The sequence below is a fragment of the Leptodactylus fuscus genome, chromosome 1, assembly GCF_031893055.1.
Source record: "Leptodactylus fuscus isolate aLepFus1 chromosome 1, aLepFus1.hap2, whole genome shotgun sequence".
Lineage (NCBI taxonomy): Eukaryota > Metazoa > Chordata > Amphibia > Anura > Leptodactylidae > Leptodactylus > Leptodactylus fuscus.
In genome coordinates this window covers 135,842,733-135,893,560 of record NC_134265.1, presented here as the reverse complement: position 1 = coordinate 135,893,560, position 50,828 = coordinate 135,842,733, and the positions used below count along the sequence as shown (strand labels likewise).

The 50,828-nt window shown below is 43.2% G+C and overlaps 1 protein-coding gene across 1 annotated transcript; it reads left to right on the top strand.

The window, feature by feature from the left end:
• Positions 1-22,193: 22,193 nt before the first annotated feature.
• Positions 22,194-39,063, top strand: TGM1 (transglutaminase 1). Its single transcript, XM_075276800.1, has 15 exons — positions 22,194-22,220; positions 26,199-26,505; positions 26,629-26,817; positions 27,708-27,926; positions 28,088-28,206; positions 32,590-32,697; positions 32,819-32,993; positions 33,581-33,719; positions 33,988-34,091; positions 34,216-34,304; positions 35,301-35,454; positions 35,656-35,940; positions 36,862-37,022; positions 37,140-37,276; positions 37,919-39,063. The coding sequence occupies exons 2-15, from the start codon at positions 26,208-26,210 to the stop codon at positions 38,058-38,060; spliced, it is 2,319 nt and encodes a 772-aa protein (XP_075132901.1). The 5' UTR covers positions 22,194-22,220; positions 26,199-26,207; the 3' UTR covers positions 38,061-39,063.
• The last annotated feature ends 11,765 nt before the right edge of the window (positions 39,064-50,828 follow it).

The window sequence follows — 50,828 nt, the reverse complement described above, 5'->3', positions numbered from 1 at the left end:
TGCCAACACCTCTGGAATGACACTGGGACAGCAGGGGAAGCATGTCTGGGGGCATCTAACACACCAAAGACCCTCTATTACCCCAACATCACAGCCTAACAACTACACACTTTACACACTCAATACCACCTCTCTGACAGTAGGAAAACACCTTGAAACATGTGTATTTGGCACTTGCAGTGAGGAGAGCTTGTCACCAGCAGTGAATTTGGCCCTTGTAGTAAGTTGAGGTTGGCACCAACATTTGTTTTGAAAATCAGGGTGGATTGAGCCTCTAACCAGCAGAGTTTGGGCAAATTCATGGTGGAGGGAGCCTCTAAAAACCCCAGTTTGGACCAATTCATGGTGGAGGGAGACTCTAAAAACCCCAGTTTGGACCAATTCATGGTGGAGGGAGCCTCTAAAAACCCCAGTTTGGACCAATTCATGGTGGAGGGAGCCTCTAACCAGCCCAGTTTGGGCAAATTCATGGTGGAGGGAGCCTCTAACCAGCCCAGTTTGGACCAATTAATGGTGGAGGGAGCCTCTAACCAGCCCAGTTTGGACCAATTAATGGTGGAGGGAGCCTCTAACCACCCCAGTTTGGACCAATTCATGGTGGAGGGAGCCTCTAACCAGCCCAGTTTGGACCAATTCATGGTGGAGGGAGCCTCTAAAAAACCCAGTTTGGACCAATTCATGGTGGAGGGAGCCTCTAAACAGCCCAGTTTGGGCAAATTCATGGTGGAGGGAGCCTCTAACCACCCCAGTTTGGACCAATTCATGGTGGAGGGAGCCTCTAAACAGCCAAGTTTGGACCAATTCATGGTGAAGGGAGCCTCTAAAAACCCGTTTGGACCAATTCATGGTGGAGGGAGCCTCTAACCAGCCCAGTTTGGGCAAATTCATGGTGGAGGGAGCCTCTAAACAGCCCAGTTTGGGCAAATTCATGGTGGAGGGAGCCTCTAACCAGCCCAGTTTGGACCAATTCATGGTGGAGGGAGCCTCTAACCAGCCCAGTTTGGGCAAATTCATGGTGGAGGGAGCCTCTAAACAGCCCAGTTTGGGCAAATTCATGGTGGAGGGAGCCTCTAACCAGCCCAGTTTGGACCAATTAATGGTGGAGGGAGACTCTAAACAGCCAAGTTTTGGGAAATTCATGGTGGAGGGAGCCTCTAACCAGCCCAGTTTGGACCAATTAATGGTGGAGGGAGCCTCTAAACAGCCAAGTTTGGACCAATTCATGGTGGAGGGAGCCTCTAACCAGCCCAATTTGGACCAATTAATGGTGGAGGGAGCCTCTAAACAGCCAAGTTTTGGGAAATTCATGGTGGAGGGAGCCTCTAACCAGCCCAGTGTGGGCAAATTCATGGTGGAGGGAGCCTCTAACCAGCCCAGTTTGGGCAAATTCATGGTGGAGGGAGCCTCTAAACAGCCCAGTTTGGGCAAATTCATGGTGGAGGGAGCCTCTAACCAGCCCAGTTTGGACCAATTCATGGTGGAGGGAGCCTCTAACCAGCCCAGTTTGGACCAATTCATGGTGGAGGGAGCCTCTAACCAGCCCAGTTTGGACCAATTCATGGTGGAGGGAGCCTCTAACCAGCCCAGTTTGGACCAATTCATGGTGGAGGGAGCCTCTAAACAGCCCAGTTTGGGCAAATTCATGGTGGAGGGAGCCTCTAAAAAACCCAGTTTGGACCAATTCATGGTGGAGGGAGCCTCTAAACAGCCCAGTTTGGGCAAATTCATGGTGGAGGGAGCCTCTAACCAGCAGAGTTGGTGGAAATCAGGGTGGAGGGAGCCTCTAACCAGCAGAGTTGGGGGAAATCAGGGTGGAGGGAGCCTAGTATTAGCAGAATTGTGCAACGCTTATGGTGGATGAGTATGAGGATGCGGAGGAATTGGAGAGGTTGAGTACAGACATGGAGTTTCATGTTGGGGTGCTTTACACAGGTGGGCACAAAAATGACGGCTCTACCCAGTGGTGGTTCATTTTTATCAAAGTGAGCCGGTCGGCACTCTCAGCTGACAGACGGGTGCGCTTGTCAGTGATGATGCCACCGGCTGCACTGAACACCCTCTCAGATAGGACGCTGGCGGCAGGACAGGACAGCACCTCCAAGGCATATAGGGCAAGTTCAAGCCACAGGTCCAACTTCGACACCCAATACGTGTAGGGCGCAGAGGGGTCGGAGAGGACAGGGCTGTGGTCGGAAAGGTATTCCCGCAACATGCGCCTATACTTCTCACGCCTGGTGACACTAGGACCCTCCGTGGCGGCACTTTGGCGAGGGGGTGCCATCAAGGTGTCCCAGACCTTAGACAGTGTGCCCCTCGTTTGTGTGGACCGGTGAGAACTTGGTTGCCTACTGGAGGAACTGCCCTCCCTGCCGCCAACGTCACATGCTGGAAACATCTCCATCATATTCTGCACCAATTGCCTGTGGCAAGCATTGATGCGATTGGCCCTCCCCTCTACCGGAATAAAAGACGAGATGTTGTTTTTATACCGGGGGTCAAGGATAGCAAAGATCCAGTACTGGTTGTCCTCCATGATTTTGACAATACGCTTGTCGGTTGTAAAGCACCCCAACATGAACTCAGCCATGTCTGCCACAGTGTTAGTTGGCATGACTCCTCTGGCCCCACCGGAAAGTTCAATCTCCATTTCCTCCTCATCCTCCATGTCTACCCATCCGCGCTGCAACAATGGGACGATTCGAAGTTGCCCGGAAGCCTCCTGTATCACCATCACATCATCGGACAACTCTTCTTCCTCCTCCTCCTCCTCCTCCTCCTCCATTAAACGCAGTGAAGCGGACAGATGTGTGGACCTACTCTCCAGCTGTGACGGATCGGATGCTATCCCTAACTCCTCTGTGTGATCTGAGTTATCCCTGATGTCAATCAGGGATTCTCTCAGAACACACAAGAGCGGGATTGTAAGGCTCACCATCGCATCCTCAGAGCTCACCCTCCTTGTGGACTCCTCAAAGACCCGTAGGATGTCACAAAGGTCTCTCATCCATGGCCACTCATGGATGTGAAACTGAGGCAGCTGACTTTGTGGCACCCTAGGGTTTTGTAGCTGGTATTCCATCAAAGGTCTCTGCTGCTCAACCACTCTATTCAACATCTGAAACGTTGAGTTCCAGCGTGTGGGGACGTCGCACAAAAGCCGGTGTTGTGGCACATGCAGGCGTTGCTGGAGAGATTTTAAGCTAGCAGCGGCTACTGTCGACTTGCGAAAGTGGGCGCACATGCGCCGCACTTTCACCAGTAGCTCTGGAACATTGGGGTAGCTCTTTAGGAAACGTTGCACCACTAGGTTGAAGACGTGGGCCAGGCATGGAACATGTTGGAGTCCGGCAAGCTCCAGAGCTGCTACCAGGTTCCGGCCGTTATCACAAACGACCATGCCTGGGCCCAGGTGCAGCGGCTCAAACCATATTGCCGTCTCATCGAGGAGGGCATCCCTCACCTCGGAGGCAGTGTGCTGTCTGTCCCCCAAGCTGATCAGCTTCAGCACAGCCTGCTGACGTCTACCAACGCCAGTGCTGCAACGTTTCCAACTCGTAGCTGGGGTCAATCTAACAGCGGAGGAGGAGGCGGTGGCGGAGGAGGAGGCGGTGGCGGAGGAGGAGGCGGTAGAGGAGGAGGAGGAGGGGGGTGTTCTTCTCGTGTCCCTGCCAGGAATGTTAGGCGGGGAGACGAGGTACACCGGGCCAGTTTGGGAAGCAGTCCCAGCCTCAACTACATTCACCCAGTGTGCCGTCAGTGAAATGTAGCGTCCCTGTCCGCATGCACTTGTCCACGCGTCGGTGGTCAAGTGGACCTTTGTGCAAAGCGCGGAACTAAGGGCCCGCCTGATGTTGAGTGACACGTGCTGGTGCAAGGCGGGGACGGCACACCGGGAGAAGTAGTGACGGCTAGGGACGGCATAGCGAGGTGCCGCAGTTGCCATCAGGTCCAGGAAGGCGGGAGTTTCAACAAGCCGGAACGCCAACATCTCCTGGGCCAGCAGTTTAGCGATGTTGGCGTTCAAGGCTTGCGCGTGTGGGTGGTTAGCAGTGTATTTCTGCCGCCGCTCCAATGTCTGAGAGATGGTGGGTTGTTGTAAAGAAACGCCTGATGGTGCCTTTGATGGTGCAGGAGAAGGAGATAAGACAGGACCAGGGGAGGATGAGGTAGAAGTCAACAAAGTGGCGGAGGCAGATGAAGTGGTGTCCTGGCTCGTCCTCTGGAGTGCATCGCCAGCACAGTCAGCAGTGGCAGTGGCAGAGGCAGAGGCAGAGGCAGTGGCAGTGGCGTGAACGGCAGGCGGCCTTTGTCCTGCCGTTGCTGCCTGCCACTGATTCCAGTGCTTGGATTCCAAATGACGGCGCATTGAAGTGGTGGACAGGTTGCTCTTCTCAGAGCCCCTAATCAATTTCGAGAGGCAAATTGTGCAGACAACACTATATCTGTCCTCGGCGCATTCCTTGAAAAAACTCCACACCTTCGAGAAACGTGCCCTCGAGGTGGGAGTTTTTCGGGGCTGGGTACGAACTGGAACATCTTGGGAGATTCCGGGTGTGGCCTGGCTTCGCCTAAGCTGCTGACCTCTGCCTCTGCCTCTAGCTACCCTTTTTGGTGCTGCACCTGCCTCAACATCCACACTACTTTCCCCGCTTGACATCCCCCCTGTCCAGGTCGGGTCAGTGTCCTCATCATCCACCACTTCCTCTTCCAACTCCTGTCTCATCTCCTCCTCCCGCACAATGCGCCGGTCAACTGGATGCCCTGACGGCAACTGCGTCACATCATCGTCGATGAGGGTGGGTTGCTGGTCATCCACCACCAAATCGAACGGAGATGGAGGAGACTCTAGTGTTTGAGCATCTGGACACAGATGCTCCTCTGTTAGGTTCGTGGAATCGTGACGTGGAGAGGCAGGTTGAGGGACAATGAAAGGAGCGGAGAACAGCTCTGGGGAGCAGGGACAGTTTGGGTTATTGTTCTGTAAAGCTTCGGAATTTTGGGAGGAAGGAAGACAAGACTGTTGGGTAATAGGAGGAGAGGAGGCAGAGTCTGACTGGCTGCTGGACAATGTGCTGTAAGCGTTCTCTGACAGCCATTGCAAGACCTGTTCCTGGTTCTCGGGCCTACTAAGGTTTGTACCCTGCAGTTTAGTTAATGTGGCAAGCAACCCTGGCACTGTGGAGTGGCGCAATGCTTGCTGCCCCACAGGAGTAGGCACGGGACGCCCTGTGGCTTCACTGCTACCTTGCTCCCCAGAACCATTCCCCCGACCTCGCCCACGGCCTCGTCCACGTCCCTTTCCGGGAGCCTTGCGCATTTTGAATTCCTAGTTAGAAATTGGCACTGTATACCAGTAGTAAAAATTGTGGGTGCACGTAACCCCAATATATTCTTTGAATTCCCAGTCAGAAACTGGCACTATATGGCAGTAGCAAGAAATGAGGGTATTTGTATTCCCAATATACTCTTTGAATTCCCAGTCAGACAATGGCACTGTATACCAGTAGTAAAAATTGTGGGTGCACGTAACCCCAATATATTCTTTGAATTACCAGTCAGAAACTGGCACTATATGGCAGTAGCAAGAAATGAGGGTATTTGTATTCCCAATATATTCTTTGAATTCCCAGTCAGACAATGGCACTGTATACCAGTAGTAAAAATTGTGGGTGCACGTAACCCCAATATATTCTTTGAATTCCCAGTCAGAAACTGGCACTATATGGCAGTAGCAAGAAATGAGGGTATTTGTATTCCCAATATACTCTTTGAATTCCCAGTCAGACAATGGCACTGTATACCAGTAGTAAAAATTGTGGGTGCACGTAACCCCAATATATTCTTTGAATTACCAGTCAGAAACTGGCACTATATGGCAGTAGCAAGAAATGAGGGTATTTATAACCCCAATATATTCTTTGAATTCCCAGTCAGACAATGGCACTGTATACCAGTAGTAAAAATTGTGGGTGCACGTAACCCCAATATATTCTTTGAATTCCCAGTCAGAAACTGGCACTATATGGCAGTAGCAAGAAATGAGGGTATTTGTATTCCCAATATACTCTTTGAATTCCCAGTCAGACAATGGCACTGTATACCAGTAGTAAAAATTGTGGGTGCACGTAACCCCAATATATTCTTTGAATTACCAGTCAGAAACTGGCACTATATGGCAGTAGCAAGAAATGAGGGTATTTATAACCCCAATATATTCTTTGAATTCCCAGTCAGACAATGGCACTGTATACCAGTAGTAAAAATTGTGGGTGCACGTAACCCCAATATATTCTTTGAATTCCCAGTCAGAAACTGGCACTATATGGCAGTAGCAAGAAATGAGGGTATTTGTATTCCCAATATACTCTTTGAATTCCCAGTCAGACAATGGCACTGTATACCAGTAGTAAAAATTGTGGGTGCACGTAACCCCAATATATTCTTTGAATTACCAGTCAGAAACTGGCACTATATGGCAGTAGCAAGAAATGAGGGTATTTATAACCCCAATATATTCTTTGAATTCCCAGTCAGACAATGGCACTGTATACCAGTAGTAAAAATTGTGGGTGCACGTAACCCCAATATATTCTTTGAATTCCCAGTCAGAAACTGGCACTATATGGCAGTAGCAAGAAATGAGGGTATTTGTATTCCCAATATACTCTTTGAATTCCCAGTCAGACAATGGCACTGTATACCAGTAGTAAAAATTGTGGGTGCACGTAACCCCAATATATTCTTTGAATTACCAGTCAGAAACTGGCACTATATGGCAGTAGCAAGAAATGAGGGTATTTATAACCCCAATATATTCTTTGAATTCCCAGTCAGACAATGGCACTGTATACCAGTAGTAAAAATTGTGGGTGCACGTAACCCCAATATATTCTTTGAATTCCCAGTCAGAAACTGGCACTATATGGCAGTAGCAAGAAATGAGGGTATTTGTATTCCCAATATACTCTTTGAATTCCCAGTCAGACAATGGCACTGTATACCAGTAGTAAAAATTGTGGGTGCACGTAACCCCAATATATTCTTTGAATTACCAGTCAGAAACTGGCACTATATGGCAGTAGCAAGAAATGAGGGTATTTATAACCCCAATATATTCTTTGAATTCCCAGTCAGACAATGGCACTGTATACCAGTAGTAAAAATTGTGGGTGCACGTAACCCCAATATATTCTTTGAATTCCCAGTCAGAAACTGGCACTATATGGCAGTAGCAAGAAATGAGGGTATTTGTATTCCCAATATACTCTTTGAATTCCCAGTCAGACAATGGCACTGTATACCAGTAGTAAAAATTGTGGGTGCACGTAACCCCAATATATTCTTTGAATTACCAGTCAGAAACTGGCACTATATGGCAGTAGCAAGAAATGAGGGTATTTATAACCCCAATATATTCTTTGAATTCCCAGTCAGACAATGGCACTGTATACCAGTAGTAAAAATTGTGGGTGCACGTAACCCCAATATATTCTTTGAATTCCCAGTCAGAAACTGGCACTATATGGCAGTAGCAAGAAATGAGGGTATTTGTATTCCCAATATACTCTTTGAATTCCCAGTCAGACAATGGCACTGTATACCAGTAGTAAAAATTGTGGGTGCACGTAACCCCAATATATTCTTTGAATTACCAGTCAGAAACTGGCACTATATGGCAGTAGCAAGAAATGAGGGTATTTATAACCCCAATATATTCTTTGAATTCCCAGTCAGACAATGGCACTGTATACCAGTAGTAAAAATTGTGGGTGCACGTAACCCCAATATATTCTTTGAATTCCCAGTCAGAAACTGGCACTATATGGCAGTAGCAAGAAATGAGGGTATTTGTATTCCCAATATACTCTTTGAATTCCCAGTCAGACAATGGCACTGTATACCAGTAGTAAAAATTGTGGGTGCACGTAACCCCAATATATTCTTTGAATTACCAGTCAGAAACTGGCACTATATGGCAGTAGCAAGAAATGAGGGTATTTATAACCCCAATATATTCTTTGAATTCCCAGTCAGACAATGGCACTGTATACCAGTAGTAAAAATTGTGGGTGCACGTAACCCCAATATATTCTTTGAATTCCCAGTCAGAAACTGGCACTATATGGCAGTAGCAAGAAATGAGGGTATTTGTATTCCCAATATACTCTTTGAATTCCCAGTCAGACAATGGCACTGTATACCAGTAGTAAAAATTGTGGGTGCACGTAACCCCAATATATTCTTTGAATTACCAGTCAGAAACTGGCACTATATGGCAGTAGCAAGAAATGAGGGTATTTATAACCCCAATATATTCTTTGAATTCCCAGTCAGACAATGGCACTGTATACCAGTAGTAAAAATTGTGGGTGCACGTAACCCCAATATATTCTTTGAATTCCCAGTCAGAAACTGGCACTATATGGCAGTAGCAAGAAATGAGGGTATTTGTATTCCCAATATACTCTTTGAATTCCCAGTCAGACAATGGCACTGTATACCAGTAGTAAAAATTGTGGGTGCACGTAACCCCAATATATTCTTTGAATTACCAGTCAGAAACTGGCACTATATGGCAGTAGCAAGAAATGAGGGTATTTATAACCCCAATATATTCTTTGAATTCCCAGTCAGACAATGGCACTGTATACCAGTAGTAAAAATTGTGGGTGCACGTAACCCCAATATATTATTTGAATTCCCAGTCAGAAACTGGCACTATATGGCAGTAGCAAGAAATGAGGGTATTTGTATTCCCAATATACTCTTTGAATTCCCAGTCAGACAATGGCACTGTATACCAGTAGTAAAAATTGTGGGTGCACGTAACCCCAATATATTCTTTGAATTACCAGTCAGAAACTGGCACTATATGGCAGTAGCAAGAAATGAGGGTATTTATAACCCCAATATATTCTTTGAATTCCCAGTCAGACAATGGCACTGTATACCAGTAGTAAAAATTGTGGGTGCACGTAACCCCAATATATTCTTTGAATTCCCAGTCAGAAACTGGCACTATATGGCAGTAGCAAGAAATGAGGGTATTTGTATTCCCAATATACTCTTTGAATTCCCAGTCAGACAATGGCACTGTATACCAGTAGTAAAAATTGTGGGTGCACGTAACCCCAATATATTCTTTGAATTACCAGTCAGAAACTGGCACTATATGGCAGTAGCAAGAAATGAGGGTATTTATAACCCCAATATATTCTTTGAATTCCCAGTCAGACAATGGCACTGTATACCAGTAGTAAAAATTGTGGGTGCACGTAACCCCAATATATTCTTTGAATTCCCAGTCAGAAACTGGCACTATATGGCAGTAGCAAGAAATGAGGGTATTTGTATTCCCAATATACTCTTTGAATTCCCAGTCAGACAATGGCACTGTATACCAGTAGTAAAAATTGTGGGTGCACGTAACCCCAATATATTCTTTGAATTCCCAGTCAGAAACTGGCACTATATGGCAGTAGCAAGAAATGAGGGTATTTGTATTCCCAATATATTCTTTGAATTCCCAGTCAGACAATGGCACTGTATACCAGTAGTAAAAATTGTGGGTGCACGTAACCCCAATATATTATTTGAATTCCCAGTCAGAAACTGGCACTATATGGCAGTAGCAAGAAATGAGGGTATTTGTATTCCCAATATACTCTTTGAATTCCCAGTCAGACAATGGCACTGTATACCAGTAGTAAAAATTGTGGGTGCACGTAACCCCAATATATTCTTTGAATTACCAGTCAGAAACTGGCACTATATGGCAGTAGCAAGAAATGAGGGTATTTATAACCCCAATATATTCTTTGAATTCCCAGTCAGACAATGGCACTGTATACCAGTAGTAAAAATTGTGGGTGCACGTAACCCCAATATATTCTTTGAATTCCCAGTCAGAAACTGGCACTATATGGCAGTAGCAAGAAATGAGGGTATTTGTATTCCCAATATACTCTTTGAATTCCCAGTCAGACAATGGCACTGTATACCAGTAGTAAAAATTGTGGGTGCACGTAACCCCAATATATTCTTTGAATTACCAGTCAGAAACTGGCACTATATGGCAGTAGCAAGAAATGAGGGTATTTATAACCCCAATATATTCTTTGAATTCCCAGTCAGACAATGGCACTGTATACCAGTAGTAAAAATTGTGGGTGCACGTAACCCCAATATATTCTTTGAATTACCAGTCAGAAACTGGCACTATATGGCAGTAGCAAGAAATGAGGGTATTTATAACCCCAATATATTCTTTGAATTCCCAGTCAGACAATGGCACTGTATACCAGTAGTAAAAATTGTGGGTGCACGTAACCCCAATATATTCTTTGAATTCCCAGTCAGAAACTGGCACTATATGGCAGTAGCAAGAAATGAGGGTATTTGTATTCCCAATATACTCTTTGAATTCCCAGTCAGACAATGGCACTGTATACCAGTAGTAAAAATTGTGGGTGCACGTAACCCCAATATATTCTTTGAATTACCAGTCAGAAACTGGCACTATATGGCAGTAGCAAGAAATGAGGGTATTTGTAACCCCAATATATTCTTTGAATTCCCAGTCAGACAATGGCACTGTATACCAGTAGTAAAAATTGTGGGTGCACGTAACCCCAATATATTCTTTGAATTCCCAGTCAGAAACTGGCACTATATGGCAGTAGCAAGAAATGAGGGTATTTGTATTCCCAATATACTCTTTGAATTCCCAGTCAGACAATGGCACTGTATACCAGTAGTAAAAATTGTGGGTGCACGTAACCCCAATATATTCTTTGAATTACCAGTCAGAAACTGGCACTATATGGCAGTAGCAAGAAATGAGGGTATTTGTATTCCCAATATATTCTTTGAATTCCCAGTCAGACAATGGCACTGTATACCAGTAGTAAAAATTGTGGGTGCACGTAACCCCAATATATTCTTTGAATTCCCAGTCAGAAACTGGCACTATATGGCAGTAGCAAGAAATGAGGGTATTTGTATTCCCAATATACTCTTTGAATTCCCAGTCAGACAATGGCACTGTATACCAGTAGTAAAAATTGTGGGTGCACGTAACCCCAATATATTCTTTGAATTCCCAGTCAGACACTGGCACTATATGGCAGTAGCAAGAAATGAGGGTATTTGTATTCCCAATATATTCTTTGAATTCCCAGTCAGACAATGGCACTGTATACCAGTAGTAAAAATTGTGGGTGCACGTAACCCCAATATATTCTTTGAATTACCAGTCAGAAACTGGCACTATATGGCAGTAGCAAGAAATGAGGGTATTTGTATTCCCAATATACTCTTTGAATTCCCAGTCAGACAATGGCACTGTATACCAGTAGTAAAAATTGTGGGTGCACGTAACCCCAATATATTCTTTGAATTCCCAGTCAGAAACTGGCACTATATGGCAGTAGCAAGAAATGAGGGTATTTGTATTCCCAATATACTCTTTGAATTCCCAGTCAGACAATGGCACTGTATACCAGTAGTAAAAATTGTGGGTGCACGTAACCCCAATATATTCTTTGAATTACCAGTCAGAAACTGGCACTATATGGCAGTAGCAAGAAATGAGGGTATTTGTATTCCCAATATATTCTTTGAATTCCCAGTCAGACAATGGCACTGTATACCAGTAGTAAAAATTGTGGGTGCACGTAACCCCAATATATTCTTTGAATTCCCAGTCAGAAACTGGCACTATATGGCAGTAGCAAGAAATGAGGGTATTTGTATTCCCAATATACTCTTTGAATTCCCAGTCAGACAATGGCACTGTATACCAGTAGTAAAAATTGTGGGTGCACGTAACCCCAATATATTCTTTGAATTCCCAGTCAGACACTGGCACTATATGGCAGTAGCAAGAAATGAGGGTATTTGTATTCCCAATATATTCTTTGAATTCCCAGTCAGACAATGGCACTGTATACCAGTAGTAAAAATTGTGGGTGCACGTAACCCCAATATATTCTTTGAATTACCAGTCAGAAACTGGCACTATATGGCAGTAGCAAGAAATGAGGGTATTTGTATTCCCAATATATTCTTTGAATTCCCAGTCAGACAATGGCACTGTATACCAGTAGTAAAAATTGTGGGTGTATATAGCCCCAATTCTATTGCTAGGGGACTTGCAGGGTATTTCTGGGGTGAAGGTGGGGGGGCACACCGTTGGAACGGGTATCGGGGTATATATCGGGTATACGGGAATACACTGACAGTGTATTCCATTCAGGATCCTGGGAAAGCTGGGTTGCGGCGATTGAGCCCGTCAGTGCCACGTTACACTGACAAGCTTCTCCCTGGAATTTAGCTCTTACAAGAGCTGTTGGTTGTCTTCGCCTTCCTATCCTAGCCTGTCCCTGCCTACCCAGAATCTAAGCCCTAGCTAGCTGGACGGAAACCTCCGTCCTCGGTGAATTGCAAGCTCAGAATGACGCGAAGCTGGGCGTCGCTGTTCTTTTAAATTAGAGGTCACATGTTTTCGGCAGCCAATGGGTTTTGCCTACTTTTTTCAACGTCACCGGTGTCGTAGTTCCTGTCCCACCTACCCAGCGCTGTTATTGGAGCAAAAAAGGCGCCAGGGAAGGTGGGAGGGGAATCGAGTAATGGCGCACTTTACCACGCGGTGTTCGATTCGATTCGAACATGCCGAACAGCCTAATATCCGATCGAACATGAGTTCGATAGAACACTGTTCGCTCATCTCTATTAATTAAGTCTCCAGGAAGTCAAAATCACACAACTATTGGTAATACCCATAGGTAAATAGAAGTGTATGGATGATAAACACACTGTCTGTTAAGATTCTTCTAATGTATATATGTAACTTTAGGGCTCCCTGTTTATCTGCTCATAATCGAGAGTCTTTTTAGGGATACCTTATATGCGACTACAGGGTTCCCCTTTTATCTAGAAAAAAGAGATCGTAGTCCAGCATCATATGATGTAATACGCTACGACTTAGCCACGACTAAGAGACAACAGTCTCGAAACGCGTCAGCTCTTCCACCATATGAACGTGGACTTGGTTTTCTTCCTTTTTTTTCACAATCATGCTCGTTTTTGTTCATCTGTTTTTTCATACTTATGGATATATGACAAATTAGAAGAATGTATATATGTTTTTGTGTACCGTGTGCCTTTGGAATGTTTTTTAATTTTTTGTCATTTAATTAAAAGCTAGGTTTTAGCGTATTACATCATACGATGCTGGACTACGATCTCTTTTTTTTTTTGTCTATGCCACTATCCGGATCTGGGGGATTGGTCCGTGCACCTTCATGTTTGGATTAATTTAGACAGGCTGTGAACTCGTATTGTAATTTCCCCTTTTATCTGCCCATAATCATGGAAATACTTTAGTATATACAGGGCACTTTAAGCTTAATTTGGGCACTTCTAGTGCTTTTTGTTAGCAGAGGGGTTGATACTCATAGCTTTCCTCAGTTGTACTGCTGTGAGTATCTCACCACAACAAGTAACCCCATTGTGACTACACAACTAACTGTTACGTTCGTGTCTGAGTCCAGACCCAGATTCTGGATTGCAGGTTGCACCGCTAAGGAAAAAGGAAGGGAGACTATCCCTGGCACTACGGTGGCTAGCTAGGCCCTGCCTACGGGTGGTGGTCAGCTGTCCCCAAGCTAGTCTTGGCCCCGACAACTCCTGGCTCTCTAGCATGAAGACCTAGCAGACAGATAAGGCAAGAGCTATAGGAGAGCTAGGGACTGGAGTTTCTAAAGTGGTGACCCCTATAGAAATCCAGGTGCAGCTGCAGACAGACAAACGGGCTGGGAGGTGCTGGACAACAGACACGCAGCACAACACAATACAAAACAAGAAAATGAGAAGAGGGACAGTGGAGAGGTGAGGAAAGGGTAAACACAGGACTGGGGAAAACACTGGAACCCAAAACCTCTCAAACCACAAGAAAGGGCCAGGCAAACAGAGTAGAAGGACAGGGTGGAGATGAAGTGTGAGGAAACAAACCAGATTCACACAACAGGCAACTCTCACACCACTTCCTAATCTGCTGGAACCTTCCCCAAAACAATCCTCCTCCTAAGCCAGGAATCCTAAGTTGTAAACCACGAAAACCGGCAACATGTGGAGCCAGCCCTCTTCCTTAAAAAGGCCCCAGAATCCTCCCATAGGATGATGGCAAATTAAACACCTGAGGTTCGATTCCTGGAACCTCAAGTCTGCTAAGAGGACTGACCCCAATACCAAACCAGATGGTCCAGAGGCAAAGCAACCACCAGCAGAACATAGGAGCCCGGATCAAATCCCCATACACAAACAACTAGGTCATGACACTAACCTCTGTCAGGAGGATACCTATATATACAGTACATTGGTAGAATCTTAACAGACAGTGTGTTTATCAAATATACACTTCTATTTACCTATGGCTATTACCAGTAGTTGTGTGATTTTAATTTCCTGGAGACATAATTACCCTTTTGTCAGGAGAACTCTTTTATGTATTTGTACATTAAGAAATTCCCAGCCCATTGAATTCCTAACAGATAGAGTGTTCATCATCTACACAGTTCTGTTCACCCGTGGAGATTACCAACAGTTTGTTGGCTTTGGTTCTCAGACGTTCTCCTGGAGACACAGTCTGTTTATAGTTTAAAGGCTGTGACGTCTATTATATGCTCTTACATCATCTTATACATCCTTTTTTCCGCCTATTTTTCAATCTCTATAATAAAAGTTATATTTTATTTTCACGTTAGGTTGTTTTTTGTTTCGGTCAGCAGTTAGTGCACCATTTTGCAGTCTGGGTTTCCCATAGTGAGGCAGTCTCTCTCTTTTTAACGTGTGCAATTTTTTCTAATTAAAGACCATCAAGTCTCTGCAGATTCCCACAGTGGGGTATAGATCAGCTGGATGCCCTGTCTGTCCTGTGGTGAAGGGATTGTTTCCTTCTCATGGCTGCTTAAAACTCAGTACTGCGCTGGCTGGATCAGGCTAGGGTTCTGGATTAGTCTTCCTTCAAACTCTGCACTTCTTCTTTTCTTGAAGGACTGGAGAAGAGCCCCCCAGCCTCCTCCTTCCCTGAATTCTGTAGATGGGTCATAACAAGTCTCTGCCCCTAACTCACAGTGGTTCAGCCCATTTAAGGGGATAACTACACATTATGTACATGTACACAGGCCATATAGAGTATAAAACAATCGCAAACATTTTGTAATGCTTCTACTGGGATGCTACATATAACATTTATTCTTCTGTATAGAGAAGTGAGTGTAACAGTAATAAAGTAATTCAGTATTTAGAATGCATGCTAGTAAGCTATATACTGTACGCCATTGTCACAGCAGACGTCATCCTGGTGTGTACACACAGAACTTCAGGGTTGGAAGCTGAAAGAATGCAGAATGTTTCTTTATGTAGTGACACATATAACCTCAGTAAACCCTTCCTAAATATCACATTAACTTGTTAAGAAGACGTCATGTGTCTGATCACACGGATAAGACAACAGGAAATGCAGAATTACCCGTCTCTCTTCATGACTCACACATATAATTTCTGCAAGCTTTCTGTGAAACAGTCTGTATGAAACTTTACAATTTTATAATTATTCGAGATATTCTAAAAATAAAACTTCCTGATCTGTCACCCTCTCCTCTAGTTAGTCACACTATAAGGTGCATCATTGTATACCTTCCTCTTTTTTGTTCACAAATTTTGTAATAAAACTTCTGCTTAGAGATTACAAAATTAATTGTTCTCAGGAACTCCGACCCTCTTGTACACTTTATTTATTTCATTTTTCTTAAAGAGAGAGTGTCATCTGAAAATGTTTAAGCTTCTGTGTTAAACATATTTTTAGACCCTTTTGTAAATGTTTGTTTTTTAATATTTCATTATGTTCAGCATATATAAATCTTGAAATCTTGTTTTCTTTCACTCTGGAAACCAAAGCTTATAATAGATTGAGACTTTCTGTTCTGTAGAGATCACTTTTCAGCAGTCATTTCATTATCCACAAATGCAGGAAGGTAATATCTTAATATGATGTAAATGAAACAAGATTCATCACTGACAATAAATAACATCTTGGGTAAGATAGTTCTCCCATAATAATTTACATAAAATGGATTAAAAATAAAATCTACACGCTGTGGTCCTCTGAAATACTCCCCTCACACGTGATGTTGTTGTTCTATAAACTGCTCCTGGAGCCTGGAATGAACATGACAAACCTACTTACGCTGTTGAGTTGGAGAGTGAATTGGAGAGCTGTTTTACTCTATGTAAGACTAGTACAAGTCATCTATCTCTTGCGAATATCAAGAAACGAATTGCAAGATCCTGTTCCTTTAGTATAGGACTTTGACATTCCTCCATCACACTTACCTAGACGTATTGGACTCCTGTTGACCATGCCATGCTACCTGTAAGTCTTTTCTTCACACTGGTGGAGTTGCCAGCCTGTACCCTACATGGAAACAAAATCTTGAGCCTTCAGTCAAGTTAAACAGTGATACAACTATACATTTAGCCTTGGACAATTTGGATAATGTTTCAAGCCTCCAACAATTTTACAATGTGGGTTGAATCAAGTACACTAGACTGGTAGGCAGATTAATCTACAAATAGATAATTCCCTTTCCTTTCCTCATTGCTTTTATTTTCATATAATATGTTTTTATAACAAAACTTAAGAATTTAGATATGTGCGTTACAAAATTATTCCTGGTGTACATTATGTTAGATTGATTGGATGAATTTGATATTTCCGGTCTGATTCTATTTTCCCACCGAAAAAAGATCTGCATTTGGCATCTGAAACCTGCTCACCTCCCCTGACTTCACAGAATTGACATACATATCTAATAGATCGTATAAACATGTTAATTGGGGCATTAGCTGTTAGAATTGTTGATAGAAATACCTTTTCACCTAAAGTACCAGGGTCAGACTTGTGTACAACAGTCCCAGAAAATTAATCTAGCGGGTCCAAAGGACTGTCTGTAACCGGAATTAGAAGAGTTATACCGGCCCACCAAGGGATCCTTTAATGGACTTTGATGGACTATATTAGAAGCTCTGGAGTTGTTATTATTATATTATTACAGAGTTAACACAACAATTCTTAGTTTTGTAAGCTGTACAGGGCACCACTGTAGGGCACTGCATTTCAGGATATTCTGTATGAACTATAAGGGTAAAGTCTATCATTATATCATATTCTACCATTAGAGATGAGCGAACGTCGTTCGATCGAATTGGTATTCGATCAAATATCAGGCTGTTCGATATATTCGATTCCAATCAAATAACACGTGGCAAACGCAGTAAAAATTTGTATCCCCTCCCACCTTCTCTGGCGCTTTTTTGCACCAGTAACTGTGCAAGGGAGGTGGGGCAGGAACTACGACAACGTAGGCATTGAAATAAAATTTAAAAAACCCATTGGCTGCTGAAAACATGTGACCTCTGATTCATAAGAATAGTGTCGGCCATCTTCATCTCATTTTCGTTTTGGAGTGATAGGGAGAGCTTGGTCTCAGGGCGATATAGTGATTGTAGGTTTGTCTAGGCAGGAAAAAACAGCTCTAGAACATGCCTTGGAAGGCAAGGTTTCCTTTAGCTGGTTTCCTTTGGCTCCATCTCAGCAGGATGATGATGATGATGATGATGATGATGAAGCTTGGTTAAATCTGATGTCGGAAGGGAAAGTGGTTTCTGATCTATATCCAAAGTACTGGAGCATGTTGTTTGGACTATTAACACCTGATCAGAACCCTGTAGAGCAGGGGTGCCCAATACGTCGATCGCGATCTACCGGTCGATCACAAAGGACGTATGGGTCGATCACGGGATGCAGCCAGGGATCCCGGTGTCTGCTTGTTCACAGTGCAGGCTGAGAGTCGACTCTCAGCCTGCGCTGTGAACAAGCACTCCGGACACTTGCAGGCCGGGCAGCAGCAGCTCCGGGGGATGTCGCGCTCCCCGCTCTTAGGGATGGAGGGAGCCGGGGTGCTGCTTGTTCACAGCGCAGGCTGAGAGTCATCTCCGGACACAGCCAGCCTGCCAGTGTCCAGAGATAACTCTCAGCCTGCGCTGTGAACAAGCAGACACCGGGGATCCCTGGGCGGCCACAGAACGCCGCTGTCTTCTGCTCTCACGCTCCGCCCGACCCCGCCCACAGGCCCGCCCAGGGCCCGCCCAAAAGAAGTGGGTAGTAGATCTTTTGCCTTGGTCAGTTTATAAAGTAGCTCACATGCTGAAAAAGTGTGAGCACCCCTGCTGTAGACGTAATGTAGAGTCCCATATTAGAGGACCATTACCAGTAGTAGTGGTTGCAGAGGTGTTGTCATCATTTGCTGAGGTGTCATAGTGGACTTGGTGACCCTCCTGAGTCGAATTTGGATTTCTCCTGAAACGAACGGTTTTTCCCTATAGACTATAATGGGGTTCGATATTCGTTCAAATAGTCGAATATTGAGGGGCTATTCGAAACGAATATCGAATATTTTACTGTTCACTCATCTCTATTTACCATTCCATAGTATTGCAGAGTGTCAAATCCTAATCTGTAAATCTTTTTTTTTCAACTTTGTCAATTACAAGTTTATCTTCATTTTTATGGTGTTTATACAATATACGTGATGCTACTTTCAGATAAGACTATAACATACAGTCCTATGAAAAAGTTTGGGCACCCCTATTAATCTTAATCATTTTTAGTTCTAAATATTTTGGTGTTTGCAACAGCCATTTCAGTTTGATATATCTAATAACTGATGGACACAGTAATATTTCAGGATTGAAATGAGGTTTATTGTACTAACAGAAAATGTGCAATATGCATTAAACCAAAATTTGACTGGTGCAAAAGTATGGGCACCCTTATCATTTTATTGATTTGAATTCCCCTAACTACTTTTTACTGACTTACTGAAGCACAAAATTGGTTTTGTAACCTCACTGAGCTTTGAATTTCATAGCCAGGTGTATCCAATCATGAGAAAAGGTATTTAAGGTGGCCAATTGCAAGTTGTTCTCCTATTTGAATCTCCTCTGAAGAGTGGCATCATGGGCTACTCAAAACAACTCTCAAATGATCTGAAAACAAAGATTGTCCAACATAGTTGTTCAGGGGAAGGATACAAAAAGTTGTCTCAGAGATTTAACTTGTCAGTTTCCACTGTGAGGAACATAGTAAGGAAATGGAAGACCACAGGGACAGTACTTGTTAAGCCCAGAAGTGGCAGTCCAAGAAAAATATCAGAAAGGCAGAGAAGAAGAATGGTGAGAACAGTCAAGGACAATCCACAGACCACCTCCAAAGAGCTGCAGCATCATCTTGCTGCAGATGGTGTCACTGTGCATCGGTCAAAAATACAGCGCACTTTGCACAAGGAGAAGCTGTATGGGAGAGTGATGAGAAAGAAGCTGTTTCTGCAAGCACACCACAAACAGAGTCGCCTGAGGTATGCAGAAGCACATTTGGACAAGCCAGCTTCATTTTGGAAGAAGTTCCTGTGGACTGATGAAACAAAGATTGAGTTGTTTGGTCATACAAAAAGGCATTATGCATGGTGTCCAAAAAAAACAGCATTACAAGAAAAACACATGCTACCCACTGTAAAATTTGGTGGAGGTTCCATCATGCTTTGGGGCTGTGTGGCCAATGCCGGCACCGGGAATCTTGTTAAAGTTGAGGGTCGCATGGATTCCACTCAGTATCAGCAGATTCTTCAGAATAATCTTCAAGAATCAGTGACGAAGTTGAAGTTACCCCGGGGATGGATATTTCAGCAAGACAATGATCCAAAACACCGCTCCAAATCGACTCAGGAATTCATGCAGAGGAACAATTACAATGTTCTGGAATGGCCATCCCAGTCCCCCGACCTGAATATCATTGAACATCTGTGGGATGATCTGAAGCGGGCTGTCCATGGTCGGCCACCATCAAACTTAACTGAACTTGAATTGTTTTGTAAAGAGGAATGGTCCAAAATACCTTCATCCAGGATCCAGGAACTGATTAAAAGCTACAGGAAGCGACTAGAGGCTGTTATCTCTGCAAAAGGAGGATCTACTAAATATTAATATCACTTTTCTGTTGAGGTGCCCATACTTTTGCACCAGTCAAATTTTGGTTTAATGCATATTGCACATTTTCTGTTAGTACAATAAACCTCATTTCAATCCTGAAATATTACTGTGTCCATCAGTTATTAGATATATCAAACTGAAATGGCTGTTATAAACATCAAAATATTTAGAACTAAAAATGATTAAGATTAATAGGTGTGCCCAAACTTTTTCATAGGACTGTACAAAACTATTGGGGTGCCTATCAAAATGGTCCCAGTGGGGAAAGAGGCTAATATGTGTTATGACAATTTATATTACAGTGCTGCAGAAAACCTTGTCTATATAAGCAATGACAAAGTAGTATATAGGGGAAAACAGGTGAATTATTTAATGTGTGAAGCTACAAAGATTCTAAACAGTGGGCTCCCCCGCATACATTCTAATGTAATTTATGCCTGATATTTATAGAATGCACACATAGTTTACCTTATGTAACCTTAGGGTCACTTCACAGTTATTGTATGTTCACACTATATATGCTGGCCAACAGGATTTTCAGACATTCCATGTACATTATGTAGCACAAGTAAGTGTTTTCTAGGATATAATACTTGTACACTTTACATTGTTCTCAGGAGTTCACTGAATACCAGTTAGGCACTACAGCAACTCAGCCTTATATTGGCAGACCATGTAATGTCACAGAATGAGGTTACAGAGTTTGCACAGTGCACAAAAGTCGCCAACGCGACTCAGTAAGTGACTCGGTAAACTGCAAAGTTCCAAACCTCCCCTGGCATTAACATTAGCACAATAACCATGTACTAGGTTCTTCATAGCATGGGTTTCCAGGGTCAACAGCTTCGATGGCTGCGATGATCAATGAATGAAAGGCGTGTCTATAATAGCCTTTCTACAGGCCATGGAAAGATATGCTTAATTAAAAAATTATTAAGTACCGCAGAGATAATCATCTTTTTATGGATATGCAAATAATTCAGCAAGTGCACCGAAGACATGGCATGATTTGGGACATTTGACTGAAAATGCAGAAAATGTCATTTAAAGCTACTGTTGCATCATTGAGCTGCGGATTTAAGATAAGATAATCCTTTAATAGTCCCACAGTGGGGAAATTTCAGCATGTTACAGCAGCATAGTAATACAGATACAGGATAATACACAGTAATATATTACGGAAGTAGACACACATATGCTGAGAAGAGAAGCTATACTAGGAGTCCATAGCAGCTTAGGAAGAGAAGAAAGAAAGAAGGAAGACTTAATAGTCATATTCATTTAGCTTTCTGTGCGGGGTGATCTTTGCTTGGTCTGATGTAGATTATACAGCCTGATTTAGAGGAGAATTGGAGTACTGGCAGCAGTCTATAGGTACATATGACAAGTCAGGCCTGCCCCTGGTGAACGTTCAGGTTGATTTGCATATTAATTTTAAAAAAAATCATCTTTTTTTTGGCATTGCTTCATTGATTTGTGGCCACATAGGTACATTTCCGATCCTATTACAGTCCTCTACAAAACTCTATTATTAGTTTAATAGGCATTTGGACCTGACCGAGTCCTTTTACATATATTATAGAATTCTGTTAGAAGTAATTATTAATAATCAATTACTATTTAGATACCAAGTGTGGCTAGATTCCATGGTTTATGTTATTAGTGACATTTTCCTAGTATATATTGCTTACACTGCACAGGTGTATCATAGTGGGAAGGATGCCTGACATTGATATAGTATTAGTGGGTACATTACATTGTTTGCTATCATGTTGCAACATAAGAAGTTTATTGTTAATACAATAAGAGGATGTGGGCACACGAGTATAACACAATAAGAGGTAGATGCACAGAGGATAAGGTGTGTAAGCGTAACTATGAGGTGTGTATGACAGCCCCTCCATGGGTGTGAGGTGATGAGCGCTGACACTATTACAAGTTACACATTCCATGAATTCCAACTGTTTGGCATAACATGATATGGGAAGGGCTGTCTTATGACGTGTGTTTCATACTTTTTTTTAGGTTCCACCCCTTGATTTATAGACAATCCCACACAGCATAAACCACACTAAGAGGATCTGTCATTATTCACACAACAGCTGTGCAAGGTTAGTGCCACATTTATTTGATATTTTCCAAAAGTATATTCTTACAATATGAGATGTTTTATATACTTATATTTATGGAAGAGGCTGGTATATTATGAGTTAAACAGAACTTGTATCTTAAGATTGTTAGCTCTTGTGGGGAAGGTTGTCTATCCTGTTAGTTATTATTACTGCTTATAGTTTTCTCTTCTTATGATGTGTTTACTGTGTGTGCTTGTAGATTGTTTTATCTGTTTTGCACTATGGAAGTTGATGGTGCTATATAATAATAGTCGAACCAGCCTAAGTTATCTGTGTGTTTTATAAGACGGCAGGAGAAGCTCATAAGTTATATTATCACCAAAAGGAGATAATGCAGCTCCAAAAGGTTTATTATCAGTTGTGATAGATAGTTCAATCTTTATCTATCTATCTATCTATCTATCTAAGTATCTATCTATCTATCTATCTATCTATCATCTATCATTGTAATTTGAACTGGTGTCTTATCTATCTGTATTCTGTCTGGGGAACTTGAAAACATCACAGTTCCATTTTAGGAATAGGGTTTAGGCTCGATATCAACCATGAAGTACCACATTGATCTTACACAGGGTAGGACATACTTTGCAGCAACTTTACACTCTGGCCAATAAATGGAGGTCTTGCTCCCTAGCATATGGTACCCTAACACTGCATCATTTTGCAGCGCTGACGTTTTTCGTATAGGTATAATAGACAGAAGGTCTGCAGAGGAAAACTGTGGGGCTATGTGGGGCCATAGTTTCAAGTGGGGTTTTAGGATTATAATATTGATTACTTATAGGATAGGTTAGATACAATGTACAGTGTTGTGCTTGATAAGCAACAAAGAGGTCACATTACTTGTCTGAACACTGCAGCCTCTTCATATAGATGGTCTTAGGGGACTGGGTGTTGGACAACCACTGATCTGATATTAATGACCTTTCCTAAGGAAACCCTCTTTTTCAATTCCCATAATGGAACAGAGGCTGGGAACCTGACATATTAAAGTACATAGATACAAAAACAGGACAGACTAGACCTGCTCTACTGGCTTTCATCTGGTTGGAGTAGTAAAAAAAATGTAAAGAATGGCATGCAATGTTTTAATAATAAATTTTCTACCGTTCTCAATGAGTTAGAAATTGCTGTTTATTTTGTCACAGATAGAGCTGAAACTGCAGTCAATTCAGTCTCCAATTTGATCTCAGTGTCTATACTATATGGAGGTGTAATTGTTATAGGGGTTGTACAGGGACTTCTATTATACTGCTAGGGTCACACCTGTGCTCAGGCTTCAAATTTTTGGGTCCACTTGGGGACTCAAAAAATGTAATCTGCTTAAAAAGCGGTTACCCGTGGAAACCTTTGGACCCCATGGACTATACTGAGGTCCACAGGTTTACTCTTCTGGTTTCTGCCCCAAAAATGCGGGCATTTGTCAAACAGTATGGGGGACAGAAACCCTGAACGGGATGAATGTGGGCATTTTTCAAACAGAATGGGGGACAGAAACCCTGAACGGGATGCAAGCACGGATGTGAATCTAGCCTTACTTGGTCTGGTGATTTGTGGGACATGGGGGTTCTGGGCTGGATCCAAACACAGGTCACATAAGCTAAACCAGCACCTGTTCCTTTTCCGCCTTCCTCCTCTCCTGATTTCACAGGTCTATGTCCTCAAGAGATCTATTTTTTCATTGGCGTTTATTAAAATGGTCATACATCCCAGATTATTTTGCATATGTGGTTATCATGCAACAAAGTGAATAGACATCCAGTGCTTTATTTTTAAAATTTGTTCAGAACTTCATACTTATTGTATTGTAACATTTTGCTGAACATTTCGGGCATGTCCAAGCATTTATATTGACGTGGAGGGAATTTTTGCACTAGTACACAGAAGTAAAAGTACAGAGTGTTTTGTGTATGTCTTGAGAAAAACACTGCTGAGTCTGAAGGGATGTGTTAGTAGAGGATAAGGGAAGTACACAAGGAGGGTGTGGTTACTTGTTAGAAGATCATAAATTGTCATTTCATTTCTTCTTGTGGCTGTAAAGGGTACTGTGGAGTTAAAAGACTGATGAGCAGTAGGAGGGTACAGAACGCAAGGTTAAAAAGTTCATATAACAGGAAAGGGGCCAGATCATGGGATTGCTACACAGGACTGCTGCTTGAGACTGCCTCTGCTACATGTGGGAAGAATACTTCTAAGGGAAAACTGCTGTAACACATATATCGGTCTTCTTAAAAGAGGGGAAATCTGTTACACTGTACAGATTCTAGCTCAGCTCAACAAAACTTCTGTAATCTGTATATACGTAGAAATACTCCAGAACCAGCAAACTACTTTCGTGTAAGTAACTTCTAACTTTCTAAATTAAATTGTCTGCAGATATTGCAGTGCTTGCTTGGAGTCCTACAATATGCGGACTTAGGAGATAGCTTGTACTGGCATGTAGTCACAGAAGTATCTTAATGGCTTCATTCAAGTAATTGTTCATAAGCTTCTAACCATTGAGCTTATAAATACACTCATTGACATAACAATGTATCCAAAAGAAATGTTGGATTGCTGCAAAACTCGACATGCTTCAGGCAGATATGTAAATGATTACAGGTATGGTCTGATTAGACATTGGGTATTGCCACAAAAAGAGTAAAAGTGCAATAAAAAAGGATAGCAGAGGCTACTTTTGAGTAGTATATGTCTTGGCAAGATGTTGTAGACTGCTAGACTTGCCTCTACAACACTCAAAGGCATTTTGTCCAGTTGACAAACATTGGGAGGGAGCTCATCACTGGACTGAGTGAAGCAGGATGGTCATTTTGTTGAATAGCTCACTAGCTGCTAGGAGTTGTTGGGAGCAGTAATACATGAGAGTACACATAAAAGGAGAATGGAACAAATGGCCTAGAAAGAACACCAGGAGAGAGGCTCATTTGATCCACTGACAAGCAGGTGGCACCTTCCGGACACTTGTGGCCCCGGCATTACACACCCCTTTCTGTGTCCAAATCATTACCAGGTGCTTAGCAGAAGGAAATTTGGTGTCACAGCGCCATTATGCGTTCTTCCATTGACAGCCAGCCACTGTCACCTTTGTATACAGCGGTGTTGTGTACTAGAAACCTGGACTGCTATGGACTGTAACCGTATGGTCTTTAGTGGAAATTCCAGGTTCTGTTTGGGATCTGATGACAGTTAAGTTTGAGTGTGGAGGCCTCAAGGTGACCATGTCAATCCTGCCTTTGCTGTGAAGCAACAAACTGCTCCAACTGCTGGAGTGATAATCTGGGAAGCCGTTGAATGACAGTCGGTGAAACCTAGAAGTGATACAAGGGATACTAACAGAACATCTTTGTATGTTGCCTCTCATAGCAGGACTTCCAATTGACATGTTATTATTATTATTATTATTATTATTATTATTAATAATAATAATAATAATAATAATAATAATAATAATAATAATAATAAGCACTCACACACAGCAAGGGTTTTCTGGGGATATATCTGACAATTGCAACACTTCCTTGGCTTGCCCAGTGGCGACATTTATCACCTATCGCGGATTTGCTGGACTAGCTGGGATGTCACCTTTGGCAACCTTCAAATGCATAGGATCTACAGGTCCAGCTGCAACTTCTGTGGGCAAATGTGCCTCCTGATAACTTGTATGTCCAACTGCATCTCATCTTGTATCTGAGCTAGAGGAAGCCCAACAGGGATCTAGAGCCTTCTTTCAATCGTACGGTTTTACTCAATAAACTTACTCTTTTGTTCTAATATTGTAATCCCTTACTTATATCATCATTACATTCACACATATAAAGTTTACTTGGATTTCAGCAACTTCTTCTTGGTGCATATTTTTTTCATTGAGTGTATATAAGTATATATCAAATATTAAATACATGTTCATACATAATAGTGTAGTATAGTGCATCTTATATCACAATTACACTCTTTCAGACAAAAAATATGGCACGGAATGTGGAAAGAAAGAAGTCTTGGTGGTTAAGTTGCTGCTCCTGTTGCTCAAGAGGTGATGATGTTGAGGATTATGTGAGAGGACCTAGTGGACCAGGAGGCAGACCCTCTGACAGAACTACAGATGGATACCACACAGATGACGACAGATATCCAGGGGGTAACAGACCTACAAGTGGAAACCACACAGAAGACGGTCCAGGGGGTAACAGAACTACAGGTGGAAACAGTGAAAGACCAAACAGTGGACCAGAAAGCAACAATGATAATCTGCCATCAATGCCCACGGGTAAGACAAAGGAACTCTTCAACTGTTTTCTTTCAACACCATTAATTGGTTTATAAATTATGATTTACATAATTAAACCCCAAAAACACATTTTCTGAGATCTGTCACTTTTTGGATTTTTAGGTAATTTGCAGATTCAAAGTGTTGACTTACTTAAGGCTCGGTCTGGGGAAAATCGTCGGTCCCATCACACTGATGAGTATGAATGTGATGAACTAATTGTAAGGAGAGGACAACCCTTCCAGATCTGTGTCACATTCCAAAGGCCATTCAACCCCAAGAGTGACCAAGTCTGTGTCATTCTACAGCCAGGTGAGTGAGAGACCAAATTATTTTGGGGTTTGCACATTAAGGACATCATAAAATAGTCACCTTTGTACTTTGTGCATGTGACAGGTTATTAGATGTCTTGTTTCAGTTAGTACTCATCATACCTGTATAATATTTTAATATCGTTGACAAGATGTACTGAGTCATTAGGAGTTCACTTAAATTATTTCATATAGAGGAATCACTTCCCATATATGAAATATATTCTCTCATGGGCTATGCTTAGCTTTGGGTTTATGATTGTTTACTGAGTCACGCCTCTTCCACCCAAGTTTAAGGAGTTCTCAGTATGAAGATATGTAGATAATTACTGCTAATGACAATAGATGGCTTGCTCATAACTTCCTGATACTTAAAGGGGTTGTCCAGGAATTTCAGCAATCCAGGACAAGTCTAGGTTGGGTGAAGCATAACAAGAAAAATCACGCACACCTGTCCAGCCTCCTCTGGGATTGATTTATGTAAGTGACATCACTGATTCTTTACCTGTGGCCACTAGTGGCCTCAGCGGTCATGTGCACTACAGGGGTTCCGGCAGCGGTTTCATGGCACATACCGGAATGGACAGCGGTAGACACCAAAGCGTTGGGGGGGGGACAGATGAGTGTGATTTTTTTTGTGCTATGTTTCACCTTCCCCAACTTCCTCCACTGATTGCTGAAATTCCTGGACAAACCCTTTAAAGCCCATTTATAAAATGACTAAAAGCTACGCTATGCTATGATGAGCTCAAGGAATTACCTACTAGCTTCTGTTGTAAGATACTTACTCCTTAGCCACAATACATTGCTACATATTTGATGGGATTATAACATGGTACAGTACATTTTGTGTTGGATAAGTAATAAAAGCAGGTTGTCATTTTCTTTCAGGAAACTCCCAGCCAATCACTGTGCCCTTTGTTAAGGAATTTGATGAGGGTGGTTGGGGATGTCAATTGGCTGAATGTAGCGCACAACAGGCCATACTATGGGTGAACACCTCTGCTCAGGCTGGAATAGGAAAATACCAACTCAGTGTTAAAAGTGGGGCAGGAACATACAATGATTCTAAACTGAAGGTCTACGTCCTGTTCAATGCTTGGTGTCGCAGTGAGTATTTACAGTTTTCATCTGATATGAATTCCTGTAATATTTGTACTATTCATTGCATTGTATTCCACTCCCATTGCCCATTATCTAGATTTAGCAAGAATTCAGTTTTTTACTATTCTTAGCACACATTCATGAATAACTTTTCCCTTGGTCTTTAGTGGATGCTGTATTCATGGATAATGAATCATGGCGGCAAGAATATGTTCTTAATGAAATTGGAAGAATTTACTATGGCACAGAACATCAAATTGGAGAACGTTCCTGGAATTATGGACAGGTAAAGAATACTGTCAATAGCGAGCGCTGCATCTAGGGTGTTTGATGAAAGGAGCACAGCATCCTCTTCATTCTTGGGATCATTTGGGATCCCAGAGGTCATACCCTCACTGACTATAAGATAATGGCATATCTTAGCTATATGACGTTACTTTAGAAGATAAAGTGCACTGAAGGGGGATAGACACATCCACCATAGGAATATTAATAAATAAAACTTACTTTTATTAGATATGCTTTAAAAACTGGACACAAACAAAAGTATAAAAAAATTTTTTGTCCATCACCAATACCCGCTTATTACAAAAATGAGCGATATATAGGGAAAGGAGGTACTGCTTTAGTTGTCCCTGCAAAACCTCACTCACTCCCTACTTAGTGCAAGATAGCCACCAACAGCATCACAGATTAAAATATGAGCAAGACCGCATACACAGACACAATGGGATACTCCCCCACCCCTCTGAGGCTACTGGCCTAATGCCACACCAACAGAGAAGGGAGGTACCATCGGTCAGGTCACTGCTCAAATTGTCCGTGTGTGGGTAGTATCAATAACTTCTCAATTTGACCCTACGCGTTTCTTCTCTATGGGAGAGAATCATCAGGGGTCTATCTATAAGTTCCTCGCTCCATGAACACAGACATAGCATATAGCAACAAGCGGTAGATGTTCTGACCGCTAGCAGGACCGCCGCTCAAATGTTCAGCGGTGAATAGCCCTGCTCACTTGCAGGTATTTAAGACACTCCCCACTCCCTCCATCAGAAAAATGGCCAATCAGCTTAATTTGACGGTCACACCCTCTTAGAGTTACATCAAAGAATGGATACTCCCTCCGCAAAAGGAGCCTCCCGTTAAGGGGCAGGCCGATTGTGTCCCAAATAGGGAGCTTAACCCAAAATGCAAGCAAGTACCTGGACAATATCTTAAGGCCATTTGTATTGGGGTTGGCTTCCTATACGAGGGACAGCATGGACGTTTTGAATAGATTGGAGGGGATAATTTTGGAGGAAGATGTAGCGTTTGCCAGTTTAGATGTGGAGGCATTATATTCCTCCATCCCGCACAGTAAAGGCTATGAGGCTATAAACTATTATCTGAAGACACGCAGCACAGGACTTCAGGACCACAATGACTTTATTCTAAAACTGCTGACTTTTGTCTTGGAAAGAAATGTCTTTGTGTTTGAGGGGCGGACCTTCCACCAGCTGAGGGGCACGGCGATGGGGAGCCCTGTGGCCCCCACGTATGCCAATTTGCTCCTCGGCTGGTGGGAGGAAACCGTGGTACACTCTGAAGAAAATGAGATATGGTCAAGTAACATCGATCTGTGGATCAGATACATTGACGACATCCTCATATTATGGAGAGGTTCAGAGCAGCAGTTTAAGTCATTTGTGGAGACTTTGAATGAAAACAGCCTGGGCCTGAGATTTACTGCAGAGTATCAGAGAGAAACTATCAATTTTTTGGATCTAAAGCTCACCAAACAAGTAGATGGGAGGGTGTCCACGAAAATTTATAGGAAAGCCACATCAACAAATGGCTTCCTAAATTGGCTTAGTTGTCATCCACAACCGCTAAAACGGGGTATACCGGTAGGCCAGTTTATTAGAGCAAAAAGAAACTGTTCCTCAAATGGAGACTTCCTGGTGGAATCAAAAAAGCTATCAGGGATGTTCTCTGAAAAAGGTTACCCTGAGAAGGTTGTGAATAAAGCCTTTGCCAGAGCCAAGGATATGAATAAAGGTCAGTTACTGGTCCCAAAAAGAAGACCGGAGGTGAAGGGTCCGACTAGAATAGTGGGGACCTTTGATAACAGGCATATGGAGGTGCGGGCGGTCTTAAATAAATTCTGGGACATTTTGAGAGCAGACTCTGACTTGGAAGAAGAGGTGGGCACTGGACCCAGTATTACCTTCAGAAAAGGGAAAAATTTGAAAGATCGTTTGGTGCACAGTAACCTACCTAGGGTAATGGAGGATGGCACATGGTTGGCCCAGAGTAAACCTGCCGGCACATTTAAATGTGGTAAATGTTCAGCCTGCCCATTTGTAAAAAAGAGCCCTTTTTTTGAGAGTGTAGTAACAGGGAGGAAATATCAATGCAGAAACTTTGCAAACTGTGAAACAATGGGTGTCGTTTATCTCCTCAGTTGCCCATGCCCACTTAACTATGTGGGTAAAACGATCAGGCAGCTGAGGAGAAGAATCAGAGATCACATATGCGACATCCAGAATGGACGTGACACTCCGGTTGCGCGACACTTTGTAAATTTTCATTCGGGAGATACCTCTGGTCTCAAGGTACAGGTTATGGAGGTGATAAAACCTCACCCAAGAGGAGGAGACTGGGATAACTTTGTACTGAGAAGAGAGACCCAATGGATTTATAGAATGGAAAGTTTATCTCCCAAAGGTCTCAATGAACAGCTGGATTTCACTTGCTTCCTGGAGTAGAGGGCATGTGATCCTATGCGGCTGGGCTGCCACAAACACGTTCGGCATGGCTTATATCCTTTTGTCCATTACATCTACATATCTATGTGTTTAATTCAGATCTAGTGTATTGATGATCTATACCAATAATACACAAATAGAGATCCTGTAGACTTTGATGAGGGTGATAAATCACCATTACACTTTTCTTGCAATTGGGCGACTTGTTGCCAATTACCCTAGTAATGTTACACTTACCCCTTGAGCCTATATCCATCAATGTACGATCACACCTAGTAATGGGTTTAAAACATGTAATACATTAATATTAATCAATAAAGTAAACATCTAGTGTTTGTAGAGAGATGAGACTGTCTAATACCTCCTAACGTTGCGTATTTATAATTGATACTTGAAATAACGTTTCCATTATACCAGTACGGGTTTTAATATAGTTGTTGATACTTACCTGATTTACTGGGGCGTCGTATATAATGTAGCAATTATATGCACGTAGTAGGGTGGCAGTGATGATGGTGGAAATCTCTATGTTTCACATAGAATGATGTCTATTGATGTATACATATTGTAGTGTTAATTAAGTAAACCTAACAAACACTTTAGGAAACCAGACATTATTAGTTACCAACAAACTAACAGAGGAGAAGGTTTACTCCCCTATAACATGCGTTAATAAGAGACTTAAGGGGCGATACCTGTTGATATCGAAGTATATAAGTCCCTGCGCATGCGCCGGCAACCCGGTGAGAACATTGTAGGTGTAGCGCTGGGTGAAGGAACGATAGTTCATTTATTTCCATTAGGCGCATGCGCGATATCTGATGGGATGTAAGTCAGTCTCTGCGCATGCGCCGGTAAGCCGGCGAGAACGCTGCATGAGAAGCGCTGGGTGAAGGAACGAAAGTTCATTTATTTCTATGAGGCGCATGCGCGAACATCGCGTTAGATTCCATGTATGCCGCATATGGGAGTGTGGTCCCGATCCAATAGGAGTGGAGGTGGGAGGCTCCTTTTGCGGAGGGAGTATCCATTCTTTGATGTAACTCTAAGAGGGTGTGACCGTCAAATTAAGCTGATTGGCCATTTTTCTGATGGAGGGAGTGGGGAGTGTCTTAAATACCTGCAAGTGAGCAGGGCTATTCACCGCTGAACATTTGAGCGGCGGTCCTGCTAGCGGTCAGAACATCTACCGCTTGTTGCTATATGCTATGTCTGTGTTCCTGGAGCGAGGAACTTATAGATAGACCCCTGATGATTCTCTCCCATAGAGAAGAAACGCGTAGGGTCAAATTGAGAAGTTATTGATACTACCCACACACGGACAATTTGAGCAGTGACCTGGCCGATGGTACCTCCCTTCTCTGTTGGTGTGGCATTAGGCCAGTAGCCTCAGAGGGGTGGGGGAGTATCCCATTGTGTCTGTGTATGCGGTCTTGCTCATATTTTAATCTGTGATGCTGTTGGTGGCTATCTTGCACTAAGTAGGGAGTGAGTGAGGTTTTGCAGGGACAACTAAAGCAGTACCTCCTTTCCCTATATATCGCTCATTTTTGTAATAAGCGGGTATTGGTGATGGACAAAAATTTTTTTTATACTTTTGTTTGTGTCCAGTTTTTAAAGCATATCTAATAAAAGTAAGTTTTATTTATTAATATTCCTATGGTGGATGTGTCTATCCCCCTTCAGTGCACTTTGTTAAAAGGAATAATTGTATCTATATCTCAGTGAATTTACTTTAGAAGATAGGAATACCACTTTAAAAGATATTTGCACTTTTTGGTTTATTATTACCAAATTGTAATTTGGAAAATAAGTACGGTATGTTGCGATAACACAAGGAACATGCCTTTATCTTACTGGTAAAATCTTTCCTGTTGTCAAATAATGTCATTAATTAAAAATAATGTTCTTTTTAACTGCAGTTTGACAACGGAGTTCTGGATGCTGTACTGTATATACTGGACCGTGGAGGCCTCTCACCTTCATCAAGAGGTGATCCCATAACTGTAACCCGAGTTATATCAGCCATGGTGAGAATATGCTGTCCTTAAAATAGAATTAGCACATTAATATATATTGTCCTAGATGTATGTTAGCATAAATGTGAAAAAGTGGTGTAACATACCAAGCACTCCATCTTCTATCTTGCAGGTGAATTCCATGGATGATAATGGTGTTGTTGCTGGAAGCTGGTCTGGTGACTATGCTGATGGCGTCAATCCAGTTGCCTGGGTGGGAAGTGTTGATATTCTGCTCAAGTATCACCAGACTGGTACCCCTGTAAAATATGGCCAGTGCTGGGTGTTTGCTGCTGTCACAACAACAGGTAATAACAAGGTTTACAAAGTTTTACCTTATGGAGATGTAGCCTAGGTTCTCACAGGGTGTTAAATTCTTGTTTTTTCTGAAGGAGATGGGTTTGCTGCGGTATACCTGCTGGAATTCTGTAATGAGGTCACTTTGCAGAGTAGTTTTTGCAGCATGTGGATGGGATTTAGTGAGAGGTTCACTGTTCAGCTGCTTTACATTGCAGCTTGTTACCTGTCAGTGTGTCTGTCACAGCTAACCTGCTGGGTGCATTCCTTGTGCAACCCCAATCTTTAAGACTTTGCGCTTATTATCCTTGAAGGACAATTCTTTTTTTCTTCTATGGGTATCCTAGATGGTCCACCTGCTGTGTACTGAAGCAACTAACTCTATAATCTATACAATTGCCTTGCTGTACCATCAGAGAATAGATAAACCATTATTACACAATTCCAATTGATTTCAATGAGCTGCCCCTTTAAAAGACAAATAAGCTGAGACACTTTGTAGACACTATGAAAGATAAATGTATAATATATTTAGGAAAATACATCTATATTTTTCTACAGCATTTACGTTTCAATTTCTTGCCTACTTTTCTTTTAGTGCTCCGCTGTCTTGGAATCCCAGGACGTACTATTACCAATTTTGCCTCAGCTCATGACACTGATGGAAATCTAACATTTGATGTCTATTTTGATGAAAACATGAAGCCACTGGAAGATAAAAACAGTGACTCTGTCTGGTGAGCAACTTATTTTTCTGTATATACTAAATTAGTGTATTTTACCTAAAGACACAGTGAAACTCATGGGGAAATCCTTTTGAAGAAGAGGCCAATATACATAAAATTTAAGGGTATTGAAAATGCCAATAATTCTGGTTTAGACAAAATGGTTGCCTTTTGCAAGGATATGTTTTTAAGACCCAACCATAAGTTATTGGTTATGGAAAGCAATCCTCCAAAATTTTAGGAATACCTATACTAAAAATTTACATTTGCATCTTTTAAGGAATTATCACTGTTGGAATGACTGCTGGATGACCCGTCCTGACTTGCCAGCAGGATATAGTGGATGGCAAGCCATTGATGCCACACCTCAAGAGACCAGCAATGGTAATTGACAGTAATACATTATTTTTCTTTTATCTTTTTGCCCATTTAACCTACAAATTCCAACTACTTGGAATTCTAGGTCTAACTATATATCTTAAACTGTACTTATCTCTCTAAATTTTAGGTATATACTGCTGTGGTCCTGCTCCTGTCCTCGCCATCAAGAATGGCTTAGTGAATATCAAATATGATTGTCCTTTCATTTTTTCAGAGGTAATTATATATCTGTGACGTAGTTTCTATATGCCTTTGTGAACGTGTTCAGCATATATTCTAGGAAAGCTTCCAAGCTGACTTGATATGATCATAAATATGTCTGCAATATAATGTCTGCATTTACGGTGGCAGTAGTAGGACCTTTGACAATTCACCAGAACCTTACCTAGCTGGCCATAAAACCAAAGATCATGACCATATGAAACCAACATTACTCTGCTATCAAAGTTTAAATGGATTCTATCATTAGAATCCCTTTTTTAATTAATTTTTAATCGGTGCGCGATTACGCCGCATTAACGCCACGTATACGCGGCGTTAACGCGGCGTAATCGCGCACCGTAAAAAAAATGCGGCGTACACGCGCCATAAACGCGCCACATTGCGCGGCGCGTTTACTCCGTGTGAACGAGCCCTAAGAAAGACTATTTTTCTCTGAGCCGCAGTTCCTGAGAATTATCTTCTTTCTTCCTTATGTAAATGAGTTTTCAGACAGCACTGGGGGTGTTCCCTGTGCTATTTGAAAACTCTCCAGCGACACCTCCATCTTCTTCTTCTCCGCCTCTTCTTCCACATCATCGTTGCATCTTCATCCAAAAGCTCCGACTGCGCATGTCCGTCAGCCATTTTCCTGTGTCGCTCTGCCACATCATTTCCTTCATTCCCATAGAAGTGAATAGATGTTATAGAAGAAACATAGCACAGAGAGCTAGGCTGTTTCTGTAACTTCCATGCACTTCAATAGGGATTATGAAAACAATGTAGTGAGCTTGACTATTATCCTGGTTATAACTGTACAACTATTATCTGAGTTCCCATAATGCAATGCTACTTGGTAAATGGAAAAAATGGAAAAGTCACATAATTCAAAATCAGTACATTAAAGCGAAGTTTTACAAAGTTACTTAAGATATTTTGTGGAATAACACAAACTGTGTTTAAAAGTGGATTTTTCCTTATAATAGACTGAGCTGTCTGTTTTGTGCAATGCAGGTGAACAGTGACAAAGTCTTTTACCAGCGAATGGCAAATGGGAAATTTAAGAAGGTCCATGTGGAAGAACGAGCAGTTGGACATTGTATCAGCACCAAAGCAGTGGGATCTAATGCAAGAGAGGACATCACTTACTTGTACAAACATCCAGAAGGTAACCTGATAAAATCCTCAGCATTGATATAGGCTGGACTGAGAATAATTCTAGTAGATAACAAAGTCATTTGGATAAATCATATAAAATGAGTTTTGTGGCCTTTTATATTGTTTCACTTCACTCACACAAATAAAATTGATATAATAAAACCTCAATGCTATCAATTATGACTCCTAACTGATACCTTTACACCCCCAGGATCCGCAGAGGAGCGTAACGCTGTGCGTACAGCTGCACAGTATGGTAATAAAACACTGGCAGAGGTAGAGACAGAGGATACCGGAGATGTCACACTTACCGTTGAGTCACAGGATGGTGTATCCATGGGCAGTGACATTCATATCCGTATCACATTGAGCAACGGTTGCGGAAGCCGTCGCACAGTCTCTTTGTCCATGGCTATTGCTGTAATGTATTACAATGGAGTCTGCAAAGAGTCATTCAAGAGGGATGAGTGTAATGTAGTGCTGAACCCAGGAGAAGGTAAGTTATTATACCATTGCATTTTTCTTGAATTTTTTTAAAGAAGTTTTCCAGGTTACTATCAGGATATCAGGTCATCAGAAGTGTAGGGCTCAAACTCTCAGCACCACAACTGAGACACTGCTTGAAGGGGCCACAGCAATAAACTAGACAGAGCACAGAACTACAAGATAGCCAACATGCACACAAGCAATAAAGAGGGGGGATTGCTGGGGTCTGAGCCCATTGATCTAATATTAATCTATGATCACGAATATGCTAAACCTAAAAAGCACCTTTAGATATATTTTATATAACTGAGAATTCACATATAAGGAACTAAGTATTAGTTTGTATATATAAAATGTTAAGGAATATTAAGGTCTGGTTCACATCTGCGTTCAGTATTCCATTTGGGGAGTCCACTTGGGGATCCCCTGAACGGAATACCGAACGCATTGACAAGCGGTGAGCAATGAAAGCACACGGACCCCATAGACTATAATGGGGTCTGTGTGTCTGCCGCGCAGTGTTCACACGTGTCATGCGGAGAGGAAAGTAGTTCATGAAGTACTTTTCTTTCCGTGTGTTCCATGTGGACACCGTGCGGAAAACACATGGACCCCATTATAGTCTATGGGGTCCGTGTGCTTTCATAAGCTCACTGCTTGTCAATGCTTTCAGTATTCTGTTCGGGGGGGACGGGGACCCAAGTGGACTCCCAGAATGGAATACCGAACGCAGATGTGAACCAGGCCTAAGGTATAAAGCTTTCACTCAAAACCCAAAAGTTTATCTGTGACTGGAGCACCTCATATGTTACATGTCATACTGAGAGGAGAATTCTTGGATAGGTTTTGAAGTTTTTACATATCAATCAGTATTCTTCCTTCAGTTTGTCTTAAATATAAAGGTTTTAATCCCTCCATTTCTCTTCTATAGCCAAATCAGTGGGAATGACAGTGTCTTACAATGAGTACCGTACACATCTGGTGGATCAGTCAGCCATGATGTTAACCGTTTCTGGAAGTGTGAAAGAATCTGGCCAAAAATTAGCCAAACAGCACACATTTAGGATACGGACCCCAGATCTGATCATCAAGGTATCAAAGCTTCTATATGTTTGTAATCTGCGTCCATGTATATGTATGTAGTATAGGCTAGGACATAAGGTTGGATAGTACTGCATGAGTACTAAAACTCTGATATTCCTGTTACAGGTCCATGGTGAAGCAGTTGTTGGACAACAGATTGTGGCAGAAATCATATTCAAGAACCCTCTCCAAACTACTTTACACAATGGCTGCTTCCATGTAGAAGGTCCTGGTCTGCAGAGGCCAAAGGTTGTGCAAGTCGGGTAAGTAAATCACTAACATTTTATGATGCATAAAAGATGTTATCACATGAGAAAGAAGCATTTGCTCTTTTGTCACCTGATCTTTGTCACCTTACACAGGACACATTATCACTGACACCTGCCCTTAGGAATGACAGTACCTTTAATTGATGGAAATGTAAATCTGCCCTAAATAAATGATTTATTACTCCATAGGTACAGTTTTGGGTGGCTGGGTATTGTTCACACAAGTAAACTTGAAAGGTTTCGGGGATGAGCAACATCATTAATCTAAGACATGGGAAGTATATAGTTTAATGAAAGATTAGACAAGCCATGACTAGAAGAACGTATCATAGACTGGAAAAACAGGAAAAGGTGTCTCAGAAGTGAATACATTGCTATAAAGATCTGTGGTTAAAAACTTAATCTAGTTTAGAAATTTCCTAGTGACTTCTAAGAAGAGGTCTTTAGGCTAGACTAAACTGAGGCTATCATATACTGTAGGTCAATAACAAAATTTAAGATATTCTATAAAATAAATTCAACAGGTCAGTTTCCAAATCTTCTCTATCTCATATACAAGAATATCTTGTAATTTTGCAAATGCTACCGCCTCCATAGTCTGACACTATATATTGTATTCTCTTTTCTTGTCTACAGAGATGTTGGGCCATCGAAGACTATATCTATCACAGAACGATTTACACCTCGACGTGGTGGCGAGCGTCAACTTATGGCAAGCTTTGAGAGTGATGAGATGAGTCTAGTCCATGGAGTCACTTCAGTTAATGTACGAGAATAACTTCATTCTGAACCAAACCCAGTCTTATTCAGAGCCAACCTGTATTATTTGTTCAGTATTACATGGGAACAGAATATTGTCCTCAGACTGAAAAAATACTTAGCGTCCCTCCTTTGTTAATCCCTCCCTCTACTTTACCAAGATATCTAGATGCATGCTAAAATCCTAGATGAATAATGTAGGTAATGTCCTTAGTCTGATTTAAGAACCCATCCAATATTATGGCTTACATATTGGAGTAAAGCCATAATATGTGTCACTTTACAAGTATGTGGTATTCACAAGCATCAGACACACACATGAAGACAATGAAAGCGGACTAAGCTAGTGTTGTTCCAATCCAAATTTACACAAATTATTACTCTATTCACATGTCACGTTTTAGGGTAATATTAATAAATCCTTTTGCACGGAAATCCAGAATATAGGTAAAGTAGAATATGCAGTATCTTCCAAATGATCTGAACCATCATTGTGAAATCTGTACATACCTGTAGCATGTATAAAATAATGTACATAATAATGTATTTTATGATGTTAATGAAGAATCTAAAAGGAGGGAATATGAAAAGACCAAGACTACAATCATTACATATAAATCTTCCAAAACAACCATTTTTCCATCCATCCACTAATACTTGACCTACGAGCTGGTTACTTTACATACATAATGTGTGTCCTCTTTTTTATAATATGAAGGTAACATTGTTATGATATTCTATGATTAATTTATCCTCCCGCAAGGTACAGATTTAGCTGAGCTGTACTAGACAACTGGGATTGTCTGACACTTTGTGTGTTTTGCATCATCTTAGCTCTGTGATAAAGGGTAATGTGGTATTCTTGGTAATCCTGCCAACAGGTCGAGACAGGCCAGCTATACCTGTATGTGCAATGTGCAGGTATTAATAGGGAATGCCACATTTCTGTGTTTTACTAGTCTCTATCTGTTTAATATGAGACTACATAGACAGACTGTGATAAGAAAAAGCACTGGATTTAACTGTGCACTGTGTTTATTTGTTAAATATATTTTATTGTTTCAATAAATATTTTATATTAATCTCTAAGTTTTTGTATGATTTCTTTTGCGGTATACACCGAGGGCTATTACAGTAGCATAGATGCTGAACTGATTTTTTTTTTTTTTTTTTTTTTGGGGGGGGGGGGGGGAGTGATGTTGTTTGCAGACAGATTGACCTCCGATGAGAGATCTGCCTTCAACTAGCTCCTACTGCTGCCAAGGTCAACTGCTTGAAATAGAAATTCTATTCACGTTACTTTGATCCAAAATGGTGGTGTCTAGTTTGCTATGTGGCTACTAAACATATAAAGGTTTCATTATGACAGCCAACAGCTGAACACAAAATTTCTTTATACCGTGTACTCTTCCTTGAGTGTATGGAAACAATTTTATGTAGAGCAGGGAACTGATGTTAACATTAAGAGATAAAAAGACTGCAGACATAGAAAAATGAACTATAGGCTACTGGAGATTGAGGGAGATGCTGCTTCCCTCTAACAAGTTATAAAAAAAAAAAAAAAAAAAAAGGGAACACTTAAATAACACATCCTAGATCTGAATGAATGAAATATTCTCATTGAATACATTGTTCTGTACAAAGTTAAATGTGATGACAACAAAATCACAAAGAAATCATCAATGGAAATCAAATTTATTTACCAATGGAGGCCTGGATTTGGAGTCACCCCCAAAATTAAAGTGGAAAAACACTACAGGCTGATCCAACTTTGATGTAATGTCCTTAAAACATGTCAAAATAAGGCTCAGTAGTGTGTGTGGCCTCCACGTGTCTGTATGACCTTCCTACAATGCCTGGGCTTGCCACGGGTTGCAGATGGTCTCCTGAGGGATCTCCTCCCAGACCTGGACTAAAGCATCTGCCAACTCCTGGGCAAAGTTCAATTGTAAATCAGCTCACCATATAGTCGCATAAAAGGGAATCTCAAGGGAGCCCGGCGTGCAGGTGACTCTTAACCCACCATTCAAAGAAGAATCCAACAGTTAAATATTGCCAGCTACGTCCAAGAGGTAATAGATGGATAACTCCTGGGCAGTCTGTGGTGCAACATGATGTTGGTGGATGGAGAGAGACATGATGTCCCAGATGTGCTCAATCGGATTCAGGTTTGGGGAACGAGCGGGCCAGTCCATAGCTTCAATGCCTTCATCTTGTAGGAACTGCTGACACACTCCAGACACATGAGGTCTGGAATTTTCCTGCATTATGAGGAACCCAGGGCCAACCACACCAGCATATGGTCTCACAAGGGGTCTGAGGCTCTCATCTTGGTACCTAATGGCAGTCAGGCTACCTCTGGCAAGCAAATGGAGGGCTGTGCGGCCCTCCAAAGAAAAGCCACCCAACATCATTACTAATAGAGATGAGCGAACACTAAAATGTTCGAGGTTCGAAATTCGATTCGAACAGCCGCTCACTGTTCGAGTGTTCGAATGGGTTTCGAACCCCATTATAGTCTATGGGGAACATAAACTCGTTAAGGGGGAAACCCAAATTCGTGTCTGGAGGGTCACCAAGTCCACTATGACACCCCAGGAAATGATGCCAACACCCTGGAATGACACTGGGACAGCAGGGGAAGCATGTCTGGGGGCATAAAAGTCACTTTATTTCATGGAAATCCCTGTCAGTTTGCGATTTTCGCAAGCTAACTTTTCCCCATAGAAATGCATTGGCCAGTGCTGATTGGCCAGAGTACGGAACTCGACCAATCAGCGCTGGCTCTGCTGGAGGAGGCGGAGTCTAAGATCGCTCCACACCAGTCTCCATTCAGGTCCGACCTTAGACTCCGCCTCCTCCAGCAGAGCCAGCGCTGATTGGCCGAATTCCGTACTCTGGCCAATCAGCGCTGGCCAATGCATTCTATTAGCCCGATGAAGTAGAGCTGAATGTGTGTGCTAAGCACACACATTCAGCACTGCTTCATCACGCCAATACAATGCATTAGCCAGTGCTGATTGGCCAGAGTACGGAATTCGGCCAATCAGCGCTGGCCAATGCATTCTATTAGCCCGATGAAGTAGAGCTGAATGTGTGTGCTAAGCACACACATTCAGCACTGCTTCATCGGGCTAATAGAATGCATTGGCCAGCGCTGATTGGCCGAATTCCGTACTCTGGCCAATCAGCACTGGCCAATGCATTCTATTAGCCCGATGAAGTAGAGCTGAATGTGTGTGCTAAGCACACACATTCAGCACTGCTTCATCACGCCAATACAATGCATTAGCCAGTGCTGATTGGCCAGAGTACGGAATTCGGCCAATCAGCGCTGGCTCTGCTGGAGGAGGCGGAGTCTAAGATCGCTCCACACCAGTCTCCATTCAGGTCCGACCTTAGACTCCGCCTCCTCCGGCAGAGCCAGCGCTGATTGGCCGAAGGCTGGCCAATGCATTCCTATGCGAATGCAGAGACTTAGTAGTGCTGAGTCAGTTTTGCTCAACTACACATCTGATGCACACTCGGCACTGCTACATCAGATGTAGCAATCTGATGTAGCAGAGCCGAGGGTGCACTAGAACCCCTGTGCAAACTCAGTTCACGCTAATAGAATGCATTGGCCAGCGCTGATTGGCCAATGCATTCTATTAGCCCGATGAAGTAGAGCTGAATGTGTGTGCTAAGCACACTCATTCAGCACTGCTTCATCACGCCAATACAATGCATTAGCCAGTGCTGATTGGCCAGAGTACGGAATTCGGCCAATCAGCGCTGGCCAATGCATTCTATTAGCCCGATGAAGTAGAGCTGAATGTGTGTGCTAAGCACACACATTCAGCACTGCTTCATCGGGCTAATAGAATGCATTGGCCAGCGCTGATTGGCCGAATTCCGTACTCTGGCCAATCAGCACTGGCCAATGCATTCTATTAGCCCGATGAAGTAGAGCTGAATGTGTGTGCTAAGCACACACATTCAGCACTGCTTCATCACGCCAATACAATGCATTAGCCAGTGCTGATTGGCCAGAGTACGGAATTCGGCCAATCAGCGCTGGCTCTGCTGGAGGAGGCGGAGTCTAAGATCGCTCCACACCAGTCTCCATTCAGGTCCGACCTTAGACTCCGCCTCCTCCAGCAGAGCCAGCGCTGATTGGCCGAATTCCGTACTCTGGCCAATCAGCGCTGGCCAATGCATTCTATTAGCCCGATGAAGTAGAGCTGAATGTGTGTGCTAAGCACACACATTCAGCACTGCTTCATCACGCCAATACAATGCATTAGCCAGTGCTGATTGGCCAGAGTACGGAACTCGACCAATCAGCGCTGGCTCTGCTGGAGGAGGCGGAGTCTAAGATCGCTCCACACCAGTCTCCATTCAGGTCCGACCTTAGACTCCGCCTCCTCCAGCAGAGCCAGCGCTGATTGGCCGAATTCCGTACTCTGGCCAATCAGCACTGGCTAATGCATTGTATTGGCGTGATGAAGCAGTGCTGAATGTGTGTGCTTAGCACACACATTCAGCTCTACTTCATCGGGCTAATAGAATGCATTGGCCAATCAGCGCTGGCCAATGCATTCTATTAGCGTGTACTGAGTTTGCACAGGGGTTCTAGTGCACCCTCGGCTCTGCTACATCAGATTGCTACATCTGATGTAGCAGTGCCGAGTGTGCATCAGATGTGTAGTTGAGCAAAACTGACTCAGCACTGCTAAGTCTCTGCATTCGCATAGGAATGCATTGGCCAGCCTTCGGCCAATCAGCGCTGGCTCTGCCGGAGGAGGCGGAGTCTAAGGTCGGACCTGAATGGAGACTGGTGTGGAGCGATCTTAGACTCCGCCTCCTCCAGCAGAGCCAGCGCTGATTGGTCGAGTTCCGTACTCTGGCCAATCAGCACTGGCTAATGCATTGTATTGGCGTGATGAAGCAGTGCTGAATGTGTGTGCTTAGCACACACATTCAGCTCTACTTCATCGGGCTAATAGAATGCATTGGCCAGCGCTGATTGGCCGAATTCCGTACTCTGGTCAATCAGCACTGGCTAATGCATTGTATTGGCGTGATGAAGCAGTGCTGAATGAGTGTGCTTAGCACACACATTCAGCTCTACTTCATCAGGCTAATAGAATACATTGGCCAATCAGCGCTGGCCAATGCATTCTATTAGCTTGATGAAGCAGAGTGTGCACAAGGGTTCAAGCGCACCCTCGGCTCTGATGTAGCAGAGCTGAGGGTGCACAAGGGTTCAAGTGCACCCTCGGCTCTCCTACATCAGAGCCGAGGGTGCGCTTGAACCCTTGTGCACACTCTGCTTCATCAAGCTAATAGAATGCATTGGCCAGCGCTGATTGGCCAGAGTACGGAATTCGGCCAATCAGCGCTGGCCAATGCATCCCTATGGGAAAAAGTTTATCTCACAAAAATCACAATTACACACCCGATAGAGCCCCAAAAAGTTATTTTTAATAACATTCCCCCCTAAATAAAGGTTATCCCTAGCTATCCCTGCCTGTACAGCTATCCCTGTCTCTTAGTCACAAAGTTCACATTCTCATATGACCCGGATTTGAAATCCACTATTCGTCTAAAATGGAGGTCACCTGATTTCGGCAGCCAATGACTTTTTCCAATTTTTTTCAATGCCCCCGGTGTCGTAGTTCCTGTCCCACCTCCCCTGCGCTGTTATTGGTGCAAAAAAGGCGCCAGGGAAGGTGGGAGGGGAATCGAATTTTGGCGCACTTTATCACGCGGTGTTCGATTCGATTCGAACATGGCGAACACCCTGATATCCGATCGAACATGTGTTCGATAGAACACTGTTCGCTCATCTCTAATTACTAACCCAATGCCAAATCAGTCATGCTGAAGGACCAAGGCGTCTCCAGACTCTGTCAAGTCTGTCATCTGTGAAGAGCACAGGGCGCCAGTGGCAAAGTTGCCAATCCTGGTGTTCTGTGGCAAATACCAAGCGTCCTGCACGGTTTTGGGCTGTGAGCACAACCCCATCTGTGGATTTCGGGCCCTCATACCATCCTCATGGAGTCGGTTTCTAACCATTTGTGCAGGCATATGGAGTTCTGGCAGTGCTCCTCCTGTTTCTCCTTGCGCAAAGGCGGAGGTAGCGGTCCTGCTGCTGGGTTGTTGCCCTCCACATCTCCTGGTGTACTGGCGTGTCTCCTGGTAGCGCCTCCAGCCTCTGGACACTACGCTGACAGACACAGCAAACCTTCTTGCCATAGCTCACATTGATGTGCCATCCTGGATGAGCTGCAATACCTGAGCCACTTAGGTGGGTTGTAGAGTCTGTCTCAAGTGACCAAAACATCAGCCAGAAAGCATTGGTACTGAGATGTGGTCTGTGGTCCCCACCTGCAGAACCCCTCCTTTATTGAATGTGTCTCGATAATTGGCAATAACTTCCTCTGTTGTCTATTCCATTTGCACTACAGCATGTAAAATAGATTGTCAATCAGTGTTGCTTGGAGTTACATTGTGTTGCTTAAGTGTTCCCTTTATTTTTTTGTCCAGTGTACTTACTGGTATCTCAGGTTTTGACATGCACTAAGATGGCAAAACACGTTAGACTCAATATCACCTCTTCCAGCCAACGATTAGTTATAATAATGTCATAAACAACTCTTCACAATGGCTACTGACAGTCTGCCAAAAATAGATGGTTTGTGTTTGAGATTTTCAGCAGTTGGCATCCTTTGGCCACCAATCTGTGCCCTCATTGCATTTTTTTACACTGTCCCATGAAAGGGCAGTTTAGGTGTTAATGTGATGGTGGGATCGCTGTTAAGAATGATGCCACCAACATGGTTGTCTACAATCCAACATGTATGACCAGTTTTATGTTTCCTATAAAGTGCCTAAATATGTTTGGGTGACTGCTTACCAAAAAGCACTATAGGTAGCCAATGACACTACTGTATTTAATTTTTCAGTGTGGTATAATTCACTATAGGGCACAAGAGCTGGTAAAGTGTACTGACTGCAACCTGTCTGGTTGTATTATCAAGGCTGGTGAGGTTTAGCACAGTTGTGAGGCTAGAAGTGCTATCAGTTTCCAGAAAACTAGTATAACTCAATTTTCTGAACATTTAGGGAGAGTTCACACGGAGTTATGTGTGCGTGATGTGGCACGTAGACGGTGCGTGAGCTTTTGCGGGCCGTTCACGCTCCCATTGATTTCAATTGGAGCATGGGTCGTATACGCGGCACTATTTTACGGCCGTGAATTTCCGGCCGCAAAATCACGGCCGCAAAATAGCGCGTGAACGGCCCGCAAAAGCTCACACGGCATCTACATGCCACATCACGCACACGTAACTCCGTGTGAACTCTCCCTTAGGGTCCATGCACATGGAGGAAATTGGTGTGGAATTTCAGCGCTGAGAAAAAAGCCTCCCATTGACTTCAAGTCACACACCACCTTGCCTGGGCACACATACCTTATGACTATATTATAATTTTCTTTATTTGCTGTCCTCATTATCTCAATACACTGTAAATTTAATCAAGATTTATTGAGTAAAAAAGAGAAACACAAAACTGGGTAAAGGCTACATGACTGACTGTTGGCAGCTATAACAAGTTCCATTGAAAATATAACAGGATATATATGAAAGTTTACATCACTATACTTTAAGACTGTGTTGGCAGGGAATATTGGCCTATTTTGTTTTAAATTCCCATATTGTATATACCAGTGGCTGATATATTGTAAAAAAACAGCATGTTGTATCACCCCTCTATGGAATAAATTGAAAAATAGACCTTGCGACCCTATTCATATACTCAAAATTCAGCATAAATTTTGTCCTCTTCTGATAAGCAAAAAGTCCTGTAATTCCTGATTCCAGAGGAAATTCAGATGGATCACAGCAAATATCACCTGAAAGTGCAGGTAACCAGCTATAGCAGATATCAGCTGCATTATGCATGACATAATGTGTGAACACAGGTGGCCTACAATGACTACCGACCTGTAGCACTGACATCTCACCTGATGAAGGTCCTAGAGAGACTGGTCCTGACACACCTACGCCCCCTAGTGAACTCCGCTCTGGACCCCCTCCAGTTTGCCTATCGGCCGGGCATTGGGGTAGGTGACGCCATCATCCACCTTCTTCATGGAGCTCTCTCTCACCTGGAGAAACCCGAGAACACTGTGAGAATAATGTTCTTTGACTTCTCCAGTGCGTTCAACACCATTCAGCCAGGGCTACTGAGGGAGAAGCTGAACCTTGTTGGTGTGGACCAGCACCTGCCCAACTGGATCCTAGACTACCTGACAAACCGCCCTCAGTATGTGAGAGCCCAGGACTGTGTGTCTGACACTGTGATCTGTAGTACAAAGTGCTTGGGCATACAGGGTTACAGTCCGATAAGGATATTATATCCTGTGGGATAATGGGGGGAGTTAACAGAGGAGGGTTAGTTTTAGGAAGTGCAACTGCAAAAAGATTAGATTAGGAAAGATTAGAGGAAAGAAAAAGTGCAGAAAGAATGAGGATCCACTGTTTGAAGATAAGCTAGAGAGAATTTCATTATACTTCATATTTGGTAAAAACTGGATAGGGAATTACTGGTGCCAAGATTTCTCCATCTATAGTCTCTACGACAAATTCATTGTCATTTTTGTAAGTAAGAGGAGATATGTATATTCAACAATTAATATACATCTTGTCTGGGCTGACAATCCATTAATGCATGCTAGGGTGGAAGCTAAGGCGGGCATTTTACAGTCCTGCAATTTCCAAAACAGCCATGGTTTTAGAAATTTCAGCATGTCAATTATACCTGCGGAAACGCTAATGGTTTCCCTAAAGGTATAATAGAAGCAGAAAGTCTACCAAGAAGACCTTTGTACTTTTTCGCAGTGGCTCACTACATGGGGTTTTCAAACAAACTCTGGTGATCATAGAAAGTGGTCTGCAAGAGACGATGAAACCTATTGACTTTATTGTACCTATCCGTTGCATATTAATAAAAGTCACCACCACTTATGGTACTGGCTACCACAATCCTTCATTTAGTGAACTTTGTTTTTGCTCTGAAACACTATGGTATTTCAGAGAAAAGAAGGGGGAGATTTACTATTGTGGTTACAACTCAACCTCTGTTTAAAATACTTCATAATCGGGGCAAAAATCTGGGTAATTTGGCAATTTTTTCCACATCCAGTTTGATCCAAATTTTTTCAGTTTATTTAAAATGGGGTATGCCTTCTCAGGCAAAGTGGTGTAAAGAGAGCCTTTCACCACCTCCACCAACTCCAACTTTGTGCATCCGTCAAATGGTGCTACTTCACTAATTCCCATGAAGTCTGATCTTTTATCTCTAGCCCCCACTGTTCCTGAGTAATCGGTTCTTAGTGGCCCTGCATGTAGCCAACAGAGAGGTTCCCAGCCAGCGGCGTAATTAGTTTTGTGGGCCACAGTGAAAACTTTGTCTGGGGCTCTCTACCCCGTTCCTAGAACATTTTCTTGATAGAGGTGGTCATGGGTGCTGCAGCGGTATCTCAGATAAGCAAACAAAAGGCTATTTGTATTGCTTTAGTCCAGCGGTTCTTAACCTTGTTTGTGATAGCGAACCCACCAGTTTCATATGCACATTCACCAAACCCTTCTTTAGTGATAAATCAAATATGATTTTTTTCCAAATTCAAGACATAGGTATTAGAGATGAGCGAACACTAAAATGTTCGAGGTTCGAAATTCGATTCGAACAGCCGCTCACTGTTCGAGTGTTCGAATGGGTTTCGAACCCCATTATAGTCTATGGGGAACATAAACTCGTTAAGGGGGAAACCCAAATTCGTGTCTGGAGGGTCACCAAGTCCACTATGACACCCCAGGAAATGATACCAACACCCTGGAATGACACTGGGACAGCAGGGGAAGCATGTCTGGGGGCATAAAAGTCACTTTATTTCATGGAAATCCCTGTCAGTTTGCGATTTTCGCAAGCTAACTTTTCCCCATAGAAATGCATTGGCCAGTGCTGATTGGCCAGAGTACGGAACTCGACCAATCAGCGCTGGCTCTGCTGGAGGAGGCGGAGTCTAAGATAGCTCCACACCAGTCTCCATTCAGGTCCGACCTTAGACTCCGCCTCCTCCGGCAGAGCCAGCGCTGATTGGCCGAAGGCTGGCCAATGCATTCCTATGCGAATGCAGACTTAGCAGTGCTGAGTCAGTTTTGCTCAACTACACATCTGATGCACACTCGGCACTGCTACATCAGATGTAGCAATCTGATGTAGCAGAGCCGAGGGTGCACTAGAACCCCTGTGCAAACTCAGTTCACGCTAATAGAATGCATTGGCCAGCGCTGATTGGCCAATGCATTCTATTAGCCCGATGAAGTAGAGCTGAATGTGTGTGCTAAGCACACACATTCAGCACTGCTTCATCAAGCCAATACAATGCATTAGCCAGTGCTGATTGGCCAGAGTACGGAATTCGGCCAATCAGCGCTGGCCAATGCATTCTATTAGCCCGATGAAGTAGAGCTGAATGTGTGTGCTAAGCACACACATTCAGCACTGCTTCATCAAGCCAATACAATGCATTAGCCAGTGCTGATTGGCCAGAGTACGGAATTCGGCCAATCAGCGCTGGCTCTGCTGGAGGAGGCGGAGTCTAAGGTCGCTCCACACCAGTCTCCATTCAGGTCCGACCTTAGACTCCGCCTCCTCCGGCAGAGCCAGCGCTGATTGGCCGAAGGCTGGCCAATGCATTCCTATGCGAATGCAGACTTAGCAGTGCTGAGTCAGTTTTGCTCAACTACACATCTGATGCACACTCGGCACTGCTACATCAGATGTAGCAATCTGATGTAGCAGAGCCGAGGGTGCACTAGAACCCCTGTGCAAACTCAGTTCACGCTAATAGAATGCATTGGCCAGCGCTGATTGGCCAATGCATTCTATTAGCCCGATGAAGTAGAGCTGAATGTGTGTGCTAAGCACACACATTCAGCACTGCTTCATCAAGCCAATACAATGCATTAGCCAGTGCTGATTGGCCAGAGTACGGAATTCGGCCAATCAGCGCTGGCCAATGCATTCTATTAGCCCGATGAAGTAGAGCTGAATGTGTGTGCTAAGCACACACATTCAGCACTGCTTCATCAAGCCAATACAATGCATTAGCCAGTGCTGATTGGCCAGAGTACGGAATTCGGCCAATCAGCGCTGGCTCTGCTGGAGGAGGCGGAGTCTAAGGTCGCTCCACACCAGTCTCCATTCAGGTCCGACCTTAGACTCCGCCTCCTCCGGCAGAGCCAGCGCTGATTGGCCGAAGGCTGGCCAATGCATTCCTATGCGAATGCAGACTTAGCAGTGCTGAGTCAGTTTTGCTCAACTACACATCTGATGCACACTCGGCACTGCTACATCAGATGTAGCAATCTGATGTAGCAGAGCCGAGGGTGCACTAGAACCCCTGTGCAAACTCAGTTCACGCTAATAGAATGCATTGGCCAGCGCTGATTGGCCAATGCATTCTATTAGCCCGATGAAGTAGAGCTGAATGTGTGTGCTAAGCACACACATTCAGCACTGCTTCATCAAGCCAATACAATGCATTAGCCAGTGCTGATTGGCCAGAGTACGGAATTCGGCCAATCAGCGCTGGCCAATGCATTCTATTAGCCCGATGAAGTAGAGCTGAATGTGTGTGCTAAGCACACACATTCAGCTCTACTTCATCGGGCTAATAGAATGCATTGGCCAGCGCTGATTGGCCAGAGTACGGAACTCGACCAATCAGCGCTGGCTCTGCTGGAGGAGGCGGAGTCTAAGGTCGGACCTGAATGGAGACTGGTGTGGAGCGATCTTAGACTCCGCCTCCTCCAGCAGAGCCAGCGCTGATTGGCCGAATTCCGTACTCTGGCCAATCAGCACTGGCTAATGCATTGTATTGGCGTGATGAAGCAGTGCTGAATGTGTGTGCTTAGCACACACATTCAGCTCTACTTCATCGGGCTAATAGAATGCATTGGCCAGCGCTGATTGGCCGAATTCCGTACTCTGGCCAATCAGTGCTGGCCAATGCATTCTATTAGCTTGATGAAGCAGAGTGTGCACAAGGGTTCAAGCGCACCCTCGGCTCTGATGTAGGAGAGCCGAGGGTGCACTTGAACCCTTGTGCACCCTCAGCTCTGCTACATCAGAGCCGAGGGTGCGCTTGAACCCTTGTGCACACTCTGCTTCATCAAGCTAATAGAATGCATTGGCCAGCGCTGATTGGCCAATGTATTCTATTAGCCTGATGAAGTAGAGCTGAATGTGTGTGCTAAGCACACACATTCAGCTCTACTTCATCGGGCTAATAGAATGCATTGGCCAGCGCTGATTGGCCAGAGTACGGAACTCGACCAATCAGCGCTGGCTCTGCTGGAGGAGGCGGAGTCTAAGATCGCTCCACACCAGTCTCCATTCAGGTCCGACCTTAGACTCCGCCTCCTCCAGCAGAGCCAGCGCTGATTGGCCGAATTCCGTACTCTGGCCAATCAGCACTGGCTAATGCATTGTATTGGCTTGATGAAGCAGTGCTGAATGTGTGTGCTTAGCACACACATTCAGCTCTACTTCATCGGGCTAATAGAATGCATTGGCCAATCAGCGCTGGCCAATGCATTCTATTAGCGTGAACTGAGTTTGCACAGGGGTTCTAGTGCACCCTCGGCTCTGCTACATCAGATTGCTACATCTGATGTAGCAGTGCCGAGTGTGCATCAGATGTGTAGTTGAGCAAAACTGACTCAGCACTGCT

Excerpts from the sequence above, each read along its gene's own strand:
- TGM1 (XM_075276800.1), top strand. The coding sequence starts at position 26,208 with ATGGCACGGAATGTGGAAAGAAAGAAGTCTTGGTGGTTAAGTTGCTGC. Across the intron at positions 26,506-26,628 it reads TCTGCCATCAATGCCCACGG|GTAATTTGCAGATTCAAAGT; the intron begins GTAAGACAAAGG and ends TTGGATTTTTAG. Across the intron at positions 35,455-35,655 it reads CTTGTACAAACATCCAGAAG|GATCCGCAGAGGAGCGTAAC; the intron begins GTAACCTGATAA and ends TTACACCCCCAG.